This window comes from Triticum urartu, chromosome 3A, assembly GCF_056163025.1.
Source record: "Triticum urartu cultivar PI428250 chromosome 3A, HENAU_Tu73, whole genome shotgun sequence".
NCBI lineage: Eukaryota > Viridiplantae > Streptophyta > Magnoliopsida > Poales > Poaceae > Triticum > Triticum urartu.
Genome location: NC_141875.1, coordinates 618,835,146 through 618,907,234, shown reverse-complemented (window position 1 = coordinate 618,907,234; position 72,089 = coordinate 618,835,146). Strand labels below are relative to the sequence as shown.

The 72,089-nt window shown below is 43.3% G+C and overlaps 1 protein-coding gene across 1 annotated transcript; it reads right to left on the bottom strand.

Annotated features, from left to right (window-relative positions):
- Nucleotides 1-55,749: 55,749 nt before the first annotated feature.
- On the bottom strand, nucleotides 55,750-58,043 carry LOC125545476 (fructose-bisphosphate aldolase 1, cytoplasmic). The gene is made up of 2 exons (XM_048709424.2): nucleotides 57,905-58,043; nucleotides 55,750-57,078 (listed from the first exon to the last, which is right to left on the bottom strand). Exons 1-2 carry the CDS (start codon nucleotides 57,930-57,932, stop codon nucleotides 56,030-56,032), a joined length of 1,077 nt encoding a protein of 358 aa, XP_048565381.1. The 5' UTR covers nucleotides 57,933-58,043; the 3' UTR covers nucleotides 55,750-56,029.
- Between the last annotated feature and the right edge of the window lie 14,046 nt (nucleotides 58,044-72,089).

Below are 72,089 nucleotides of genomic sequence, written 5' to 3'. Positions count from 1 at the left end.
TGACTTTTAGTAATGAAATTAGTATTACAATGTTAACTTTGATGTTCATAATACTACTGATCTTACCCCAAAATTAGTATTATAGTACTAACTTATATGATTGCAGTACTCAGGCTTAGTGTATAAATTAATCGTATAGTACTAACCTTTATATTCGTACTACTGATTTTTTAAGTACTAAAATTATTATTACACTAATAACTTACATGGTCTGAATTTTTAATGCTAAAAATAGAACTACTGTACTAAATCAAAAGAATCATAGTACTGCCTTTTAGATTAGCTGTTGGGATCAAGATCTAAGGAGCAGAGGGGGTGAACAGTCCTTTGAAAAATAATGCAACTACCAATTTTAGGTTGAATTTTTTTAGCTTAAGGCAACATGGACTGGACAACCAGTAGCACTTACTACCGCCGTCCTGGTTTATTGGTCCCATTAGTACTTTGTGTCAAGTTTTGACCATGGATTTAATTATCAAAATGTTAATGCATGGCACAAAAACGAATATCATTGGAAACTACGTTCAAATATGAATCCAACAATATAATTTTTTATGACATGCATTAACATTCTTCAAGTTAAATTTATGGTCAAATTTAGGCACAAAATACAAAGTGGACCGATAAACCATGACAGAGATAGTAACAAGCAAGAAATCAAGAGTAATAAGGAGCGGAAAAGTAACAAACTTGCAAGTAAAAAGAGGTATAATTAAGAGAATGCAAACACTTGTGACATGAGAGTTTTTTTCGATGGTTTGAATAATTGACGATATCTTACGTCTACGTTGATGGATGCTTTGAACAAATTGGTTATAGACTGGAAGAATACCGGTTGCGATGCCCACCAAGCGGCTCACAAAGTAGAACCAACCTATTCCGTGGTGGCTTGTACTTATAAGCCTCACTAAGGGTAGATTTTGATAAAGTAGGCAATCTTTGGGCCCGTACTAACTCTTGCGTCCTTCACACGTACAACTTGATAGGATCACAAGTGAGTCCTGATCACCTAGGATGCACTCACCATCCAAGAATAATAGATAAAGTAGTGTCATTTGATAATAAATCCTTAAAAAAACTCCAAGAAAAGCTTCTCTCAAGAATACATGGTAACACTCACTCATAAGGATCCGGTTGTGGTGAAGGAGATGAACTTACGACGCGTTTGATTCGACATTTTTCCACTGCCTCCCGATTACACTACTTAGCGAAGAAGTTACCAGTGTTTGGTACGACTGGGCCGGTTTCGATCGTTGTGTAATCCGATACGCCGTTTCCTAAAGCCGAAAACAAGGTTTACCTTGTGGGAACCGAAAACGCCCGATCTCCTTTTCCGCTCGCCCCCGACCTCGCCTGTCGCCTCCAACAGGATTCTCTCCCTTCGACGGCTCCCTTCTCTGCTGCGAGCAGTGACCTTCCCTCCCCGCCATGAGCAGCGACGCCAGCCCAACTTCCCCCATCCCTACCACGAGCAGCAACGCCAGCCGGACCTCCTTCTTCTCGCGAGCAACAACTCTAGCCGAATCTCCCCCTTCTCCGTCGCTAGCAGCGGAGCTCTCCCCATCCCCGTCGCGAGCAGCCACGCTTGCCGTACTGCCCCCTTCTTCGTCGCAAGCAGGCATGCATGCCGGCCGGGCCTTTCCCTTCTCCTCACTTCTTCCTCACTTCTTTTCTAACGCTCTAGTTTGGGAAACCAACCCTTCGTCGAACCAAACACATCATGTAATCAGCCAATCACCAGCCTAATACATTGTATTCTTATTACATATCTGAAAACGATATTCTAATGAATGAGGTGATTTGAGATGGTTGCCAACAAAAAAGGGGTACGGTTTTAACTATCCTAAAACACCAAGCTCCCTTGAAAGGAATGGAGCGCCTATAGGGCGCAGCACGCGCTGCGAAGGAAGCGGGCGCGCACCCCTTGCTCCCCTTCTGGGTCGGCCCATGTGTGGCCGGGAGACCGCTTGTTTTTTTGCGGATGTTTCCTTTTTCTTATTTTTTCCAATAATTTCGGATAGCAAAAGGTCTAAATTTCAGGAAAGTTGCTAATTTTGAATAAAACAATCATGATTTAAAAAAAATCATGATTTCCAAAAAGATGCTCGGTAATTCAAAGATTGTTCATGAATTTGGCAAAAAATGTTCACAAATTTAAAACAATGTTCATGATTTCAAAAAAAATGTTCGTGAAATTGAAAAATGTTCACAAAATAAGTAAATCATGATTACAGAAAAATGCTCTAGAATTAAAAAAATGTTCACGAATTTGTAAAAAAAATGTTCACAAACTTAAAAAATGTTAATAATTTAAAAAATTCAAAAAAATGTTTGCTGATTCGAAAAATGTTCACGAATTTGGAAAACATGTTCATGATTCAAAAAAATGTTCACAGATTTGGAAAAATGTTCACGATTCAAAAAATGTTCGCTAATTCTAAAAATATTCACGAATTTAAAAAAAATGTTCATGATTTTGAAAAAGTAGTCTTTAATTTTAAAATGTTCATTATTTCAAAAAAATGTTCATGACTTAAGAGAATGTTCACAAATTTCTAAAAAAATATTGTTTATGATTTCAAAAAAAAATGTTCGTGAGTTTTAAAAAAATGTTCACAGTTTCAAAAAAAATATAAATGATTTATGAGTAACGATTTAGTAAAAATAAAACCATGATAGGTAGTGGGTCATCAAGCACATTTTCTAACCTAGACAAGTTGTCTGCAACGGGGTTCTCAGCTCCCTTTCTATCAATAATATGCAAATCAAATTCTTGTAGCAGGAGAACCCATCTAATAAGTCTAGGTTTAGCATCTTTCTTTTTCATAAGGTATTTAATAGCAGCATGATCCGTGTGAATAGTTACTTTAGAATCAACAATATATGGTCTAAACTTATCACAAGCAAATACAACTGCTAGGAATTCCTTTTCAGTAGTAGCATAATTTCTCTGAGCATTGTCTAGAGTTTTACTAGCATATTGAGTAACATTTAATTTCTAATCAACTCTTTGCCCTAGAATAGCACCTACAGCATAATCACTAGCATCACACATAATTTCAAAGGGTAAATTCCAATCAGGTGGCTGAACAATCGGTGCAGAGATCAATGCTTTCTTAAGTATTTCAAATGCTTCTACACAATCATCATCAAAGACAAATGGTATATCTTTTTGTAATAAATTAGTGAGAGACCGAGAAATTTTTGAGAAGTCCTTAATGAACCTCCTATAAAAACCGGCATGACCAAGGGAACTTCTTATACCTTTGATGTCCTTGGGACATGGCATCTTTTCAATAGCATCAACCTTGGCTTTATCAACTTCAATACCTCTTTCAGAAACTTTATGCCCCAAGACAATACCTTCATTAACCATGAAGTGGCACTTTTCCCAATTCAAGACAAGATTAATTTCTTCACATCTCTGCAAAACTCGATCAAGGTTGCTCAAGCAATCATCAAAAGAGGATCCATAGACGGAGAAATCATCCATGAAAACCTCACAAATCTTTTCACAAAAGTCAGAGAATATAGCCATCATGCATCTTTGGAAAGTAGCAGGTGCATTACATAAACCAAAAGGCATACGTCTATAAGCAAAAGTACCGAACGGGCAAGTAAAAGTGGTCTTAGATTGATCATCAGCTGACACAGGTATTTGAGAGAAACCAGAATAACCATCTAGAAAGAAAAAATGTGTATGTTTGGATAATATTTCTAGCATTTGATCAATAAAAGGTAAAGGGTAATGATCTTTTTAGTAGCCTTATTTAATTTGCGGAAATCAATTACCATCCTATATCCTGTAATAATTCTTTGCGGAATCAATTCATCTTTATCATTAGGAATGACAGTAATACCTCCCTTCTTAGGGACACAATGGACAGGACTTACCCACTGACTATCAGCAACGGGATAAATAATACCTGCCTCTAGAAGCTTTAGTATTTCCTTTCTTACCACTTCTTTCGTCTTAGGATTCAGCCGTCGTTGGTGATCACAAACTGGTTTGGCATCTTTCTCCAAATTTATTTTATGTTGACATAGAGTGGGACCAATGCCCTTAAGATCATCAAGAGTATATCCAATAGCAGCACGGTGCTTCCTCAGAGTTTTCAATAATCTCTCTTCTTCATGCTCTGAAAGGTTAGCACTAATAATAACAGGATATATCTTCTTTTCATCAAGATAAGCATATTTAAGAGTAGCAGGTAACGGTTTAAGCTCAAACACGGGATCACCCTTGGGTGGAGGAGGATCCCCTAGGATTTCAACAGGCAAATTGTGTTTCAGGATGGGTTCCTGTTTAAATAATACTTCATCTATTTCCCTTCTTTCATTCATAAACATATCATTTTCATGGTCTAGCAAATATTGTTCTAAAGGATCACTAGGAGGTACGGCAATAGAAGCAAGACCAATAATTTCATCTTTACTAGGCAATTCCTCTTCACGGTGTTTTCTACGAAATTTAGAGAAGTTGAACTCATGAGACATATCACCCAAACCAATAGTAACAACATCCTTTTCGCAGTCTATCTTAGCATTAACAGTGTTCAAGAAGGGTCTACCAAAAATTATGGGACAAAAGCTATCTTGTGGGGAGCCAAGAACAAGAAAATCAGCAGGATATTTAGTTTTCCCACACAAGACTTCAACATCTCTAACAATTCCCATTGGTGAAATAGTATCTCTATTGGCAAGTTTAATTGTGGCATCAATATCTTCTAACTTAGCAGGTGCAATGTCATGCATAATTTCTTTGTATAAGTCAAAAGGTATTGCACTAGCACTAGCATCCATATCACATAAGCCATGATAGCAATGTTCTCCTATTTTAACAGAAATAACAGGCATGCCTACCACATGTCTATGTTTATCGTTAGCACAAGGTTTGGCAATTCTAGCGGTTTCATTACAGAAATGAATAACATGCCCATCAATATTATCAGCCAAGAGATCTTTAACAATAACAATATTTGGTTCAACTTTAATTTGCTCAGGAGGTGTATAAGTTATAATATTGCTTTTATGAACCACAGTTGAAGCTTTAGCATGATCCTTTATCCTAACAAGGAAAGGTGGTTTCTCAACATAAGAAGTAGGAACAATAGGATCATTATAAGTGATAGTCTTTTCTTCAACTTTAATAGGTGCAGCTACTTTTACTTCTATGGGAGGATGATATTTAAACCACTTCTCCTTAGGGAGATCGATATGAGCAGCAAAAGATTCACAGAAAGAGGCTACTATCTCAGAGTCAAGTCCATATTTAGTGCTAAATTTACAAAAAACATCGGTATCCATAAAAGATTTAACACAATCATACTTAGGTGTCAAATCTGACTCCTTACCTTCGTCGAGGTCCCAATCTTCAGAGTTGCGTTTAATTCTTTCCAATAAATCCCATTTGAATTCAATAGTCTTCATCATAAAATAGCCAGCACAAGAAGTATCGAGCATGGTGCGATTGTTATTAGAAAGCCGAGCATAAAAATTTTGAATAACCATTTCTCTTGAGAGCTCATGATTGGGGCATGAATATAACATTGATTTAAGCCTCCCCCAAGCTTGAGTGATGCTTTCTCCTTCGCTAGGCCAGAAATTATATATATAATTGCGATCACGATGAACAAGATGCATAGGATAAAACTTCTGATGAAATTCCAATTTCAATCGTTTGTAGTTCCATGACCCCGTATCATCACATAGCCTATACCATGTCAATGCATCTCTCTTCAAAGATAAAGGGAAGACCTTCTTCTTAATAACATCTCCGGGCACACCTGCAAGCTTAAATAATCCACAAACTTCATCCACATATATTAGGTGCTCATCGGGATGCTTTGTTCCATCTCCTGCAAAAGGATTAGCTAGCAGTTTTTCTAACATACCCGAAGGAATTTCAAAGCAGACATTTTCATTTTCAGTAGGTTGAGGAGCAACTCTATGCTCTACTGGTCGAGGTGAAGACACCCCGAACAAGCCCCTCGGAGGATTGCTTTCCATAGTAACAAGTGACAGTAAATTTCAGCACACTATATAAATTTTTCCTTACTAAATTCCACCTACCAAAGGCGCTTCACTCCACGGCAACGGCACCAGAAAAGAGTCTTGATGACCCACAAGTATAGGGGATCTATCGTAGTCCTTTCGATAAGTAAGAGTGTCGAACCCAACGAGGAGAAGAAGGAAATGATAAGCAGTTTTCAGCAAGGTATTCTCTGCAAGCACTGACATTATAGGTAACAGATAGTTTTGTGATAAGATAATTGATAACGAGCAATAAGTAAAAAAAGTAAATAAAGTGTAGCAAGGTGGCCCAATCCTTTTTGTAGCAAAGGACAAGCCTGGACAAGCTCTTATATGATGTAAAGCGCTCCCGAGGACACATGGGAATATCGTCAAGCTAGTTTTCATCACGTTCATATGATTCGCGTTCGGTACTTTGATAATTTGGTATGTGGGTGGACCGGTGCTTGGGTGTTGTCCTTACTTGGACAAGCATCCCATTTATGATTAACCTCTATTGCAAGCATCTGCAACTACAACAAAAGTATTAAGGTAAACCTAACCATAGCATGAAACATGTGGATCCAAATCAGCCCCTTACGAAGCAACACATAAACTAGGGTTTAACCTTCTGTCACTCTAGCAACCCATCATCTACTTATTACTTCCCAATGCCTTCCTCTAGGCCCAAATAATGGTGAAGTGTCATGTAGTCGACGTTCACATAACACCACTAGAGGAGAGACAACATACATCTCATCAAAATATCGAACAAATACCAAATTCACATGACTACTAATAGCAAGACTTCTCCCATGTCCTCAGTAACAAACGTAACTACTCACAAAGCATATTCATGTTCATAATAAGAGGGGTATTAATATGCATAAAGGATCTGGACATATGATCTTCCACCAAATAAACCAACTAGCATCAACTACAAGGAGTAATCAACACTACTAGCAACCCACAGGTACCAATCCCGGACTTAGAGACAAGAATTGGATACAAGAGATGAACTAGGGTTTGAGAAGAGATGGTGCTAGTGAAGATGTTGATGGAGATTGACCCCCTCCCGATGAGAGGATCGTTGGTGATGACGATGGCGCTGATTTCCCCCTCCCGGAGGGAAGTTTCCCCAGCAAAACAGCTCTGCCAAAGCCCTAGATTGGTTCCGGCAAGGTTCCGCCTCGTGGCGGCGGAGTCTCATCCCGAAAGCTGGCTTATGATATTTTTCTCATCGAAAGTCTCCATATAGCAGAAGATGGGCATCGGAGGGCCACCAGGGGACCCACGAGGCAGGGGGCGCCCCCCACCCTCGTGGGCAGGGTGTGGCCCCCCTCCGGAACTTCTTGCGCTCAGTATTTTTTATATATTCTGAAAATGACTTCCGTGAAGTTTCAGGACTTTTGGAGCTGTGCAGAATAGTTCTCTAATATTTGCTCCTTTTCCAGCCCAGAATCCCAGCTGCCGGCATTGTCCCTCTTTATGTAAACCTTGTAAAATAAGAGAGAATAAGCATAAGTATTGTGACATAATGTGTAATAACAACCCATAATGCAATAAATATTGACATAAAAGCATGATGCAAAATGGACGTATCAAGGACGGCTTGACATCACTTAGCTTGAATCTCTTGAGTATGTCTTGAGTGTATTTGGCTTGGTTGATGAAGGTTCCTTCTCTTCTTTGTTTGAGTTCGAAGCCAAGGAAGAACTTCAACTCTCCCATCATGGACATCTTGAACTTGGCGGTCATGAGCGCGGCAAATTCCTCATTGAAAGCTTTATTAGGGGAACCAAAGATAATATCATCAATGTATAGTTGGCACACAAACAACTCCCCTTTGACCTTCTTAGTAAAAAGAGTGGGGTAGATTTTCCCAATTTCAAAACCACGATCTTGCAACAACTCGGTAAGGTGGTCATACCACGCACGTGGGACTTGCTTAAGGCCATAGAGTGCCTTATCGAGTTGATACCCATGATCGGGAAAGTAGGGATCCTCGAACCCGGGGGGTTGCTTGACATATACCAACTCATTAATAGGACCATTAATAAAAGCACTCTTCACATCCATTTGTTGTAACTTAAAGTTATGACGAGAAGCATATGCAATCAACATGCTAATGGATTCAAGGCGTGCAACGGGAGCAAAGATTTCACCGTAGTCGATACCCTCGACTTGGGAGTAGCCTTGTGCTACCAAACGAGCCTTGTTGCGAATGATAATCCCATGAGCATCTTGCTTGTTCTTGAATATCCACTTGGTTCCAATGACATTAGGGTTCCCCGTTGGCCTTGGCACCAATCTCCACACCTTGTTGTGCTCGAAGTTGTAGAGTTCTTCATGCATGGCATTGAGCCAATCCGGATCTTTGAGCGCCTCATAGACCTTTTGGGGTTCAACACAAGAGACAAACGTGTGATGTTCACAATAGTTTGCTAATTGTCTACGAGTGCTTACCCCCTTTCTTAAGCTTCCAAGCACATTTGTCATGAGATGGTCTTTGGTGGATAGCTTGGATGCGATCTTGGCGTCACGACACTCTAATTCCTCCTCTAGAGAGAGTTGAGGAGCGTTAACTTGATCATATTGAGCGTCGTCTTGAGCTTGTTCGCGATCTTGAGCTTGCTCTTGATCTTGAACATGCTCGGTGGTGAGAACTTGACCTTGGGCATCACTTGATGTTTCAACACCATCTTGAGATTGACCTTGCCCTTGATCTTGTTCTTGAGGTTGAGGGCCTTCACTTTGTTCTTCGGAAGTGTGTGGGCCTTGGGTTGGTGATGGCTCCACTTGAGTGGAGCATTGTCCTTCTCCTTCAGCCACAAGGGGTTCCTCAATGGGTAGGATAAAACCAACACCCATTTCTTCTTATGGCTTGAGGAGGAATTTCATCACCTACATCACAAGTGCCACTTCGCTCCACTTGGGAGCCGTTATTCTCATCAAACTCCACGTTACACGTCTCCTCAATAAGCCTCGTGGACTTATTGAGGACACGGTAAGCATGAGAGTTTGTAGCATAACCAACAAATATGCCCCCATAAGCTCTAGCCTCAAATTTAGACAAATGAACACCTTTCTTCAGAATGAAACACTTACACCCGAACACCCGGAAGTACTTGAGGTTGGGCTTGTTACCGGTGAGTATCTCATATGGAGTCTTGTTCAAGCCTTTGCGAAGATAGAGCCGATTTGATGCATGACGCGCGATGTTGATGGCTTCGTCCCAAAAGTTATATGGAGACTTGAACTCCGCCATCATGGTCCTTGCCGCATCCATCAATGTTCGGTTCTTCCTCTCTGCTACACCATTTTGTTGAGGGGTGTATGGTGCGGAATATTGATGCTTGATCCCCTCATCACTAAGAAACTCACCCAGGGTGTAGTTCTTGAACTCGGTACCGTTGTCACTTCTTATAGTCAAGATCTTTGCATTGTGTTGACGTTGGGCTTCATTTGCAAAGTCAATGACGGTTTGTTGGGTCTCGCTCTTCCTCTTGAAGAAATATACCCAAGTGTATCTTGAATAATTGTCCATAATCACCAAGCAATACTTTCTACCCCCAAGACTATCAAAGGATGGAGGCCCAAAGAGACCCATATGAAGGAGCTCCAAAGGCCTCTTCGAGTAGATGATAGTCGTGGGAGGGTGAGCCTTCTCATGTAGCTTTCCTTCAATGCAAGCACTGCCAGCACGATCTCTAGCAAAACTAACATTTGTTAGTACACGGACATGGTCCTCCTTGATAAGACTTTGGAAATATCTCATATTGACATGGGCTAGACGGCTGAAAGGACATGCGGTATCCCCATGTGTGGTTTTGGTAATTGATGACAATCACTATGGACTAATGGTTGCATTGAGTTATATTTGAAGTTTTTGTCCATAGGCTTTTCTTGGAGTACACTTGTTGGTTTCAAGGAGAGTTTGTGATGACCAAGGTGCTATTCAAGGAATTACCTAAAGATTAGTCTTGTAAGAGGTTGATCAAGAATAAGTAAAAGAGTGAATCAAGTTGATCAACACACAAAGCGTAGAAGATGTACCGAGAGGGATCAAGCGATCCCATGGTATGGTAAGCATTGTCAATTATGCTTTGTGTACTAACTCATGATCTTCGTGAGAGTTCTTTGAGGGGTTAGGTTGCGGTGTGCAAATTCAAGTGTAGCATCACGAAGAGATCAAATGCTTGAAGCTTGCCGTCCATTGTGGTGACAATGGACTTGTGAAGATGTGCGGAAGAGTGTCTCACCCATAGTGGAGTATGGGGGAGCAATCAACTAGTCTTCATCGAGCCAACGCAATCAAGAAAGGTGGTCCAACTTGAGGGAGTCAAGATCGTCATCATCTAGCTCAAGTGAACCATGTGCAAGGCAAAGGTTTTCCCTTGGTAGGTTTTCTATTTTACCGGTCTCATGATGGTAGTTGGGAGGCCGGGTTATAGGATTGATTGTCGTACTATCAAGGGGGGCTCTCGATGAGTAGCTTGATCTATCATTCATAGAGAGCTCAAACCATTGCATCCTTGCATCATCTTTCTTGGTTCTTGTTTGCTTCTCTTTGTGATTCTTAGAGCTTATGGTCATCTTGATGACAAGCTTGAGTTCATAGAAAACGGAGTTCGCATGCATCTTCTATGATGTTTTCGGTGTTGGAGGTTTTACCGGTCTTATCCGAGGAAGGGTTCTCACCATTTTTTTATGGTACTTTTCTCATTTGCTTCTTATTGATATTTCTATCAATATTGTGTTAGCCCATGTCGTTAGCTTTCCAACAAACTTGGTTTCGTTGAATTCGGAGTCCGTTTCCAGAAGTTGTGGTTGTTTTGGTAAAGGCTGCAGCGGTACTACCGCGGCTAGAGCGGATGTAAATTTTTACTACCGCTCCAGAGTGGTACTACCGCGGCTCCTGAGCGGTAGTAAAGCATCAAAGCTGTACTACCACGGCTCCTGACCGGTAGTACCGCTCCGGACCAAAATCTCGTGTTTTGCTCAGCGGAGGTAGGCCCGGAAGTATTTTTTTAGTACCGCTCGCAAGCAATAGTACCGCTACCATTTGCGGTAGTACCGCTATCCCTAGCGGTAGTACCGTGAGGTCAAGCGGTAGTACCATGAGGACGAGCGGTAGTACCACTCCGGTGGTTCTACAGGCCTTTTGCCTCCTCACTGTTGTTTTTCAAAGGGGTACTACCGCCCTAGCGGTAGTATCGCTCCTTGGAGCGGTAGTACCGCTCTGTGCGGGCTGTGAGCATAACGGTTGGATTTTTCCCCACCTATAAAAGGGAGTCTTCTTCCCCAATGAACCTTATCCTTTGAGCTAGTGTTCTTCCCCCATTGTTGATCTTCTTCGAGCTTGGTAACTCTCAATCCCTCCATGGATTCTTGCTAGTTTTTGAGGGAAAAGAGAGAGGAGATCTAGATCCACTTTTCCACCAATAACTTCCTCCTCTATGTGAGGGGAACCCCTTGGATCTAGATCTTGGAGTTCTTGGTGTTCTCCTTCTTGTTCTTCCTCTCATTTTCCTCCCTAGCATTAGTTGCTTCGGTAGGATTTGAGAGAGAAGGACTTGGGCACTCCGTGTGCCCTTACCATTGCATTTGGTGCATCGGTTTGAGTTCTCCACGTGATACGTGGAAGTTACAAGTTGAGAAGCTTATTACTCTTGGGTGCTTGGTGCCCTTGAGCTTGTTCCTCTTGGGTGCTTGGGCGCCCTAGACGGTTGGTGGTGTTCGGAGCTCAATCATTGTGGTGTAAAGCTCCGGGCAAGCGTCGGGGTCTCCAATTAGGTTGTGGAGATCGCCCCGAGCAATTTGACGGGTACTGGTGACCGCCCCCAAGGGTTGCCAAAGTGTACGGGTTCAGTGACCGCCCCCAAGGGTCGCCATTTGTACGGGTTTGGTGACCGCCCTCAAGGGTTCCTTAGTGGAATCACGGCATCTTGCATTGTGCGAGGGCGTGAGGAGATTACGGTGGCCCTAGTGGCTTCTTGGGGAGCATTGTGCCTCCACACCGCTCCAAACGGAGATTAGCATCTGCAAGGGTGTGAACTTCGGGATACATCATCGTCTCCGCGTGCCTTGGTTATCTCCTACCCGAGCCCTTTACTTATGCACTTTACTTTGTGATAGCTATATTGTTTCTTGTCATATATCTTGCTATCACCTAGTAGTTTATCTTGCTTAGCATAAGTTGTTGGTGCACATAGGTGAGCCTAGTTGTTGTAGGTTTTATGCTTGACAAATTAACCGCTAGGTTTATTCCGCATTTGTTCAAGCCTAAAACGTAATTATTTTAAAGTGCCTATTCACCCCCCCTCTAGGCGACATCCACGATCTTTCAATTGGTATCAGAGCCTCGTATCTCTTTATTAGGCTTTACCTCCTAAAGAGTAAAGATGTCGACTAGGGGATTAGGATTCTATGACACTCTTAGTTTCGATGGCACAAATTTTGATGTTTGGGTAATTCGCATGCTTAATCTCTTTAGGGTCATGGACCCAAATTTAGAGCGAATTGTAGATATGGTTTTTTCTCCTCCAAAGGATCCCCAGAGATTATCTTTAGAGGATGAGAAAAACTCTTATATCAATTCTCAAGCTTCTAATGTGCTTTTCGATGCTTTGAGCAATGTAGTTATATTTCAACTAATGTCGTTCCGGGATGCTCATGAGTTGTGGACAAAGCTTCAAGATAAATATGGCGTGTCCAAGTTTTGTGGGGATGATTGTTCTCCCTCCACATCCGGCCGTGTTGTGCTCTCAACTTCTTCTACTTCGCCTACATGTGGTTTTGCCACAAGGTAATGACATGGTGAGTAGTGGTGTACATTGCAATGATGATAGTGGGCTTATTGTTGATAATCCTTCATCACTTTCTCATTGCAATGCTTCATCTGTGGACTTTAGCACTCCGAGCACTCCAAATGTTTCACATGCTTGTGTTGATAGTCCGTGCATATCTTGTAGAAATTGCTTGACTAAATCTCATGATGATATGCTTGCTATATCTTGTTTCCATGATAAAAATGCGTGTACTTCCTCGAGTTGTTGTGCTAACAATGTAGAGGAAACCCAACCCTCCATGGAACAAGATGTGGTTTTAAATGGTGCTTCAAGGGATCCTACATCATCATCTATTGCGGTTTTCCTTGTGGCCAAGGCTTCTAAGGTATCTCCTACCTTGAACCCCAATATGTCTCTTGATGATGATGTTGATGCTAATAATGATGAGGATAACGATGAAGAGAATGATAATGTTGCCTCCTTAAAAATCAAGGGGGAAATGATTTTTAAAGCTCTTCATAAGAATAAAATTGCCCGTTCCAACTTCATGGCAATCATGTCTATTGCTATTGAGGGCAAGAAATATATTGATGAGTTGGAATCTCGTCTTGAGGAGCATGAGGTCACCATTGATAAAATGGAAGGTCATGAGCGTGATTACGCTAATGAGATTGCGGACCTCTCTCAAGCTCTTGAACTTGAACAAACCACCAAGGAATCTCTTGAGGAGACTTTTGCTCTAGAATTATCTAGAGTGAAGGAATCTCATGATAGAGCTCTTGAGGTGGCCAATGTTTTTGAAACTAAAAATGCTAAGCTTGAAGTTGCTCATGCTAGACTCCTTGAGGATTTTGAGCACCTCGAAAATGGCTCAAGGGTCATCAAGGGTGAGCTCATAAAACTCACCGAGTCTCATGATCAACTTGAAGCTTCTTATTTAAAAGGTCTTGCCAAGTTGTCCTCTCCTATTGTTGTTAATGATGATGCTTGTGCTACTAACTCTATTACTTGTGAAGCATCCATTTGGAAGGAGAACGTTGAGCTACGGGCTCAACTTGAATTGCTATCTAGCAACTATGGGAAATTGGAAGAAAGCCATGAAAAACTCTCAAGCTCTCATGATGATCTTCTAGTATCCCATAATGTGCTAAAGATAGCTCATGAGGCCATGATTGCTAAGATAACTCCTAGTGAGCCTCATGTGGATACTAGCACTACTTCTAGTCAAAATGCTATGTTGCCATGTGCTAGTCCTTGTAATTCATCTACTCACAATGCTGGTACATCTTGTGATGAATTGCTTTCCTTGCCTTGTTGCTCTAACGATGAAGCTTATACTTCCTCTAGTACTTGTGTTGAGACTAACCATGTATAGGAAATCAAAGAGCTCAAGGCCCAAATCACTTCTTTGAAGAAAGACTTGGAAAAGAGTCATGAAGGGAAATTCACACTCAACAATATCTTGAGTGTGCAAAACTCCCCCAATGACAAAGGTGGACTTGGATCCAACTCCAACAAGAAGAAAAAGTCCAAGGTGAACAAAAGGAAGGGCCAAGAACAAGTCAAGAATTCGGCCAAGATTGTTTGCTTCAAGTGCAAAGTAGAAGGGCATCATGTTAGATCTTGCCCATTGAAGAAGAAGCCCATTAGTGACAAGCAACAAGGGAAGCGGCCACAAGTTCACTTTCATTCTCAAACTCAAGTTGAAGAAAGGCCTCTTCCCAAGAAAACTCAAGCTAATGCTTCTCAAGTTGAGAAATCAAGTGAGAAGAAAGTAAAGAGTAGACGTTGCTACCTATGTCGTGAAAAAGGTCACGTCGCTTCTTCATGCACAAATGGTACCTTATCCAACCCTATTCTAATTGATGATATCTATTCTCTTGGGAAGCATAAGGTTGGCAATGTGTTTGCCAAATTTGTTGGTGCTCAAAGTGGTGTCAAGAAAAGAACCATTTGGGTAGCCAAGCCTATTGTGACTAACCTCTTAGGACCTAACTTGGTTGGGGACCAATTAGCTCATACTTGATCAATAGGTATTGTTGGAGGTCATTGGAGACTTGGCTACATTATGAAGAATTAAGGGGCCTTCATCATTCTTATTGTCTCAAGCCAAGTCATTCGGATTACCAAGTTTATATCTTATATCCAATGTTCCTCCTTGCGGTAACTCGTGCTTAAAGTGTTTACTTCGATAGTTACTTGCCCCTTTGCATGTTTTGGTTTTGTTCCTTGCATGTGTTTGTATATGTTGTGCTTCCAACTTGATTATCTTGAGCAATCAAGTATGTGTGTGTTGATTTGTACATCATGTACGTGTGTGTCATGCGTTGAGCCTTTTGCATCTTGTTTATTTCTTAGTTGGCTCTTGTGAGAGATTAATGGAATATACCATTATGGGGGAGTGATGTGCTTTGTGCACCTCACAATCCTATAAATGTGTGTACATGAGTAATACCATCTAGTATTGATATTTCAAGATTATCTAGTCGCTATGTGGTATGTCTTCTCATGAGAAATTCAAATTATCTCTTGATAGATCCTTTTATTTGCCTCTTGTTTATCCTTAATTGGTATCACATTATGGGGGAGTAATATGCTATGTGTATATTACTAGCCTAGAAAATGTGTATATTTGAGATATTGTCACCTGGAGTTGATATTGTAAATTATCTTGTTCCTAGGTGGCATGTTAGCTCTACAAGTTGCAATTTGCTTTTTGTTTGGTGTGAAGATGATGTCGGATATCCTTGCTGTCTACCACCGGGAATTATTTTCATTTACTTCTTGTATTTTGACAATTGGTACTCACTTTTGTGGTAGAATTTATTGATCATCTTTACATTGGCTTTTGCTTTTATTTGCCTTTTCTCTTGCCAAGGATTGTATCAACTCCCTTTGTCTTCCATACCACTTGTGGATCTTGTTTATTTCTTGATCTTGTTTAGTGTTTTCTAGATATAGTGAAAGTGGTGATTGCACCTTGTGTGTTTTGTATTCAAATGAAATTTCTCTCTAATGCACTAGTCTTGGGGGTGCTATCCTATTTTCTATAAAACACTCTTCTTGCGATCCTTATCAAGTGTGTGTTGGTGGAAGGCAAGCCGTTTTCATTTTGGTACTTTGTGCCATCATGAAACTTTGTAGAGAGCTTGATATGTTTGGAACCATCCTCTCTTTTGGGAGTTTGATATCGTTTATTTTGAGTGTGCCATTGGATATCTCATTCCTTGATGTATCTTTCAATTGATATCCTCCAAGTGATGATTTATTCATTTGGTATCTTTTCTTCACTTGGTATTTCTTTGTCATTTGGTATCGGTTCTTGAAAGTCTTGAGCATGCATATTAACTTTGTGTAGTATCTTTGGCATGCTTTCTTTCTTTGACCCAATATATAGGGGATACTCCACCAAGTCTCAAATTGGATGAGGTGTGCATGAAATTCATTTTCGTATCTATATGCACATTTTTGTGTGGAGTTTGTCCTATGTATTGTTGGTTCTCTAACTCTTTGGTCCCAATGAGTTTGGGTACCATTTTGTTTGTGTTGTTGTTCTAGGAACAATTGTAGATACATTGGATGCTCGGCTCACTCACAAGGAAGGTGTTGTCATCATGTGCTTATTGGAGTCGAGCTAGGATGATCAATGAACTATTATCTACCTTCAATTGGTATCTACTACATCCTTCCAATGTGAACTCGGTAACAAGTATCTTCATATTCTTCATGCACACATTTCTTGCATCAACCTTGTGTAGGTTGTATCATGGCATGTTATTCATTCATTCTTGTGATACTTGTTTCCTTTCTCAAAGCATCCCAACAATGATCTCTTGTTGCTAGTTGTGATGACTTTGTTGTTCGTGTGAGGACTTCATTTATATACAATAAGACCATATCTAGCCATGTGCTATGCTTCCAAGCAAATATCTTATTGGTATATGTATGACCTCCCTTTGGATATCTTGTTCCTCGTGTTGTAACTATTTTGGGTGTACATCCTTCTTTGTAGATATATATCATCATGATTTCGTCTACCTAGAACCTTATACACTTGAGAGAAGTTGCATATCTAGTTGATATCCTTTCTTTCACGTCCACCTTGTCTTTCTTATGTTATTTCTTTGGTGGCTCTGTGAAAGCTTTTGCCTCGACTGTGTGTCTTCTATCGTTGCATCTTGATGCACTCTTGTGTGGTGAAGATTATTTTCCTCATGCTTATCTTTACGAGGCTTTTGCCATCTTAATTGGTATCCCTCGTCTTGATGAGGCTTTCATCTTCTATCTTCACCACGGGTTGTCACAAGCATAGGTTCTTTATATGCTTATTAGTAAGCTTGTGAACCCATTTGCTAGTTGTGTGTGGGAATGACAGGCCTTGCACCGTGTGCCTCATTCTTTCAAGACTTTATTGATGCTTAATGCTCATCCGTACATTAGTCTTCTCAAGTGCATTGCCTTGACTCACACACATCATTTTGGTTGAGCCCATTCTTAAGTTGCCTCTTTTACTTGTTGCTCAACCGTGTGTTTGTTGCAAGTACTAGGCTTTGTTTTCTATATGCTCACTTGCACTTGTTGTAAGTTTCTATTGATTTTGGGGGAGCTATGATCCTATTTTGTGCACTTTGTATCCAAATACAAAAATTCTTGATGTGCACAAATCATGGGGAGCTTCTCTAGTTTCTTTAGAACAATACTCTGCTCATATCATAATATCTTTATTCATGTGGCACGTAGGATCATTGGTCTAGTTGGTTCAATTGATATCCGTTGATTACTTGCTTCAATTGGTATCCTCTGATTGCTTGTGTCTCTCTTTGTTTTGTCTTTGTGACATATCTTTCTGTTCCAATCTTTGGGCCTCAATATAGTTTGTCTTCCTCCAAGTATTGACAGTGGATATGTGTAGTGCATTCCACTCTCTTGTTGAGAAATACACAATTTATGGAGGAACACAATTTATTGGCCATCTAAGATTTTCTCCCATTTTGGCAATCGATGTCAATGGGGGAGATGTTTCAGAGAGTTTTGTGAGGAAGTTTTCAGAGTTTTGTTCTTGCTTCGGTTTTGTTCCTAAGCATTTGCATCTCATACTCATGCATTGCTTTGGTTTTGTTCATAAGCATCTGCATCTCATACTCATGCATCATTGGTTGTTGCATTGCATGGTGATGCATAATTCCTTTATAAACTCTCTTGAAAGTGATTGTCATCAATTACCAAAATGGGGAGATTGAAAGGACATGCGGTGTCCCCATGTGTGGTTTTGGTAATTGATGACAATCACTATGGACTAATGGTTGCATTGAGTTATATTTGAAGGTTTTGTCCATAGGCTTTCCTTGGAGTACACTTGTTGGTTTCAAGGAGAGTTTGTGATGACCAAGGTGCTATTCAAGGAATTACCTAAAGATTGGTCTTGTAAGAGGTTGATCAAGAATTAAGTAAAAGAGTGAATCAAGTTGATCAACACACAAAGCATAGAAGATGTACCGAGAGGGATCAAGCGATCCCATGGTATGGTAAGCATTGTCAATTACGCTTTGTGTACTAACTCATGATCTTCGTGAGAGTTCTTTGTGGGGTTAGGTTGCGGTGTGCAAATTCAAGTGAAGCATCACGAAGAGATCAAATGCTTGAAGCTTGCCATCCATTTTGGTGACAATGGACTTGTGAAGATGTGCGGAAGAGTGGCTCACCCATAGTGGAGTATGGGGGAGCAATCAACTAGTCTTCATCGAGCCAACGCAATCAAGAAAGGTGGTCCAACTTGAGGGAGTCAAGATCGTCATCATCTAGCTCAAGTGGACCATGTGCAAGGCAAAGGTTTGCCCTTGATAGGTTTTCTATTTTGTCGGTCTCATGATGGTAGTTGGGAGACAGGTTATAGGATCGATTGCCGTACTATCAAGGGGGGCTCTCGATGAGTAGCTTGATCGTATCATTCATAGAGAGCTCAAACCATTGCATCCTTGCATCATATTTCTTGGTTCTTGTTTGGTTATCTTTGTGAGTCTTAGAGCTTATGGTCATCTTGATGACAAGCTTGAGTTCATCGAAAATGGAGTTCGCATGCATCTTCTATGATGTTTTCGGTGTTGGAGGTTTTACCGATCTTATCCGAGGAAGGGTTCTCACCATTTTATTATGGTCCTTTTCTCATTTGCTACTTATTTATATTTCTATCAAGATTGTACTAGCCCATGTCGTTAGCTTTCCAACAAACTTGGTTTCGTTAAATTCGGAGTCCGTTTCCAGAAGTTGTGGTTGTTTTGGTAAAGGCTGCAGCGGTACTACCGCGGCTAGAGCGGATGTAAATTTTTACTACTGCTCCAGATCGATACTACCGTGGCTCCTGAGCGGTAGTACCTCTCTAGAGCTGTACTACTGCGGCTCCTGAGCGGTAGTACCACTCCGGAACAAAATCTCGTGTTTTGCTCAGCGGAGATAGGCACAGAAGTATTTTTTTAGTACCGCTCGCAAGCAGTAGTACCGCTATCCCTAGCGGTAGTACCGTGAGGTCGAGCGGTAGTATCGTGAGGACGAGCGGTAGTACCACTCCGGCGGTTTAAATGCCTTTTGCCTTCTCTGTTATTTTTCAAAGGGTAGCGGTAGTACCACTCCTTGGAGCGGTAGTACCGCTCTGTGCGGGCTGTGAGCATAACGGTTGGATTTTTCCCCACCTATAAAAGGGGGTCTTCTTCCCCAATGAACCTTTTCCTTTGAGCTAGTCTTCTTCCCCCATTGTTGACCTTCTTCGAGCTTGCTAACTCTCAATCCCTCCATGGATTCTTGCTAGTTTTTGAGGGAAAAGAGAGAGGAGATCTAGATCCACTTTTCCACCAATCACTTCCTCCTCTATGTGAGGGGAACCCCTTGGATCTAGATCTTGGAGTTATTGGTGTTCTCCTTCTTGTTCTTCCTCTCATTTTCCTCCCTAGCATTAGTTGCTTTGGTAGGATTTGAGAGAGAAGGACTTGGGCACTCCGTGTGCCCTTACCATTGCATTTGGTGCATTGGTTTGAGTTCTCCACGTGATACGTGGAAGTTACAAGTTGAGAAGTGATACGTCTCCGTCGTATCTACTTTTCCAAACACTTTTGCCCTTGTTTTCGACTCTAACTTGCATGATTTGAATGGAACTAACCCGGACTGACGCTGTTTTCAGCTGAATTGCCATGGTGTTATTTATGTGCAGAAACAGAAGTTCTTGGAATGACCTGAAACTTCACGGAACATCTTTTTGGAAATAATAAAAAATCCTTGCAAAAGATGAAGACCAGGGGGCCCACACCCTAGCCACGAGGGTGGGGGCGCGCCCCTACCTTGTGGGCCCCCTGGAGCTCCTCCGACCTCAACTCCAACTCTATATATTTGCTTTCGGGGAGAAAAAATAGAGGAGAAGGATTCATCGCGTTTTACGATACGGAGCCACCGCCAAGCCCTAAAACCTCTCGGGAGGGCTGATCTGGAGTCTGTTCGGGGCTCCAGAGAGGGGAATCCGTCGCCATCATCATCATCAACCTTCCTCCATCACCAATTTCATGATGCTCACCGCCGTGCGTGAGTAATTCCATCGTAGGCTTGCTGGACGGTGATGGGTTGGATGAGATTTATCATGTAATCAAGTTAGTTTTGTTAGGGTTTGATCCCTAGTATCCACTATGTTCTGAGATTGATGTTTCTATGACTTTGCTATGCTTAATGCTTGTCACTAGGGCCCGAGTGCCATGATTCCAGATCTGAACCTATTATATTTTCATCAATATATGAGAGTTCTTGATCCTATCTTGCAAGTCTGTAGTCACCTACTATGTGTTATGATCTGGCAACCCCGAAGTGACAATAATCGGGACCACTCCCGGTGATGACCGTAGTTTGAGGATTTCATGTATTCACTATGTGTTAATGCTTTGGTCCGGTACTCTATTAAAAGGAGGCCTTAATATCCCTTAGTTTCCGCTAGGACCCCGCTGCCACGGAAGGGTAGGACAAAATATGTCATCCAAGTTCTTTTCCATAAGCACGTATGACTATATTCGGAATACATGCCTACATTACATTGATTAATTGGAGCTAGTTCTGTGTCACCCTAGGTTATGACTGTTACATGATGAACCGTATCTGGCATAATTCTCTATCACCGATCCATTGCCTATGAGCTTTCCATATATTGTTCTTCGCTTATTTACTTTTCCGTTGCTATTGCTATCATCACTAAAAAATACCAAAAACATTACTTTTGTTATTATTACCTTTTGCTACCGTTACCACTACTATCATATTACTTTGCTACTAAATACTTTGCTGCAGATATTAAGTTTCCAGGTGTGGTTGAATTGATAACTCAGCTGCTAATACTTGAGAATATTCTTTGGCTCCCCTTGTGTCGAATCAATAAATTTGGGTTGAATACTCTACCCTCGAAAACTGTTGCGATCCCCTATACTTGTGGGTTATCAAGACTATTTTCTGGCGCCGTTGCCGGGGAGCATAGCTCTATTCTTTGAGTCACTTGGGATTTATATCTGCTTATCATTATGAAGAACTTGAGAGATCTAAAAACCAAGATTTATCCCTCAACTACGAGGGGAGGTAAGGAACTGCCATATAGCTCTGCACTTGATTCACCTTTTGTTTTGAGTAAGCTTGCGACACCTAAACCTGCTTCTGCTATTCATTCTGATATGTCGCATGTTATTGATGATGCCACTTCTGCTATGCATGATACTTATGATGAAACTACTTCTACGCTTGATACTACTATGCCACTTGGTGAATTTCTTGATGAACCACTTGCTAGGGTTAGAGAGAAATAAATTATTGAACCTGATAATATTGACAAAAGTGATGATGAAGACTCTCCCCCTAATAAATATGAATTGCCTGTTGTTCCTGAGGGTTATGTTCTGGATGAAGAATCTGCTAGAGCTATTTTAGCTTGCAATGATAGATATGATCTAAAGAGGTTATTAGCTAAATGGAAGCAGCAGTCCCTTAATGCTAGAATGAAACATGACCCTGCTTTTGCTACTTCACCTATCTGTGTTACTGATAAGGATTATGAATTCTCTGTTGATCCTGATATAATTACTTTGGTTGAATCTGATCCTTTTTATGGCTATGAATCTGAAACTGTTGTGGCACATCTTACTAAATTAAAGGATACAGCCACCCTATTCACTAATGATGAGAGAACTCGCTACTTTTATATCCTTAAAATATTTCTGTTCTCATTAAAGGGTGATGCTAAGATATGGTTTAATTCTCTTGATCCTGGTTGTGTGCGTAGTCCCCGAGATATGATTTATTACTTCTCGGCTAAATATTTCCATGCTCGTAAGAAACAAGCTGCTTTAAGGGATATATATAATTTTGTGCAAATTGAAGAAGAGAGTCTCCCACAAGCTTGGGGAGGCTTCTCCAATTACTTAATGCTTTGCCTGATCATCCTCTTAAGAAAAATGAAATACTTGATATCTTTTATAATGGACTAACCGATGCTTCCAGGGATTACCTGGATAGTTGTGCTGGTTCTGTTTTCAGGGAAAGAACACCAGATGAAGCTGAAATTCTATTAAATAATATGTTGACTAATGAAAATAATTGGACACTTCCTGAGCCTATTCCTAAACCAACTCCGAAGAAGAGAGGTGTTCTATTTCTCAGTCCTGAAGATATGCAAGAGGCAAAGAAATCCATGAAAGAAAAGGGTATTAAAGCTAAAGATGTTAAGAATTTACCTCCTATTGAAGAAATACATGGTCTTAATTTACCGCCTGTCGAAGAAATGCATAATTTTAACCCATCACCCATTGAAGAAACACATGGTCTTGATAACCCGGCACAGGTAGTAAAGGTAAATTCTCTCTATAGATATGATAAAGCTGAAATCCCATTTACTAAGTTTGCTAGCCCATGCTTAGATGAGTTTGATAAATTTATGGTTAAGCAAGAAGACTTCAATGCTTATTTTGGTAGAGAATTAAAACGCAGTGCTGGTATGCTTGAACACTTGGGTGATTATATGGCTAATGTCAAAGGTGAACTTAAACTTATTAGTAAACATGCTTCTATGGTTACCACTGAAGTAGAACAAGTACTTAAAGCTCAAAATGATTTGCTCAATGAACTGAATAGTAAGAATAATGGTTATGTTGTTAGAGTGGCTACTAGAACTGGTAGAATGACTCAGGAACCTTTGTATCCTGAAGGCCACCCTAAGAGAATTGAGCAAGATTCTTAGAGAAATAATATAGATGCACCTAGTCCTTCTAAAAGGAAGAAAAAGAGAAATGATAGGACTTTGCATGCTTCTAGTGAACCTATTATTAACACACCTGAGAATCCAAATGATATTTCTATTTCTGATGCTGAAACACAATTTGGTAATGAACCTGAAACTAGTGATAATGTTAATGATAATTTTCATGTTGATGCTCAACCTAGCAATGATAATGATAGAGAAATTAAACTTGATGTTGATCTTGATAACCCACAATCAAAGAATCAACATTATGATAAGAGAGACTTTGTTGCTAGGAAACACGGTAAAGAAAGAGAACCATGGGTTCAAAAACCCATGCCTTTTCCACCCAAACCATCCAAGAAAAAGGATGATGAGGATTTCGAGCACTTTGCTGAAATGATTAGACCTATCTATTTGCGTATGCGATTAACTGATATGCTCAAAATGAATCCTTATGCTAAGTATATGAAAGAAATTGTTACTAATAAAAGAAAGATACCGGAAGCTGAAATTTCCACCATGCTTGCTAATTATACTTTTAAGGGTGGAGTACCAAAGAAATTTGGAGATCCAGGAGTACCCACTATACCATGCTCCATTAAAAGAAACTATGTTAAAACTGCTTTATGTGATCTTGGAGCCGGTGTTAGTGTTATGCCTCTCTCTATTTATATCGTAGACTTGATTTGAATAAGTTGACACCTACTGAAATATCTTTGCAAATGGCTGATAAATCAACTGCTGTACCTGTCGGTATTTGTGAGGATGTGCCTGTTGTGGTTCCAAACGTTACTATTTTAACGGACTTTGTTATTCTTGATATTCCCAAGGACGATAGTATGTCTATTATTCTTGGAAGACCCTTTTTGAATACTGCAGGGGCTGTTGTTGATTGCAACAAAGGCAATGTCACTTTTCATGTTAATGGTAATGAGCATACGGTACACTTTCCGAGGAAACAACCTCAAGTCCACAGTATTAATTCTATTGGAAAAATTCCATCAATTATTTTTGGAGATTTTGAATTTCCTCTTCCTACGGTCAAGAAGAAATATGATATTCTTATTATTGGGGATGTGCATATCCCCGTTGAGGTAACCTAGTGTTATTCGAAGATTCTCCCGTTCCATGTTATTCGGAATGAGTTTGTTAACAAGACCTGATCAACCTTGTTAATGGATTCCTTTTGATGATCATGAGATGGATGAATTTAGAAAACACAACTCTCTGTACCCTCCTTTTACTTTCTGTTATTTATATTAAATAAAATAAAAATAGTATTTTCTGTATGTTATTTGATTTATCCGTGCAATATAAAAATACCCTGAAAATAAAAGTTCTCCAAATGCCCTGAAATTTAAATATGATTTTTTCTGAAATATTTGAGAATATTTGGCACTGAGAACACAGCACGGGGGGCATCCACCTGGCCACGAGGGTGGAGGGCGCGCCCTACCCCCTGCCTCGTGGGCCCATGGTGGCCCTCCTCCACTTATTCCTGCACCCACACACTCCTTCTTCCTCCCACAAACACGATTATCCAGTTCAAACCCGAGTTCTAGCTCATTTTGCTGCGATTTTCGATCTCCTTGCTCAAAGCACCTCTCACAAACCTGCTTGGGGGATTGTTCTTTGGTATGTGACTCCTCCATTGGTCCAATTAGTTTTTGTTCTAGTGCTTTATTCATTGCAAATTTGTGCTGCCTAGGTGACCCTGTTCTTGAGCTTGCATGTCAAATTTATGTGGTTCCAAGTAGTTTTGATGGATGATATAGGCTCAAGGCACTTGTAGGAGTAGTTGCTATCAATTTTGTTGAGTTTGGTTTACTTTTATTTTGAAGTTACTAAAAATTTCAGAATTTTTCAGAAAATAATGAAGAGATTTTTGAGGGGCTCATCGAGCCGAAGCTCGAAGGAAAAGCAAAATGAAAAAGGAGAGAGGCCCAAATATAATCTGCCTCGCACCGCGGAGGTTCGGCCGTGTGAATGGCCTTCCGATGATTTCTTAAGAGCAGCCGGGATTTATGATGATTTTTATGAATTGGCTGAGAATGCAGGCCTCACCGCCTTTCTCCACGACCAACGCGAATAGTATCTCTTACTCACCAATATCTTTGTGCAAAACTTTCATTTCCATGCTAGGAGCTCACCACCTACGGTGGAGTTTTATTTATATGATGAGCATAAGGAGATGTCACTTTATGATTTTTGTCGGGTTTGTTTGATCCCTTTCGAGGGCACAATAGAGGAACCACATTGCGGCAATGTGGATGGGTTTATTGATACCATCACTGTAGGGGAAACGAGGAAGGTTTCTGATGCACGAATCACTAGCATACATTTTCCTGTTTTACGCTACTTTGCAATATTTGCTAGTCGTTGCTTAATTGGTCGCGGAAACTATGGAAACCTTAGTGTTCCTAATATTATTATTTTGTTCCACGGTTTATTCTGTGATAACTCTGTTAGTATGGGCGGTATTATTGCTAAACGGTTAAGTCTGAACCGTACAAAGGGCCCCATCTTTGGAGGCAGCTATGCTTCATGCCTAGCTGCACATTTTAACATACCTATTAGGCATTATGAGAAGGAAGAAAAATTGATGCCTCCTGTTTATTTAGATTATAAGAGTATGGTGGCACACGATTTTATTGTTAAGAATAGGGAAGGGGAGCTTAAATACAAATTGTTCTTTGATAAACATCATCCTGAGACTATTACCCTGCCTGCTTCTTCCTTGTTTGATTTATTTGCAGGCAAGTACCTTGTTCCTTTAGAGGCTATTCACGCCTACCGGAACCCTACATCAGCCACAGAGCCAGAATCGGAACCACAAGTTGATCCTCCACGACAGTCTAATTACCAGTGGGATCCAGAGATGATTGCCAACCAGTTGCAATCGGAATCTTCTTCTTCACAGTACGACCCCAACTATTATTATGGATATCTGCCAAGCCAGCCGTGGCTGTAGACAACCTTAGGCCAAAAGCCTAAGCTTGGGGGAGTACGTACTTCTCACCGACATCATATTCATGTTCACACACTCATTGCTAGATGTCGGTGCTCATACTTTTTCATTGTATCATCCATGCTAGTTTATTTCCTTTTTATGCTGTCTTCTTGTGTGTTTAATAAACCTTAAGAAAAACAAAAAAAATATTAGTTGTAGCTTTTAGCTAGTTTTAATTTCCATGCTTGTAGTAGTAATTAAAAGGAAAACCCAAAAAATATTTCCTATTCTTCTTTTGCTTGTTGGGAGCTTTCCCGTGCAAATGGTCTATTTCTTTTCTTTTCTTTGGGGGTCGATAGGAGAAGACCATAATTAAATTGTTGAAGTGGCTCTTATATGCGTTATTGCTGATCTGACAAAAGAGCCCATATTGCCTTGTCTTCTCCTATTTATTGAATGCTTGCAAATTCCAGCTTAGTCCAATGCACGCGCACTATTATTATTATCCACATCATTCGGTCGTGCAAGTGAAAGGCAATTATGACGATATATGATGGACTGACTAAGATGAGAAAAGCCGGTATGAACTCGACCTCTCTTGTTTTTGTAAATATGATTAGTTCATCGTTCCTGATTCATCCTATTATGAATAAACATGTTTGCAATGACAACTAGAGATCATAGTTTCTTGTGCCATGCTTGATTAGCTAGGAGCTTATAATGGTTTCTTGTGCCAAGTCAAGTCACTTAAATCAACATAGCCTTCATGATATTTATGTTCATGGTGAATTATATCCTACTCATGCTTGCATCCGGTGTTGATTACTTTTAATGCATGTTCATGACTGTTGTTGCTCTCTAGCTGGCCGCTTCCCAGTCTTTTTCTAGCCTTCACATGTACTAAGCGGGAATACTGCTTGTGCATCCAATCCCATAAACCCCAAAGTTATTCCATATGAGTCCACCATACCTACCTATTTACGGTATCTACCTGCCGTTCCAAGTAAATTTGTATGTGCCAAACTCTAAACCTTCAAATAAATATCCTGTTTTGTATGCTCGAATAGCTCATGTATCAACTAGGGTTGTCTGTATCTTCCATGTTAGGCGGGTTATTCTCAAGAGGAGTGGACTCCGCTCCTCACTCACGAGAAAATGGCAGGTCACCGGGATGCCCAGTCCCATGATTTATGCAAATGAAATCAAAATAATTGCAAACAAAACTCCCCCTAGGACTCTTGTTAGTTGGAGGCACTCGTTGTTTCGAGTAAGCCATGGATTGATGCTTGTTGGTGGAGGGGGAGTATAAACTTTACCATTCTGTTTGGGAACCGCTTATAATGTGCATAGCATGGAAGATATCGCCATCTCTTGGTTGTTATGTTGACAATGAAAGTATACCGCTCAAAATATTATTCGCCTCTATTTCAAAACCGACCTATGGCACCTCTATAAATCCCTGCTTCCCTGTGCGAAGGGCCTATCTATTTACTTTTATGTTGAGTCATCATCCTCTTATTAAAAAGCACCAGTTGGAGAGCACCACTGTCATTTGCATTCATTACTGTTAGTTTACATTGAGTATGACTTGACTGGATCTCTTTTACCATGAATTACAATGTCTAGTCAGTCCTTGATCTTTAAAGGTGCTCTGCATTTATGTTTTGCGGTCTCAGAAAGGGCTAGCGAAATACCATATTGTTATATCATATTATGATGTTTTTGAGAAAGTGTTGTCATCCGAGATTTATTATTATTGCTCGCTAGTTGATTATGCCATTGATATGAGTAAACATGAGACCTAAGCGTTATTGTGAATATGGTTAGTTCATAATCTTTGCTGAAAACTTGAATGCTGGCTTTACATATTTACAACAATAAGAGAAAACAGAGTTTGTAAAAGTTTTTCTTTATCACTTTCAGTTTGTCAACTGAATTGCTTGAGGACAAGCAAAGGTTTATGCTTGGGGGAGTTGATACGTCTTCGTTGTATCTACTTTTCCAAACACTTTTGCCCTTGTTTTGGACTCTAACTTGCATGATTTGAATGGAACTAACCCGGACCGACGCTGTTTTCAGCAGAATTGCCATGGTATCATTTATGTGCAGAACCAAAAGTTCTCGGAATGACCTGAAACTTCACGGAACATCTTTTTTGAAATAATAAAAAATCCTTGCAAAAGATGAAGCCCAGGGGCCCACAGCCTAGCCGCGAGGGTGGGGGCGCGCCTGCCCCCCTGGGCGCGCCCCCTACCTCGTGGGCCCCTTGGAGCTCCTCCGACCTCAACTCCAACTCTGTATATTTGCTTTCGGGGAGAAAAGAAATAGAGGAGAAGGATTCATCACGTTTTACGATACAGAGGCACCGCCAAGCCCTAAAACCTCTCGGGAGGGCTGATCTGGAGTCCGTTCGGGGCTCCGGAGAGGGGAATCCGTCGCCATCGTCATTGATGTCTACTACACAACCTTCTTCTTGTAGACGTTGTTGGGCCTCCAAGTGCACAAATTTGTAGGACAGTAGCAAATTTCCCTCAAGTGGATGACCTAAGGTTTATCAATCCATGGGAGGCGTAGGATGAAGATGGTCTCTCTCAAGCAACCCTGCAACCAAATAACAAAGAGTCTCTTGTGTCCCCAACACACCCAATACAATGGTAAATTGTATAGGTGCACTAGTTCAGCGAAGAGATGGTGATACAAGTGGTATATGGATAGTAGATAAAGGTTTTTGTAATCTGAAAATATAAAAACAACAAGGTAACTAATGATAAAAGTGAGCGTAAACGGTATTGCAATGCGTTGAAACAAGGCCTAGGGTTCATACTTTCACTAGTGCAAGTCCTCTCAAAAATAATAACATAATTGGATCACATAACTATCCATCAACATGCAACAAAGAGTCACTCCAAAGTCACTAATAGTGGAGAACAAACGAAGAGATTATGGTTGTTGGGTAACGTAGCAGAAATTCAAAATTTTCCTACGTGTCACCAAGATCTATCTATGGAGAAACCAGCAACGAGGGGAAGGAGAGTGCATCTACATACCCTTGTAGATCGCTAAGCGGAAGCGTTCAAGAGAATGGGGTTGAAGGAGTCGTACTCGTCGTGATCCAAATCACCGGAGATCCTAGTGCCGAACGGACGGCACCTCCGCGTTCAACACACGTACAACCCGGTGACGTCTCCCATGCCTTGATCCAGCAAGGAGAGAGGGAGAGGTTGAGGAAGACTCCATCCAGCAGCAGCACAACGGCGTGGTGGTGGTGGAGGAGCATGGTACTCCAGCAGGGCTTCGCCAAGCATCGCAAGAGACGAGGAGGGAGAGGGGTAGGGCTTCGCCAAGAAGGAGAGGAACTCGTGTGTCTTGGGCAGCCCAAACCTCAAGTATATATAGGGGGGGAGGGGCTGCGCCCTCACCTAGGGTTCCCTCCCTAGGGGTGGAGGCAGCCCCCAGATCCCATCTGGGTGGCGGCCAGGTGGAGGGGAGAGGGAGGCGCACCAGGCATGGGCCCTAAGGCCCATCTGCCCTTAGGGTTTGCCCCCCTCCTCCCCTTAGGCGCCTTGGGCCCTTGTGGGGGGGTGCACCAGCCCACCTGGGGCTGGTCCCCTCCCACACTTGGACCATGCAGCCCTCCGGGGCTTGTGGCCCCACTTGGTGGACCCCCGGGACCCTCCCGGTGGTCTCGGTACGTTACCGATAAAACCCGAAACTTTTCCAGTGACCAAAACAGGACTTCCCATATATAAATCTTTACCTCCGGACCATTCCGGAACTCCTCGTGACATCCGGGATCTCATCCGGGACTCCGAACAACATTCGGTAACCACATACAAACTTCCTTTATAACCCTAGTGTCATCGAACCTTAAGTGTGTAGACCCTACGGGTTCGGGAACCATGCAGACATGACCGAGACGTTCTCCGGTCAATAACCAACAGCGGGATCTGGATACCCATGTTGGTTCCCACATGTTCAACGATGATCTCATCGGATGAACCACGATGTCGAGGATTCGATCAATCCCGTATACAATTCCCTTTGTATAGCGGTATTGTACTTGCCTGAGATTCGATCGTCGGTATCCCGATACCTTGTTCAATCTCGTTACCGGCAAGTCTCTTTACTCGTTACGTAACACATCATCCCATGATCAACTCCTTGGTCACATTGTGCACATTATGATGATGTCCTACCGAGTGGGCCCAGAGATACCTCTCCGTTTACACAGAGTGACAAATCCCAGTCTCGATTTGTGCCAACCCAACAGACACTTTCGAAGATACCTGTAGTGTACCTTTATAGCCAACCAGTTACGTTGTGACGTTTGGCACACCCAAAGTATTCCTACGGTATCCGGGAGTTGCACAATCTCATGGTCTAAGGAAATGATACTTGACATTTAGAAAAGCTTTAGCATACGAACTACACGATCTTTGTGTTAGGCTTAGGATTGGGTCTTGTCCATCACATCATTCTCCTAATGATGTGATCCCGTTATCAATGACATCCAATGTCCATGGTCAGGAAACTGCAACCATCTATTGATCAACGAGCTAGTCAACTAGAGGCTTACTAGGGACATGGTGTTGTCTATGTATCCACACATGTATCTGAGTTTCCTATCAATACAATTCTAGCATGGATAATAAATGATTATCATGAACAAGGAAATATAATAATAACCAATTTATTATTGCCTCTAGGGCATATTTCCAACAGTCTCCCACTTGCACTAGAGTCAATAATCTAGTTCACATCGATATGTGATTAACACTCAAGGTCACATCCCCATGTGACCAACACCCAAAGAGTTCTGGGTTTGATCATGTTATGCTTGTGAGAGAGGTTTCAGTCAACGGGTCTGCAACATTCAGATCCGTATGTACTTCGCAAATTTCTATGTCATCTTGTAGATGCAACTACTACGCTACATTTGGAGCCATTTCAAATAACTGTTCTACTTGGAGCTATTCCAAATGGTTGCTCCACTATACGTATCCGGTTTGCTACTCGAAGTCATTCGGATAGGTGTTAAAGCTTGCATCGATGTAACCCTTTACGCCGAACTCTTTATCACCTCCATAATTGAGAAACATGTCCTTATTACTCCAAGGATAATTTTGACCGCTATCTAGTGATCCACTCCTGGATCTCCTTTGTACCCTCTTGCCAGACATGTGGCAAGGCACACATCAGGAGCGGTACTCAGCACGGCATACCGTATAGAGCCTATGACAAAAGCATAGGGGACGACCTTCGTCCTTCCTCTTTCTTCTGCCGCGGTCGAGCTTTAAGTCTTAACTTCATACCTTACAACTCAGGAAAGAACTCCTTCTTTGACTGATCCATCTTAAACACCTTCAAGATCATGTCAAGGTATGTGCTCATTTGAAAGTACCATAAAGCAATTTGATCTATCCTTATAGATCTTGATGCTCAATGTTCAAGTAGCTTAATCCAGGCTTTCCATTGAAAAACACTTTCAAATAACCCTATATGCTTTCCAGAAATCCTACGTCATTTCTGATCAACAATATGTCAACAACATATATACATCAGAAATTCTATAGTGCTCCCACTCACTTCTTTGGAAATACAAGTTTCTCATAAACTTTGTATACACCCAAAATCTTTGATCATCTCATCAAAGCATACATTCCAACTCCGAGATGCTTACTCCAGTCCTTAGAAGGATTGCTGGAGCTTTGCATACTTATTAGCATCTTTCAGGATTGACAAAACCTTCCGGTTGTATCACATACAACCTTTCCTCAAGAAAATCGTCGACGAAACCAATGTTTGACATCCTATCTGCAAGATTTCATAAATAATGCTAATATAATTCCAACAGACTCTTAGCATCACTACGAGTGAGAAAGTCTCATCGTAGTCAACTCCTTGAACTTGTTAGAAAACATCTTAATGACAAGTCGAGCTTTCTTAATGGTGACATTTACCATCATTGTCCGTCTTCCTTTTAAAAATCCATCTGTACTCAACAGCCTTACGACCATCGAGCCGTTCTGCCAAAGTCTACACTTTGTTTTCATACATGGATCCTCTCTCAGATTTTATGGCCTCGAGCCATTTATCGGAATCCGGGCCCACCATCGCTTCTCCATAGCTCGTAGGTTCATTATTGTCTAGCAACATGACTTCCAAGACAGGATTACGTACCACTCTGAAGTAGTATGCATCCTTGTCATCCTACGAGGTTTGGGAGTGACTTGATCCGAAGTCTCATGATCAATATCATAAGCTTCCACTTCAATTGGTGTAGGTGCCACAGGAACAACTCTTTGTGCCCTGCTATACACTAGTTGAAGTGACGGTTCAATAACCTCAGCAAGTCTCCACCATCCTCCCACTCAATTCCTTCGAGAGAAACTTTTCCTCGAGAAAGGACCCGATTCTAGAAACAATCCCTTATTGCTTTCGGATCTAAGACAGGAGGTATACCCAACTGTTTTGGGTGTCCTATGAAGATGCATTTATCCGCTTTGGGTTCGAGCTTATCAGCCTGAAACTTTTTCACATAAGCGTCACAGCCCCAAACTTTTAAGAAATGACAGCTTAGGTTTGTCTAAACCATAGTTCATACGGTGCCATCTCATCGTAATTACGTGGTGCCCTATTTAAAGTGAATGTGGTTGTCTCTAATGCCTAACCCATAAACTATCGTGGTAATTCGATAAGAGACATCATGGTATGCATCATATCCAATAGGGTGCGGTTATGATGTTCGGACACACCATCACACTATGGTGTTCCAGGCTGTATTAGTTGTGAAACAATTTCCACAATATCTTAATTCTGTGCCAAACTCGTAAATCAGATATTCATCTCTATGATCATATCATAGATATTTTATCCTCTTGTCACGACGATCTTTCAACTTCACCTTGAAATTACTTGAACCTTTCAATAATTCAGACTCGTGATTCATCAAGTAAATATACTCAACATCTACTCAAATCATTTGTGAAGTAAGAACATAACGATATCCACTACACGCCTCAGCACTCATTGGACTGCACACATCAAAATGTATTACTTCCAACAAGTTGCTTTCTAGTTCCATTTTACTGAAAACGAGGCTTTCAGTCATCTTGCCCATGTGGTATGATTTGCATGTCTCAGGTGATTCAAAATCAAGTGAGTCCAAACGGTCCATTTGCATGGAGTTTCTTCATGCATATACACCAATAGACATGGTTCGCATGTCTCAAACTTTTCAAAACGAGTGAGCCCAAAGATCCATCAACATGGAGCTTCTTCATGCGTTTTATACCGATATGACTTACGTGGCAGTGCCACAAGTAGGTGGTACTATCATTACTATCTTATATCCTTTTGGCGTGAACATGTGTATCACTACGATCGAGATTCAATAAACCATTCATTTCAGGTGCAAGACCATTGAAAGCATTATTCAAATAAACAGAGTAACCATTATTCTCCTTGCATGAATAACCGTATTGTGACAGACATAATCCAATCATGTCTATGCTCAACGCAAGCACCAATCTCGATGGTAGAGGGAGCGTGCGATGCTTGATCACATCAAGCTTGGAAAAACTTCCAACACATATTGCCATCTCACCTTTAGCTAGTCTCCGTTTACTTCGTAGCCTTTTATTTCGAGTTTACTAACACTTAGCAACCGAACCGATATCTAATACCATGGTGCTACTAGGAGTACTAGTAAAGTACACATCAACACAATGTATATCCAATATACTTCTATCGACCTTGCCAGCCTTCTTATCTACCAAGTATCTAGGGTAATTCTGCTCCAGTGGCTGTTCCCCTTATTACAGAAGCACTTAGTCTCGGGTTTGGGTTCAACCTTGGGTTTCTTCACTAGAGCAGCAGCTGATTTGCCGTTTCATCAAGTATCCCTTCTTGCCCTTCTTGAAACTAGTGGTTTCACCAACCATCAACAATTGATGCTCCTTCTTGACTTCTACTTTCGTGGTGTCAAACATCGCGAATATCTCAAAGATCATCATATATGTCCCTGATATATCATAGTTCATCACGAAGCTCTAGCAGCTTGGTGGTAATGACTTCGGAGAAACATCACTATCTCATATGGAAGATCAACTCCCACTCGATTCAAATGATTGTTGTACTCAGACAATCTGAGCACAAGCTCAACAATTGAGCTTTTCTCCCTTAGTTTGCAGGCTAAGAAAATCGTCGGAGGTCTTATACCTCTTGACGTGGGCACGAGCCTGAAATCCCAATTTCAGCCCTCAAAACATCTCATATGTTTCGCGACGTTTCAAAACGTCTTCGGTGCCTCAACTCTAAACTGTTTAACTGAACTATCACGTAGTTATCAAAATGTGTATGTCAGATGTTCGCAACATCCACAGACGACGTTCGATGTTCAGCACACTGAGCGGTGCATTAAGGACATAAGCCTTCTATGAAGCAATGAGGACAATCCTCAGTTTACGGACCTAGTCCGCATAATTGCTACTATTCAACTAAATTTTCTCTAGGAACATATCTAAACAGTAGAACTAAAGTGCGAGCCACGACATAATTTGCGAAGACCTTTTGACTATGTTCAGGATAATTAAGTTCATCTTATGAACTCCCACTCAGATAGACATCCCTCTAGTCATCTAAGTGATTACATGATCCGAGTCAACTAGGCCGTGTCCGATCATCACGTGAGACGGACTAGTCATCATCGGTGAACATCTTCATGTTGATCGTATCTACCATACGACTCATGCTCGACCTTTCGGTCCTCCGTGTTCCGAGGCCATGTCTGTACATGCTAGGCTCGTCAAGTCAACCTAAGTGTTTCGCATGTGTCCTGAGGCCATGTCTGTACATGCTAGGCTCGTCAACACCCGTTGTATTCGAACGTTAGAATCTATCACACCCGATCATCACGTGGTGCTTCGAAACAACGAACCTTCGCAACGGTGCACAGTTAGGGGGAACACTTTCTTGAAATTTTAATGAGGGATCATCTTATTTACTACCATTGTTCTAAGCAAATAAGATGCAAAAACATGATAAACATCACATGCAATCAAATAGTGACATGATATGGCCAATATCATTTTGCTCCTCTTGATCTCCATCTTCGGGGCTCCATGATCATCGTTGTCACCGGCATGACACCATGATCTCCATCATCGTGTCTTCTTGAAGTTGTCTCGTCATCTATTAATTCTACTACTATGGCTAACGCTTTAGCAATAAAGTAAAGTAATTACATGACGTTTATGTTGACACGCAGGTCATAAATAAATAGAGACAACTCCTATGGCTCCTGCCGGTTGTCATACTCATCGACATGCAAGTCGTGATTCCTATTACAAGAACATGATCAATCTCATACATCACATATCATTCATCACATTCTTCTTGGCCATATCACATCACATAGCATACCCTGCAAAAACAAGTTAGACGTCCTCTAATTGTTGTTTGCATGTTTTACGTGGCTGCTATGGGTTTCTAGCAAGAACGTTTCTTACCTACGCAAAACCACAATGTGATATGCCAATTGCTATTTACCCTTCATAAGGACCCTTTTCATCGAATCCGTTCCGACTAAAGTGGGAGAGACTGGCACCCGCTAGCCACCTTATGCAACTAGTGCATGTCAGTCGGTGGAACCTATCTCACGTAAGAGTACGTGTAAGGTCGGTCCGGGGCGCTTCATCCCACAATACCACCGAATCAAGATTGGACTAGTAACGGTAAGCATATTGAACAAAATCAACGCCCACAACTACTTTGTGTTCTACTCGTGCATAGAAACTACGCATAGACCTAGCTCATGATGCCACTGTTGGGTAACGTAGCAGAAATTCAAAATTTTCCTACGTGTCACCAAGATCTATCTATGGAGAAACCAGCAACGAGGGGAAGGAGAGTGCATCTACATACCCTTGTAGATCGCTAAGCGGAAGCATTCAAGAGAACGGGGTTGAAAGAGTCATACTCGTCGTGATCCAAATCACCAGAGATCCTAGTGCCGAATGGACGGCACCTCCGCGTTCAACACACGTACAGCCCGGTGACGTCCCCCATGCCTTGATCCAGCAAGGAGAGAGGGAGAGGTTGAGGAAGACTCCATCCAGCAGCAGCACAACGGCGTGGTGGTGGAGGAGGAGCGTGGTACTCCAGCAGGGCTTCGCCAAGCATCGCAAGAGACGAGGAGGGAGAGGGGTAGGGCTGCGCCAAGAAGGAGAGGAACTCGTGTGTCTTGGGCAGCCCAAACCTCAAGTATATATAGGGGGGGAGGGGCTGCGCCCCCACCTAGGGTTCCCTCCCTATGGGTGGCGGCAGCCCCCAGATCCCATCTGGGTGGCGGCCAGGTGGAGGGGAGAGGGAGGCGCACCAGGCATGGGCCCTAAGGCCCATCTGCCCTTAGGGTTTGCCCCCGCCTCCTCCCCTTAGGCGCCTTGGGCCCTTGTGGGGGGGCGCACCAGTCCACCTGGGGCTGGTCCCCTCCCACACTTGGCCCATGCAGCCCTCCGGGGCTTGTGGCCCCACTTGGTGGACCCCCGGGACCCTCCCGGTGGTCCCGGTACGTTACCGATAAAACCCGAAACTTTTTCGGTGACCAAAACAGGACTTCCCATATATAAATCTTTACCTCCGGACCATTTCGGAACTCCTCGTGACGTCCGGGATCTCATCCGGGACTCCGAACAACATTCGGTAACCACATACAAACTTCCTTTATAACCCTAGCGTCATCGAACCTTAAGTGTGTAGACCCTACGGGTTCGGGAACCATGCAGACATGACCGAGACGTTCTCCGGTCAATAACCAACAGCGGGATCTGGATACCCATGTTGGTTCCCACATGTTCAATGATGATCTCATCGGATGAACCACGATGTCGAGGATTCGATCAATCCCGTATACAATTCCCTTTGTCTAGCGGTATTGTACTTGCCCGAGATTCGATCGTCGGTATCCCGATACCTTGTTCAATCTCGTTACCGGCAAGTCTCTTTACTCGTTCGGTAACACATCATCCCATGATCAACTCCTTGGTCACATTGTGCACATTATGATGATGTCCTACCGAGTGGGCCTAGAGATACCTCTCCGTTTACACGGAGTGACAAATCCCAGTCTCGATTCGTGCCAACCCAACAGACACTTTCGGAGATACCTATAGTGTACCTTTATAGCCACCCAGTTACGTTGTGACGTTTGGCACACCCAAAGTATTCCTACGGTATCCGGGAGTTGCACAATCCCATGGTCTAAGGAAATGATACTTGACATTTAGAAAAGCTTTAGCATACGAACTACACGATCTTTGTGCTAGGCTTAGGATTGGATCTTGTCCATCACATCATTCTCCTAATGATGTGATCCCGTTATCAACGACATCCAATGTCCATGGTCAGGAAACCGCAACCATCTATTGATCAACGACCTAGTCAACTAGAGGCTTACTAGGGACATGGTGTTGTCTATGTATCCACACATGTATCTGAGTTTCCTATCAATACAATTCTAGCATGGATAATAAACGATTATCATGAACAAGGAAATATAATAATAACCAATTTATTATTGCCTCTAGGGCATATTTCCAACAATGGTAGGGTACGAAACCACCTCAAAGTTATTCTTTCCAATCAATCTCCTATAAGTGTCACAAACAGCCCTAGAGTTCGTACTAGAATAACACCTTAAGACACAAATCAACCAAAACCCTAATGTCACCTAGATACTCCAATGTCACCTCAAGTATCCGTGGGTATGATTATACGATATGCATCACACAATCTCAGATTCATCTATTTAAGCAACACATAGGACCTCAAAGAGTGCCCCAAAGTTTCTACCAGAGAATCACGACGAAAACGTGTGCCAACCCCTATGCATAGGTTCATGGGCGGAACCCGCAAGTTGATCACCAAAACATACATCAAGTGAATCACGTGGTATCCCATTGTCACCACAGATACGCACGGCAAGACATACATCAAGTGTTCTCAAATCTTTAAAGACTCAATCCGATAAGATAACTTCAAAGGGGAAACTCAATCCATTACAAGAGAGTAGAGGGGGGAAGAAACATCATAGAATCCAAATATAATAGCAAAGCTCGCGATACATCAAGATCGTATCACCTCAAGAACACGAGACAGAGAGAGAGAGAGAGATCAAACACATAGCTACTGGTACATACCCTCAGCCCCGAGGGAGAACTACTCCCTCCTCGTCATGGAGAGCACCGGGATGATGAAGATGGCCACCGGAGAGGGATTGCCCCCTCCGGCAGGGTGCCGGAACGGGTCTAGATTGGTTTTCGGTGGCTACAGAGGCTTCTGGCGGCGGAACTCCCGATCTATTGTGCTCTCTGATCGTTTTAGGGTATATGGAGATATATATAGGCGGAAGAAGTACGTTAGGGGGGCCACGAGGGGCCCACGAGGGTAGAGGGCGCACCCAGGGGGTGGGCGCGCCCCCCTGCCTCGTGGCTTCCTCGTTGATCCCCTGACGTGCACTCCAAGTCTTCTTGGCTTCTTCTGATCCAAAAATAAGTTCAGTGAAGTTTCAGGTCAATTGGACTCTGTTTGATTTTCCTTTTATGTGATATTCTAAAACAAGGAAAAAAGAGAAACTGGCACTGGGCTCTGGGTTAATAGGTTAGTCCCAAAAATCATATAAAATAGCATATAAATGCATATAAAACATCCAAAGTTGATAATATAATAGCATGGAACAATCAAAAATTATAGATACGTTGGAGACATATCAGTCATCATCAACCTTCCTCCATCACCAATTTCATGATGCTCACCGCCGTGCGTGAGTAATTCCATCGTAGGCTTGCTGGACGGTGATGGGTTGGATGATATTTATCATGTAATCAAGTTAGTTTTCTTAGGGTTTGATCCTTAGTATCCAATATGTTTTGAGATTGATGTTGCTATGACTTTGCTATGCTTAATGCTTGTCACTAGGGCCCGAGTGCCATGATTTCAGATCTGAACCTATTATGTTTTCATCAATATATGAGAGTTCTTGATCCTATCTTGCAAGTCTATAGTCACCTACTATGTGTTATGATCCGGCAACCCCGAAGTGACAATAATCAGGACCACTCCCGATGATGACCGTAGTTTGAGGAGTTCATGTATTCACTATGTGTTAATGCTTTGGTCCGGTACTCTATTAAAAGGAGGCCTTAATATCCCTTAGTTTCCGCTAGGACCCCGCTGCCACGGGATGGTAGGACAAAAGATGTCATGCAAGTTCTTTTCCATAAGCACGTATGACTATATTCGGAATACATGCCTACATTACATTGATGAATTGGAGCTAGTTCTGTGTCACCCTAAGTTATGACTGTTACATGATGAACCGCATCCGACATAATTCTCTATCACCGATCCATTGCCTACGAGCTTTCCATATATTGTTCTTCGCTTATTTACTTTTCTGTTGCTATTGATATCATCACTACAAAATACCAAAAACATTACTTTTGTTATTATTACCTTTTGCTACCGTTACCACTACTATCATATTACTTTGCTACTATATACTTTGCTGCAGATATTAAGTTTCCAGGTGTGGTTGAATTGATAACTCAGCTGCTAATACTTGAGAATATTCTTTGGCTCCCCTTGTGTTGAATCAATAAATTTGGGTTGAATACTCTACCCTCGAAAACTATTGCGATCCCCTATACTTATGGATTATCAAGAAGCTTATTACTCTTGGGTGCTTGGTGCCCTTGAGCTTGTTCCTCTTGGGTGCTTGGGCGCCCTAGACGGTTGGTGGTGTTCGGAGCTCAATCATTGTCGTGTAAAGCTCCGGGCAAGCGTCGGGGTCTCCAATTAGGTTGTGGAGATCGCCCCGAGCAATTTGACGGGTACCGGTGACCGCCCCAAGGGTTGCCAAAGTGTACGGGTTTGGTGACCGCCCCCAAGGGCCGCCATTTGTACGGGTTCGGTGACCGCCCTCAAGGGTCCCTTAGTGGAATCACGGCATCTTGCATTGTGCGAGGGCGTGAGGATATTACGGTGGCCCTAGTGGCTTCTTGGGGAGCATTGTGCCTCCACACCGCTCCAAACGGAGATTAGCATCCGCAAGGGTGTGAACTTCGGGATACATCATCGTCTCCGCGTGCCTCGGTTATCTCTTACCCAAGCCCTTTACTTATGCACTTTACTTTGTGATAGCTATATTGTTTCTTGTCATATATCTTGCTATCACCTAGTAGTTTATCTTGCTTAGCATAAGTTGTTGGTGCACATAGGTGAGACTAGTTGTTGTAGGTTTTGTGCTTGACAAATTAACCGCTAGGTTTATTCCGCATTTGTTCAAGCCTAAACTGTAATTATTTTAAAGCGCCTATTCACCCCCCCTAGGCGACATCCACGATCTTTCAACGGCGATGCCAAAGCCATCCCACGTCAACTTTAGCCATTAGGCATGTCGCGGTCTTAGTGGGTCGCTTCGAAAAGTTAATCACATAGAGACCGTTCTCGACATGCCCAACAAAGGCTACTTTAAGAGTCTTGCTCCACAAGAGGGCCACGGTATCAATATCAAAGAAAGTGGCAAAGCCCATGAGTGCAAGTTGACGAACGGAAAGTAAACTGTATGCAAGGGACTCAACAAGCATGACCTTCTCGATCATGAGGTCATGAGAAATGACAACCTTGCCAAGCCCCAATACCTTGGAGGATGAGGCATCACCCCACTCGACATTGGTGGGAATAGATGGAATCTTGTGAACATCCACCACCAAGTCCTTGCTTCCGGTCATATGATTAGTGGCTCCACTATCGAGCAACCATGATCCCCCACCGGAAGCAAACACCTACAAGAGATCAATGCTTGGTTTTACGTACCCACTTAGTAATGGGTCCTTTGATGTTAGTAACGAGGGTCTTAGGAACCCAAATAGACCATTCAATGTACTCATAAGGAGAGCCAACAAATTTGGCATAAACATGTCCATCACTAGCACGACACAACACATAAGAAGGGTTAAAGTCGCCGGGGGAAGGGAAGTGTTGCCCTTCTTGGCATCACCACCCTTCCCAGTGTTCTTCTTCTTCTCCTTAGTATCATCCTCTCCCTCCTTCACAAATGTTTGCTTGAGAGGGGGAGGTCGTTTGGCCTTGTCATTCTTCTTCTTGTTCTTGGACTCGGGTGCGTACCCAATCCCTTCCTTGGCCAAAACTCTCTTTTGATTGCTCAAAAGGCCGTTGAGGTTTTTCTCGCCTTGTATGCAAGAAACAAGGCCTTTCTCAAGTCGCTCCTTCAACTTAGAATTCTCCTCAACAAGATGCACATGCTCACAACATGGGTTAGTAGCATTTGCATTATCAATTAACACCATATGAGGAAATGTGGCTTTCTCCTTGGTTAGCTTTACTTGAAGTTGATCATGAGACTCTTTGAGGCTAGCATGAGTACCCTTCAAGACCTTGTGAGCCTTGTCAAGTAGGTCAAACTCCTCTTTGAGTCTAGCAAGATCAACTCCAAGCTTGGCCTTCTCGGAGTTTAGCACACGAGAAACAACAATAGCATGATCAAGATCTTTCTTTAACTTAGCGTGATCATCGTTGTGTGACTCCTCAAGAGCCAAACGAAGGCCGCGCTCCTTCTCAAGAGCATTGGAAAGATCCGAAATATCATCGGCATAGTCACGACTATGCCCCTCCATCTTAGAGATGGTGTCTTCGTGAGCTTCGATCATGTCATTGGCTTCACCAAGTTGTTCCAAGAGAACAACGAAGTGCTTCTTGGATTTACCCTTGAGTTTGCCCATAAAGGACTCAAACTCATTCTCCTCCACATTAGGTCCATCATGTTCATCAATGCAATCTATCAAAGAAGGATTATTAATTATGGTAGTGTTGATGTTGGGGGTTACCTTGTTGGTGGCTTTAGCCATGAGGCACTTGGCGGTAATGCTCTCATTGGGTGAGTCGAAGAGAGACACTCGTGGAGTTGTCGCAATGGCAACGGAGGCCATGGCAACCAACTCATCTTCCTCCTCATCATCATCCTCATTGTACTCTTCTTGTACCACCAACGCTTTGGGAGGAGTCTTTTTGGTGAAGTTCCTCTTGTTTGGGAAAGACTTGGCTTTGTCCTTTCGGATGAGCTTGCCACCATTGTCTTTCCTCTTCTCATATGGGCACTCCGCAACAAAATGGCTCACATTGACACAATTATAGAAAGTCCTCACGCGTTGCTTGCCCTTCGTGCCACTTTATTTGTTCTTGTTGAAGTTGGGCCTTGAGTTTTTCTTGCTCCAAAATTGCCTTGAAGCAAGAGCCATGTGTTCATGATAGGCATACTTTGTATATTCGGGGTTGCTCTCCTCTTCTTCTTCTTCGTCCTCTTCTTCCACACTAACCTTGGCCTTTAATGCAAGGTTGGGCTTCTTTGCTCTTTGAGAACGTAGCACCGCATTGTCGGCGGTCTTGTCCAAGATTCTCATGGCCACAAACTCATCCAACACTTCACTTGAGGACAAAGTGTGGAAGTCCGGCCTTTGATGAATGACGGGGGACATGGCCTTGTGGTAAGGCATCATTGCCTTGAGGAATTTGCGCTTGATCCAATTGTCATCTGTGTCCTTGCTCCCATGATCTCGGAGTGAGACCGCGAGTTTGGTTACTCTCCGATAAAGCTCACGAGGTTCTTCATCTTCTTTCATTGCAAACTCATCAGCTTCATCTTGCACTACTTCATAGTAGGAGCGTTGAATGCTTGTGCTTCCCCGGTAGAGGGAGACAACACAAAGCCATGCATCTTTGGCCAAGGCGAAGGGCCGAAGATGAGGGAGTTCTTCGGGTGGAATTGCATCTTGGATGATGAAGAGAGCATTCTCATTGAATTGATTATCCGCGGCTTCTCTAGGGGTGAAGTTGCTTGGGTCATGCGGATAGAAACCTTCTTCAATGATTCTCCAAAGATTAGTATTCACATGATTTAAATGACGCTTAAAGCGATAAACCCAAGAATCAAAGTCCTCATTTTTCATAATCTTAGGGGGAGGACCGGCATGATTCAAATGAGTAGAGGGAATCGGTCCACCATAAACAAGTGGAGGTTCCACATGGGCAAAGATGCTGGTGCCATTCTTACCACTAGATGAAGGAGCTTTTTCACTAGTAGCATCCCCCTTGTCGGAGTTAGCATCCGTCACCTTGTTAGCGGGATCACCCACTTTCAATGGTGCGGTGGATAGTTTAAGCCCTTCAATGAATTTATTAAACATGCTTTAAACCTCGGTCGTCATGGAGGTTTTCAATGTTTCCAAGGCCACATTGAATTCCTCACGAGAGAGCGAGGTTCCCCCATCGCCCGTAGACGAGACTGGATTCGCACCGGAGTACTCCTCCACACCATCTACGACGTCAACCATACTCTTCAGACGACAAAGTCCTTAAAAAGAGACGAGGCTCTGATACCAATTTAAAGGATCGATAAAGTTGACTAGAGGGGGCGTGAATAGGCAACTAACAATTTTTAGCTTTTCTTTACCAAATTAAACTTTGCATCAAAGTAGGTTGTCTAGATGTGCAACTAGATGAGCAACCTATATGATGCAACAACAACAAGCACACAAGCAAGCAAGGGAAATAACAGAAATAAGCTTGCACAAGTAAAGGTACGAGATAACCAAGAGTGGAGCCGGTGAAGACGATGATGTGTTACCGAAGTTCCTTCCTTTTCAGGGGAAGTACGTCTCCGTTGGAGCGGTGTGGAGGCACAATGCTCCCCAAGAAGCCACTAGGGCCATCGTATTCTCCTCACCCCCTCACACAATGCGAGATGACTTGATTCCACTATTGGTGCCCTTGGAGGCGGCGACCAGACCTTTACAAACAAGGTTGGGGCAATCTCCACAACTTAATCGGAGGCTCCCAACAACACCATGAAGCTTCACCACAATGTAATATGGCTCCGTGGTGACCTTAACCATCTAGGGTGCTCAAACACCTAAGAGTAACAAGATCCGCTTGGGATTAGTGGGGGAATCAAATTTCTCTTGGTGGAAGTGTAGATCGGGGCCTTCTCAACCAATCCCGAGCAAATCAACAAGTTTGATTGGCTAGGGAGAGAGATCGGGCGAAAATGGAGCTTGGAGCAATAATGGAGCTTTGGGGGAAGAGGTAAGTCAACTTTGGAGAAGAAGACCCCCTTTTATAGAGGGGGGAACAATCCAACCGTTACCCCCCAAAACAGCCCCGCAGAGGGCTGTACTACCGCAGGGGGCAGCGGTACTACTGCTGGGACCTGCGGTACTACCGCTCCCCCTCACGGTACTGCCGTGCAGTCTGGGAGGGCTGGCGTATGAGCAGGAGTCAGACCTAGTGTGGTACTATCGCGGTGGTAGGGCGGCACTACCGCTCTCGAGAGGTACTACCGCTTCTACTGCCGCTGCTTAGTGCCGCACAATCCGACACGAGAGGCGACCCCCTCGAGTCGACGCGGTAGGAGCTCGGTACTACAGCGGTACTACGGCTGAGGACCCACAAGCGGTACTATCGCTGGGCACCGCGGTACTACCGCTGGGACCAAAACATACTCATAAAACAGGGAATGAAACCTCCATCGAAGCGGGAAGGCTCAGAGGGTGTGAAAAGGAAGTATATGTGTTGATTCCACCCTAGCCTTACCAAAGCGGACCCCCTCTTGATAGTACGGTGACTCCTACGAAACAAGTCCACCAAAACATAAACGAAAGAGCTACACCATCTTGATTAAAACTCCGAGGGGAAAGAATCGTCTCGTGCCAAAGGATGAATCTCTCAAATGCTCAAAGCACATGATTAGTCCGCAAAAGCATTGTCATCAATCACCGAAACACCTTAGGGATAAAATATGCCCTTACAAGAGAAATCATCCATGAAAACTTCACAAATCTTTTCACAAAAGTCATAGAATATAGCCATCATGCATCTTTGAAAAGTAGCAGGTGCATTACATAAACCAAAAGTCATATATCTATAAGCATAGGTACCGAAAGGGCAGGTAGAAGTAGTCTTTTCTTGAACATCAACTGACGCAGGTATTTGAGAGAAACCAGAGTAACCATCTAGAAAGCAAAAATGTGTATGTTTCGATAATCTTTCTAGCATTTGATCAATGAAAGGCAAAGGGTAATGATCTTTTTAGTAGCTTTATTTAATTTGCGTAAATCAATCACCATCCTATAACATGTAATAATTCTTTGCAGAATCAATTCATCTTTATCATTAGGAATGACAGTAATACCTCCCTTCTTAGGGACACAATGGACATGACTTACCCACTGACTATCAGCAACGGGATAAATTATACCTGCTTCAAGGAGCTTTAATATTTCCTTTCTTACCACTTCTTTCATCTTAGGATTTAGCCGTTGTTGGTGATCAATAACTGGTTTGGCGTCTTTCTCCAAATTTATTTTGTGTTGACATAGAGTGGGACTAATGCCCTTAAGATCATCAAGAGTATATCCAATAGCAGCATGGTGCTTCTTCAGAGTTTTCAATAATTTCTCTTCTTCATTCTCTGAAAGGTTAGCACTAATAATAACAGGATATATCTTCTTTTCATCAAGATAAGCATATTTAAGAGTATCAGGCAATGGTTTAAGCTCAAACACGGGATCACCCTTGGGTGGAGGAGAATCCCCTAGGATTTCGACGGGCAAGTTGTGTTTCAGAATAGGTCCCTGTTTAAATAATACTTCATCTATTTCCCTTCTTTCATTCATATATGTATAATTTTCATGGTCTAGCAAATATTGTTCTAAAGGATCACTAGGAGGCACGGCAATAGAAGCAAGACCAATAATTTCATCTTTACTAGGCAATTCCTCATCACGGGGTTGTCTACTAAATTTAGCAAAATTAAAATCATGAGACATATCACCCAAAACAATAGTAGCACCATCCTTTTCGCAGTCTATCCTAGCATTAACAGTGTTCAAGAAGGTCTACCAAATATAATGGGACAAAAGCTATCTTGTGGGGAACCAAGAACAAGAAAATCAGCAGGATATTTAACCTTCCCACACAAGACTTCAACATCTCTAACAATCCCAACCGGTGAAATAGTATCTCTATTGGCAAGTTTAATGGTAACATCGATATCTTCTATCTCGGCAGGTGCAATATCATGCATAATTTCTTCGTATAAGGAATGAGATATTGCACTTGCACTAGCACCCATATCACATAAGCCATGATAACAATGATCTCCTATTTTAACAGAAATAACAGGCATGCCTACAATAGGTCTATGTTTATTTTTAGCATCAGGTCTAGCAATTCTAGCAGCTTCATTGCAGAAGTAAATAACACGCCCATCAATATTATCGTCTAAGAGATCTTTAACCATAGCAATTCTAGGTTCAACTTTAACTTGCTCAGGGGGTTTGTGTGTCCTAATATTACTTTTGTTGACTACAGTTGAATCTTTAGCATGATCCTTTATTCTAACAGGAAAAGGTGGTTTCTCAATATAAGCAGTAGGAACAACAAGATCATTATAAGTGATAGTCTTTTCTTCAACTTTAATAGGTGCAACTACTTTTACTTCAGTGGGAGGATTATATTTAAACCATTTCTCCTTTTGGGAGATCAACATGAGTAGCAAAGGATTCATAGAAAGAAGCTACTATCTCAGAGTCAAGTCCATATTTAGTGCTAAATTCACGGAAAACATCGGTATCCATAAAAGATTTAACACAATCAAACTTAGGTATTATACCTGACTCCTTACCTTCGTCGAGGTCCCAATCTTCAGAGTTGCGTTTAATTCTTTCCAATAAATCCCATTTGAATTCAATAGTCTTCATCATAAAAGATCCAGTAAAATAAGTATCGAGCATGGAGCGATTATTGAGAGAAAGCCGAGCATAAATTTTTTGAATAATCATTTCTCTTGAGAGCTCATGATTGGGGCATGAATATAACATTGACTTAAGCCTCCCCCAAGCTTGAGCGATGCTTTCTCCTTCGCGAGGCCAAAAATTATATATATAATTACGTCATGATGAACAAGATGCATAGGATAAAACTTCTGATGAAATTCCAATTTCAATCGTTTGTAGTTCCATGATCCCATATCATCACATAGCCTATACCATGTCAATGCCTCTCCCTTCAAAGATAAAGGGAAGACCTTCTTCTTGATAACATCATCAGGCATACCTGCAAGCTTAAATAATCCACAAACTTCATCCACATAGATTAATTGTAAATCGGGATGCAATGTTCCATCTCCTGCAAAAGGATTAGCTAGCAGTTTCTCTATCATACCCGAAGAAATTTCAAAGTAAACATTTTCAGTAGGTTCAGTAGGTTGAGGAGCCAACTCTTTGCTCTACTGGTCGGGGTGAAGATACCCCGAACAAGCCCCTTAAAGGATTATGTTCCATAGTAACAAGTGACGGTACATTTCAGCAAACTATATACATTTTCCTTACCAAATTCCACCTACCAAAGGTGTTTCACTCCCCGGCAACGGCGCCAGAAAAGAGTCTTGATGACCCACAAGTGTAGGGGACCTATCATAGCCTTTTCGATAAGTAAGAGTGTCGAACCCAACGAGGAGCAGAAGGAAATGATAAGCAGTTTTCAGTAAGGTATTCTCTGCAAGCACTGAAATTATCGGTAACAGACAGTTTTGTGATAAGGTAATTTGTAACGAGTAACAAGTAATGCAAGTAAATAAGGTGCAGCAAGATGGCCCAATCCTTTTTGTAGCAAAGGAAAAGCCTGAACAAATTCTTATATAAAGGAAAGCGCTCCCGAGGACACATGGGAATTATCGTCAAGCTAGTTTTCATCACGTTCATATGATTCGCGTTCGGTACTTTGATAATTTGATATGTGGGTGGACCGGTGCTTGGGTACTGCCCTTACTTGGACAAGCATCCCACTTATGATTAACCCCTATTGCAAGCATCCGCAACTACAACAGAAGTATTAAGGTAAACCTAACCATAGCATGAAACATATGGATCCAAATCAGCCTCTTACGAAGCAACGCATAAACTACGGTTTAAGCTTCTGTCACTCTAGCAACCCATCATCTACTTATTACTTCCCAATGCCTCCCTCTAGGCCCAAACAATGGTGAAGTGTCATGTAGTCGACGTTCACATGACACCACTAGAGGGATGACAACATACATCTCATCAAAATATAGAACGAATACCAAATTATCATGACTACTAATAGCAAGACTTCTCCCATGTCCTCAGGAACAAACGTAACTACTCATAAAGCATATTCATGTTCATAATCAGAGGGGTATTAATATGCATAATGGATCTGAACATATGATCTTCCACCAAGTAAACCAACTAGCATCAACTACAAGGAGTAATCAACACTACTAGCAACCCACAGGTACCAATCTGAGGTTTGATACAAAGATTGGATACAAGAGATGAACTAGGGTTTGAGATGAGATGGTGTTGGTGAAGATGTTGATGGAGATTGACCCCCTTCCGATGAGAGGATCGTTGGTGATGACGATGGTGATGAATTCCCCTTCCCGGAGGGAAGTTTCCCCGGCAGAACAGCTCCGCCGGAGCCCTAGATTGATTCCGCCAAGATTCTGTCTCGTGGCGGCGGAGTTTCGTCCCGTGAGCTTGCTTATGATTTTTTTTCCTCGACGAAAGACTCCACATAGCCAAAGATGGGCATCAGAGGGCCACCGGGGGGCCCATGAGGTAGGGGCGCGCCCAGGGGGTAGGGCGCGCCCCCCACCCTCGTGGATGGTGGGTGGCCCCCCTCTGGTACTTTCTTTGCTCAGTATTTTTTTATATTTTGAAAATAACTCCTGTGGAGTTTCACGGCTTTTGAAGATGTGCAGAATAGGTCTCTAATATTTGCACATTTTTTAGCCCAGAATTCTAGCTGTCGGCATTCCCCCTCTTCATGTAAACCGTGTAAAATAAGAGAGAATAGGCATAAGTATTGTGACATAATGTGTAATAACATCCCATAATGCGATAATTATCGGTATAAAAACATGATGCAAAATGAACGTATCACCTGACGCCGCTGATTTCGATTACACCTCGTCGAGACTCTGAACAAATCGTCGCCAGCTTGCACGCATTACGCCCCGCTGCTTCCATCGATTTCTTTGACCGCCGCTTTCGTCCGCTGATACACGATCGTCTCCTACGACGAACTAAATCAGCGAATCAACTCGGCACAACGCAACAGCCAACATTGCTCATGATACCACTTATTAGAATAAATTCGAGACACTCCGTTGATCATCCAAGGACCAAGCAATCACACGAGGCACGACACCGAGATTTGTTAACGAGGTTCACCGATATGGTTACATCTCCGGGGCCTGACTATGGGCGCTCCTCCCTGTGATACCACTACAATACCGCACCCGGTCGCCCTGGACGTCGGCACATGCCGCCGGCTTCCCCTGCATTCCTGAGCTATTATGTTGGCATATGTTACATCGTGTGTCTACCCTCGATATATATAAGAGGCCTGGAATACAAGTGTCTTACTAGGACACGACTCCATATCTTGTAAACACAATACTACTCAGAGTCCAACTGTAACCTACTTGTACACAATATTCGACACAACTCTAACACTCCCTTTGAACTTTAATGACCGGTTTGGACTAGTTTTAGAAGCTTTCGTGCATTTTTCTCCTTTTATTTTCCTATCTGTATTTCTGTGTTGGTTTTCATTGGTTTTTCTTATGGGTTTTGTTTTCCTTCACCAGTTTCTTTGACTTTTCCTTTTTTTCCAACAGATGCCTACTTTTTAAATACACATTGTACATTTTTCATATACACTTGGAACATTTTTTCTATATGGTGAACAATTTATAAACACATGATGTACGTTTTTTTAAAATGTATGTGATGAAACACTTTTTGAAAACTTGTTATAACATATCCAAATACATGTTAAACTATTTTATTGGCATTATTTTGTTTTATAAAACTACGTGAACATTTTTTTACATTATATAAGCATTTCTTAAAAAATTAACAAACATATTTTTTGTAACCCATAAATCTTTTTCAATATTCTGAACATTGTTTATACTACGTGCACTATTTTTTACATTGTATTAAACATATTTGGTCATGAACATATTTTGTAAATGCATGAAATTTTTGTGAAATGCACATCCATTTTTTGAACATTTTGTTTTGAAATTTCACGTACATTTTCTTATATGATACAACACACTTTTTTTGAATTGTGTGAGAATTTATTTTGCTTGTATAAACATTTTTAAATGTCACAAAAACTTTCTAAAATGTGTGAATATTTTATAAATTTCAGAAAAAATGTTTTTGAATGCTATCAATTTTTTTTAGTAAAGTAAACTTATACTGCATTCCACGATTTCTCTAATGCGCAGTGAACATTTAAAAAATATATAATATTTTTTTCAGAAATGTAAATAAAACAAATAACACAAAAAGGAAAAAAGGAAATGTTTGAATCTTCTTTGACACTGGAATCCCAAATACAGTAGATGATTCCCAATTTTGTTCAGATACGGGTTTTTAGGCAAATTTTGTTCTGCTACGTGGCCGAGTACATAAAAATCCGACAGAATTAGCCATACCTCTAGTGAAGGCCCTTACGGGAGCTCCTATTTGGCGCTTCAGGCACCGGGGAGCTGCACTAGAGCCCACGCGCCCATGCAAGTGTGCCGGCCCATTTAGATTTCTCTTCTTTTTTTCTTCCCGGGTTTGCTCGATCGCATTTGGGGAAAAGAAAAAAAATGAAAGAATACACAAAAAACGAAAAAATCGTGAATCCAAAAATGCACAGATTTTGAAAAAAAAAATCATGACCTTGAAAAAGAGTTCATCCATTTAAAAAAAGTTCATCAAAGTTTAAAATAAGGACATCGAATTTGAAAAAAAGTTCATCGAACTAAAAAATTCATCAAATTTAAAGAACAAAAAGTCATCAACAGTTAAAAAAAATGAGAAAGTATATCAAACTAGAAAAAATTTAATTGAATTTTAAAAAAGTTCATCACATTTGAAAAAACTTCATCCAAATTGAAAAATAGTTCGTCTATTTTTTAAAAGGTTCATCATTTTTAGAAAAAAATTTCACAATTTTTATGTAAAACCGCACTTTTAAGGAAACAAGAAAAAAATGGAAAGAAAAAGGAAAAGAACAAACCGAACTTTCGAACGAAATAAAAGAAAATAACGAAGCAAGTTTGCAGAAGAGCATGATAAGCCCAGGTGGCTGCTGCGCTTAATTTGGACGGATGAGGTCACAAGTTCGATCCCATCGCAACACCTTTCTTTTCAAAAAGTTGACAGAGAAAAAGGAGAATGTGCCGGCCCAGAGGGGAGCAGTAGTGTGTGCTCGTTTACGTGTCGTGCTCCCTCGATTTTTGTTTTTAGTTGTGTTTTTTCGGGTTTTTCGAATTCTTGATTTTCCATCGGTCTTTCTTAGTTTTTGGACAAAAAAATTGGCTAGCTTTCGCACTGATTCGTCGGATTCGAGGTCCATACTTGATCCACCGTGACTTGTTTTCTGTCCAAGCTAGAGTTGACGCTGGTGCATGGAAAAGTATGGCATGCTTCTCCTCGGTATGATCTAACATCATGGGTGAGGAAGGAGCGGCGGGTCCTGATTCATCGAGTTCGACATGTTGACGAGGGGTCAAAACTTCAATTCGCCCCAACTGGCCGGTCGAGACGGAACAGGGTTGTTCTGGCGCAGAACGACGCCGATGTCAATCTGATCTTCGGCCGCAAATGCCATCGCACCATTGCGACTACTCAGAGGGACCTGCATGGGGCCACCAATGATGAATATGGTGCGCTCTCAGCCACCGCTACGTGTCGTGCTCTAGGTGCTCCCTCGGTTTTTGTTTTTAGTTGTGTTTTTTCGGGGTTTTTGAATTCTTGATTTTCCATCGGTCTTTCTTAGTTTTTGGACAAAAAAATTGGCTAGCTTTCGCACTGATTCGTCGGATTCGAGGTCCATGCTTGATCCACCGTGACTTGTTTTCCGCCCAAGCTAGAGTTGACGCTGGTGCTTGGAAAAGTATGGCATGCTTCTCCTCGGTATGATCTAACATCATGGGTGAGGAAGGAGCGGCGGGCCCTGATTCATCGAGTTCGACATGTTGACGAGGGGTCAAAACTTCAATTCGCCCCAACTGGCCGGTCGAGACGGAACAGGGGTGTTCTGGCGCAGAACGACGCCGATGTCAATCTGATCTTCGGCCGCAAATGCCATCACACCATTGCGACTACTCAGAGGGACCTGCATGGGGCCACCAATGATGAATATGGTGCGCTCTCAGCCACCGCTACGTGTCGTGCTCTAGGTGCTCCCTCGGTTTTTGTTTTTAGTTGTGTTTTTTCGGGTTTTTCGAATTCTTGATTTTCCATCGGTCTTTCTTAGTTTTTGGACAAAAAAATTGGCTAGCTTTCGCACTGATTCGTCGGATTCGAGGTCCATGCTTGATCCACCATGACTTGTTTTCCGCCCAAGCTAGAGTTGACGCTGGTGCTTGGAAAAGTATGGCATGCTTCTCCTCGGTATGATCTAACATCATGGGTGAGGAAGGAGCGGCGGGTCCTGATTCATCGAGTTCGACATGTTGACGAGGGGTCAAAACTTCAATTCGCCCCAACTGGCCGGTCGAGACGGAACAGGGGTGTTCTGGCGCAGAACGACGCCGATGTCAATCTGATCTTCGGCCGCAAATGCCATCGCACCATTGCGACTACTCAGAGGGACCTGCATGGGGCCACCAATGATGAATATGGTGCGCTCTCAGCCACCGCTACGTGTCGTGCTCTAGGTGCTCCCTCGGTTTTTCTTTTTAGTTGTGTTTTTTCGGGGTTTTCGAATTCTTGATTTTCCATCGGTCTTTCTTAGTTTTTGGACAAAAAAATTGGCTAGCTTTCGCACTGATTCGTCGGATTCGAGGTCCATGCTTGATCCACCGTGACTTGTTTTCCGCCCAAGCTAGAGTTGACGCTGGTGCTTGGAAAAGTATGGCATGCTTCTCCTCGGTATGATCTAACATCATGGGTGAGGAAGGAGCGGCGGGTCCTGATTCATCGAGTTCGACATGTTGACGAGGGGTCAAAACTTCAATTCGCCCCAACTGGCCGGTCGAGACGGAACAGGGGTGTTCTGGCGCAGAACGACGCCGATGTCAATCTGATCTTCGGCCGCAAATGCCATCGCACCATTGCGACTACTCAGAGGGACCTGCATGGGGCCACCAATGATGGATTCAAATCCAGCGGATCTCGTGTAGGGGGTCTCGAGCTAGTAGCCTTGGTATGATGGTAACAGGTGACATGAGGATTCATCCAGGTTCGAGCTCTCTCGAAGAGATAATACCCTACGTCATGCTTGATTGTATCGATTTTGAGGGAGTACAAGTTACACGTTGATCTATCTGCCACGAGATCACGTGCGAATGAGATTGTTCTATGCGGTTCCTCACCCCTCAGTTTATATAGTTACTGGGGATGGCTAAGGTTTACACACAGGTCAGTTACATCTAGGGGTAATAGTGACGAAGACGACCTCTAGTTCTCTTAGTATGCGCCAAGTCTTCAAAAGATACCATTTTGGTGATTCTAGGCCCGACGAATGTGGCCCACTGGTTGATCATTATTGGGGTCGTCGGCTTGTCCCATATGGTCGGGAGCAGAGGTGTCAAGCACCCCCTAGTCCAGGACACCATCAGGTGGCAGGTAAGGTGGTGTACGATGGGGCCGCAACGGCCGCCGCCGCTGCGGTGCAGCCACCAGGTTGGGGTTGAGAGGTGCTCATTTCAAAAACATTGTGTGCCCTAACTGCATCTAATAATTTGTGAGTGTGAAGTTCAGCTTTTTATGCCACTGTTGTTGTCTTTCAATGATAATATCTCAACCAGATAGGATGCAAAGGTGTGTATATTTATTAGCCTATTCATCCTTTTCTCCTATTTGTTCATGGCGTAAAGCATAGTCCTGTGATCTGAGGTCATACAATTACTCCCTCCGTCGTTGAGACACTTATTTTGGGACAGAGGGATTTTTTTTTTGTTCTATTGTTGTTTTTGTGCAAATCATCTATCTTGCTTATTGAGTATTATTTTTTTCTGGAAAGGTCATACCGGTTTCGATTTCTCTCCTGTGAAATTTTTTAGTTGGATCAAGATGGTTTTTGGAAGTGAAATGTTTTAGTTGGATCAAGATGGTTTTTGGAGGTAGGTTTATGTTCCCTTGTTGATGAAAAGGTACATGTATATACTCCCTCCGTCCCAAAATTCTTGTCTTAGATTTATCTAGATACGGATGTACCTAATACTAAAACATGACTTGATACATCCGTATTTAGACAAATCTAAGACAAGAATTTTGAGACGGAGGGAGTACTATATATTGTGGTGAGCTTACTGTTTTGTTTGGGGGTTGATTGGTTCACTCTTTTCCTTTCATGCATGTGATTCCTATGTTATAGGCTCGGGTGCTCTGTTTTTTGGATGATCAGATGAAGGGGTTTCCTCTCGTGGTGTTGTTCGGATAGAGAAATAGATCTTTGTTTGCATTAGGATTGGTGGTGTCCCTCCCAGTTCTATTATAAGTCATTGAGCAAGATGATTCAGAAGAATTTGTGCTATATATATATATATATATATATATATATATATATATATATATATATATATATATATATATATATATATATATGTAGACACAATCACACAATTTTCCACCGGGAACGGACATTTTCTTAATGAGATCACTGAGTTACCCCCTTATCATGTTTTGCGTTATGTACTGACAAAATATTCTTACATGGGGTCTGGTATCATCTGCTAGCCTTTAATTTAGTGTTATTGAACAACTTTCCATTAGTTTTCTAATTTGTCTTTGGTACAAAGCTGCAGGGTGATGGAATACACTGTCTTGTGCCAAGGGCTTACTTTCCAAATTTCAGCAGCTGGTGTCTGAAGGTCGCGTATGTTTCTTTCAGATTAGCCCCGCCAAAAGTCAGGTTCGGTTCATGTACCATAGATTCGAATTCCATTTACTTGATGGCACTGTCAAACCTATAGATCCTGTGCCTAGCTGTGTCGATACCGCCTTCAAAGATACCGCCTTCAAAAGTACAAAGTTGAGTCATTTATTTGGGACGGAGGGAGTACATGACATCAAAGGAAGGAAGTGGCGGTATTTTTGCCTTCATTATCAACGAGGTCAATGCTAGGAGAAGCTTTGTTTAGTAGCTGCATCGTAATCTTTGAAACTCGTGCATCAAATCATGAAGCCCACAATCTTCCAGATTCTCTTTCGCTCGAAATAAAGTTGCACGTAGTAAAAAAGAAATCGGCATCTAGTATCATCACAGCAATGAAACAAAGCAAGCAACAGCAATCAAAGCACCTCATCAGCGGGTGCCGGGGCTGCAAGGAGGAGAAACAAGAAGCTAGGTCCGGTGCAGGTGGTGGTAACAAGCTACTTGTAGTACTTTTCTTGTCAGGTTGAGAAGGAAACCTGAGGCACCAAAATTTCTGCTATTTTGGAAGGCAATGCTGTGGCCACTTTGTGACAAGACCACAGGGCCAAACAGATCATGGTGAGACATTTCCTAGTACATCTTCAGAAATCCCTAAAAAAACGCAGCACCATCTCGTTTAAAAAACTCAAACGCGTTTCATGAATGAAACTTATCGATAGCCATTTGACAGCTTAGAACAAAGCAAGAAAAGGTGACGGAACACATGTGTACTCGCATGAGGTTTGAACATTGTATGAGCAGGAAAATTACAGGACCATGGAACAAAAACCTGCTCCAATATACGATACGCAGCACCCGATTTCCAGGGTACTTCAACTCCAAAAAGAAACTACTACGGTATTATGAAAACACCAGTTCCATATTATTAAAAACGATGTTCGATATCCGAGGATATATCAGGACTCAGAAAACCAAACAATGATACTGGTAAGCGGGACGCCCAAACGGGCCACAGCTCCGAAGGCAGATAGATCAGTACTTGTAGTCCTTGACGTGGAGGCTCTCAGAGGCGCCCTCGCCGAGGGTGGCGTCGCCCTTGTAGGTGCCAAGGGTGGCCTCGGAGTTGGCCTTGCACCTCACCAGGAACGCCGTCCTGGCCTTCTCCTCGTTCTCCGTCTTGCCGGACCAGGCCTTGAGGGTGCTCTGCTGGAGGGCACGCCCGAAGGAGAAGGACAGGTTCCAGGGCTTCTTGGTCTGGAGCTTGTTCATGGCGTTCAGGTTCAGGGTCGCCTCCTCCTCACTCTGTCCACCGGAGAGGAAGACAATGGCGGGGACGGCAGCAGGGACGGTCCTCTGGAGGGTGCGGACGGTGTACTCAGCAATCACCTCAGGGGCCACCTTCTTGGCGTCGGATCCAGGGGTGACCATGTTGGGCTTCAGGAGGGTGCCCTCGAGGAGGACATGCTGGTCGTTGAGGGCCTTGTAGCAGGCAGCAAGGACGATCTCAGTCACGTAAGCACAGCGGTCAATGTCATGAGGTCCATCAACAAGGATCTCAGGCTCAACAATGGGCACCAGCCCATTCTCCTGGCAGATGATGGCATAGCGAGCCAGACCCTGAGCGTTCTGGTCGATGGAGAGCTGCGATGGCTCGGTGGCGCCGATCTTAAGGACTGCACGCCACTTGGCGAAGCGGGCACCAGCCTCATAGTACTTGGCGCAGCGCTTGCCAAGGTCATCAAAGCCCTGGGTGGTGGTCTCACCGTTGGTTCCAGCAAGCTCGATGGTACCCTTGTCCACCTTGATTCCGGGGAGGACATTGCCCGCCTTGAGGATGTCGACGAAGGGCTTGCCACCCTTGGTGCTCTGGTACAGGGTCTCCTCGAAGAGGATCACACCGCTGAGGTACTGGAGGGCACCAGGGGTGCAGAAGAGGAGCTCACGGAGGGCACGGCGGTTGTCCTCAACGTTCTCAACATTGATGCTGGCGAAGCGCTTGCCGATGGTGCCGGTGGACTCATCAGCAGCGAGGATACCCTTGCCAGGGGTGCCAATGTAGGCAGCGTTCTTGATGAGCTCATCTGCAAGATAAATCAACCAACAGTATTACAATCAATTGACATAACTGTACAGATATTACAAATTGTGATCAATTGCCATAACTGTACATATATTATAAATTGTGATCAAATCTACAGAACTGCAGGTTGAGTGCAACCACTCACAACGTTTGGCAAGCATAACAGCAAATGCAGATCAAATTTACTAACATAATTCTGACAAAAATTGCACGTGCACAACAGGAAGGTGGTAAACATAAGGGCAGGGGATACCAATAATTAAGATCACAGGAGAGAAAAACATACAACTCTATGTAAGCACGGCATGTTCCTTGGCAAAAGATGATCCTATGACATACACAGATCTAGATTCACAGATGCAATCTACAATAGCTAAAGACGAACCCAACAGAAACATGTGTAGATGCGTATACAAACTTAACCACAGAGTAAAAAAGGAAGGAACGCCAGTATCATCATTCGCACAAAATAATCACTAGCATGCACCTAGCAGCAGCAGCAACTTGCACAATTATCAGCATGCAACCCATCATCGGACGACGCAACCGATGACCCCCTAAGCACCCGATCCAACTGCCAGCGCCTATGAACGATCCGAAAAAACGACCAACCGCTAGAACCAAACGGACACAAACACGGCGCGCACGGATCTAACCCGCGTGTGCGGATCTAACAAACCATGGCATGGAATCGCGAGCATCGGCAGATCTAAATCATGCAGAACAGCAAAACGGTTAACAGATCTATCTACACACGAAGCAGGCAGGCATGTCGACAGAACGACGGGCGAGGGGGCCGGGAGGAGGGGGAAGAGGACGGATCATACCCTTGTACTTGCCGCAGTAGGCCGACATGGTCGATGCTCGGGGGAGATTCGAGGGCTGCGACGGGAGATTGGGGGTTGGCAGGCAGGGGAAGGAGGGAGGGAGTGAGGGAGGGAGGCGGCTTTGGTGGACGGGGATGATTAGAGGGTGGGGGTTATAAAGGGGCCGCGGCTTGGACGAGGGGAAAGAAAGGGAAGGGGGGATCCGATCTGGGTGCGCCTCCGTAGGAACGTTGGGCTGTCCTCTCGCACCGCCCCTGGTTTCCTCTGTTATTTTTATCCAGGCCCTCGGCGGTGGCTTTATTTGGGAGGTGCGCGTTTTCTGAAAATAGAGGGGAACGTGAATTTCTTTATTTAGATTAGAAAAAAATTGGAAGCTTAATTAGGACTGGCCTGTGCACCAGCTGGTAAAACCGTGAATATGTGCTGACATGATACTCCCTAATCGTTTACATAGTTTCTTTGATACATTTTGTGTTTAATATATACTCGTATGTGCATATAGTGTATGAACCAAAAAGATCTTTTCAAATAGAAAAGGTTTGAATCAAAAGTATTCCACATAAAAAATGTACTGGTGGGTGTAAACAAAATAGCCATGCGTCCATTGATTTGATATATCATATACTCGGCTGGTCATTTTGCTATGAATGGTTGACACACTTGTTTATGCATCTCGTATGCGAGCAATCATGGACAAAGTGGAGGTTTAGTTATGACTTGTTACCCTGCAAAAAAATGACTGTACTTTTTTATGACTTTCAGCTAACATTTTAACAAAATGATCTTTTTTTTACAATGGGAATTCTATCGGGTGCGTGCACGATCGTGATCATGCATGATGTCAGCACAATATTTACTGCATCACACATGTGAGCGTTGCGGTATATTTCGCCGTGTCGTACTTGATTTCTTTTTTTGAATTCACATTTTTTTTCACTTACGATGCTATGGACGTATGGTTTGTGTAAGTGTTACAGGGAAAAAGGGCCATTGTATATACGGAAGAAGGTGAGTCGTACGCTAATCAAATTAGGCATATGTCTACTACTATTAAAGCAAACCATGGCTTTACCTTTTTCAAGATGAGATGATTGGGGAACAATACGTGGGCCGATTCAAGAAAACAATACCAGTGCGTAGTGATTGTGCTTTGCGTATATGTACATGGACTCTCAACCGTTCAAATTTACTCTGGCCTACTCCATTAGGTAAAGCCCTGCAAAAAAAAATACTCCATTAGGTAAAGCACGTACCTCCGCAATTTAAACTTGCAACAACACGATGGATGCCTTTTTAAGTGCTATATATAAACAAGATCAAAACTCTTGAGCACGCAAAACCCAAAACTAAGCTCACAGTTTTGCTTGTTCGAAGGGTAAGCCTAGGTTGAAAGAAAGAAAAGAAAAATTAGGTTCCCACTCCTCGGAAACATATGGCGTATATTCTATATAAAAAAGATCCACATTGTACCATTTTCCATGTGCAAAAAAAAACAGCTCCGCATCAATTGATATAAACTCTTTTTTTTGTACAAACAAAAGAAATGTTGTCTTATGATGGTGTTATTATGGACTTATGGTTGGTGTTACAAATAGGGAAATTAGGCCATTGTACTTTAGGAAATATAAAGGGAACCATCTACTGATCAAACCAGGCATCTACTATTATTAGAGTCCAAAGTGGCCTTTTGTAACCAAGTAGCGTTTTCTTACCTTTTAAGATTTTGAGGACAAAAACATGGGGGCCGATTCAAAAAACACTAGTGGGCAGTGCCTGTCTTTGAGTATATGCACATGGGCTCTCAACCGTTCAACATTACTGTTGCTACTCCATCCATTAGGTAAAGCACATGCCCACGAACCAGCATGTGGTTGTATGGTTACCGGGACTGTGGTATTCTCAGTTCATTGGGGTTCAAATACTAGTGCTCGCATTTATTTATGGATTCATTTTAAGTTTTCCGACGTATCGTCTACGGTGACTTCGTAAATCTCAAAATGATATGTCGGCTCAGTCTTTTAAAGGTGCTCATAAGGGTAGAGTGTGTGTGCGTGCGTTCATAGAAATAGGTGTATGCACGTGTATATGAGCACTTGTACCTGTACTGATGTTAAAAAAAAGTAAAGCACATGCCCCACGCTTCGTTTTTGAAGCGCTGCTATAAACAACACCGCGCTAATAGTATTTGCTTGCTCGAAGGGTCAGGTTCTTCGGTTCCATGAAAGAAAGAGGGGGAGAAAAAAATAGGTCCCGCCCGCTCCTCGGAAACATCGGCGTGTATTTCTACTTTTCCCCGGGGGTGCGCACGCGAAAAGGGAAACCGCCCTTTCCGGGGCCTCGCCCGAACCCGACCGCGGCCGCCACCGGTCACGGGTTCCGCCTCGCCACCAACCCCACGCCCGTGCCCTGCCGTGCCGGCCCCACCCAAACGCGACGCGACGAGGCGCCCCAGCGCGCCTTGCCCTGTCATCTGTCAAACCAGCGAGGACCCCGCGGGGCCACCCGCTCGGCGGCCAGGCCATGCAGATGCAGCGGCGGCTTCGTCGCGTCGCGGACCGGCCCGCGCCGCGCGGCCAGGGCCGATGTGACTGACGGCGTCGGGAAATGGAAATGGAAAACCGTCGGACGCAAGCGGTTTCCGGAGGCCGGCGCCTAAACCTGGACGGCCTCTGCCAGTTTTCGCCGTCCCCGTTTTGGGCTTCGCCGCCGCTTATGGGTTCGGGTCCGTGCGCTTTCGCACGCGTCCTTTTCCGGCTCCTGCCTCCCCTCCCACCGCTTGGTGCGTAGTAGTACGGACGTGCGGTCGCCCACGGTTCCCTCCGCTCCGTCCAACAACGGGCGTCCGGCAGATAGCTTTTCTTCCATTCCACCTCCAATCACCGCATTCATGTGCCCGTCCATTGCTTTTTCGATGCCGCATTGGACCGGCAAAGGCGACACGGGGTGAGGTGCTCCGCGCGCGGACATGAGAGTACGTTCACGGACGTGTCCGCAGACAGTGTCGGTGGGCCCTTCGTATGTGCTGCCGCACATTCACACGTCTCAAATGCGGAGTCTAAAATCCACGCAATCCATTCGGTTAATTCAACAGTTTGAAACAAAGCAAAGCAAATCATAGTTTAACAATCCTGACATGTCAAAATGAAACCATTGTCCAAGCGTGCTGATGCCTCGCTTGCTGGCCGGATCACTCGTCGAACGTCATCCATGCCGCATGCTCCAAGGCCATGCTTGCGTCCTGCTCCGCCTGCATCTTGGCCGCCTGCTCCGCTGCTGCCGCAGCCATCCTCGCTGCTCCCTACGCTCGTTCATCTCCTTCTTCCCTGCAAGCCACTTATTTGCATACTCTGTTGGGGAACATAGAAATAATTCAAAAAATTTCTACGTGTCACCAAGATCAATCTAGAAGATGCTAGCAACGAGAGAGAGGGAGTGCATCTTCATATCCTTGAAGATCACTAAGCGGAAGCGTTACAAGAACGCGGTTGGTAGAGTCGTACACACAGCGATTCAGATCGCGGTCGATTCCGATCTAAGCGCCGAACAACGGTGCCTCTGCATTCAACACACGTACAGCCTGGGAACGTCTCCTCCTTCTTGATCCAGCAAGGGAAGAGGAGAAGTTGAGGGAGAACTCCGACAGCACGACGGCGTGGTGGTGATGGAGCTCGTGGTTCTCCGGCAGGGCTTCGCCATGCGCTACGGAGGAGGAGGTGTAGGAGAAGGGAGAGGGGCTGTGCCAGGGGAAGGGTGCGGCTGCCCTCTCTCCCCCTCACTATATATAGGGGGGAAGGGGGTGGAGGAGGCGCCCTAGGGTTCCCTAGGGGAGGGGCGGCGGCCACAGGGGAAACCCTAGATGGGTTTGGGCGCCCCCACCCCTAGGAAACTTGTCCCCCAAGCCGGGAGGGGTGGCTGCCCTAGGGGAGGCGCCCCCACCTCGCCAAGTTATGTTAGATGGGGTGGGAGGGGCGCTCAGCCCCTTAGTGGGCTGATGTGCCCCCTCCCCTTGGCCCATAAGGCCCCCCAACGCTTGCCGGGGCCTCCGAAACCCCTTTCGGACACGCTGGTCGTCACCCGGTACCCCCGGAACAATTTCGGACTCCAATACCCTTCGTCCAATATATCGATCTTCACCTCCGGAAATCCTCATCACATCCGGGAATTCATCCAGGACTCCGAACAATCTTCGGTAACCACATACTATTTCCCATAACAACTCTAGCGTCACCGAATCTTAAGTGTGTAGACCCTACGGGTTCGGGAACCATGCAAACATGACCGAGACATCTCTCCGGCCAATAACCAATAGCGGGATCTGGATACCCATATTGCCTCCCACATGTTCCATGGTGATCTCATCGGATGAACCACGATGTCGTATACAATTCCCTTTGTCTATGTGTATGTTACTTGCCCGAGATTCGATCGTCGGTATCCCCATACCTCGTTCAATCTCGTTACCGGCAAGTCTCTTTACTCGTTCTGTAACGCATGATCCCGTGACCAACTCCTTAGTCACATTGAGCTCATTATGATGATGCATTACCGAGTGGGCCCAGAGATACCTCTCTGTCATATGGGGTGACAAATCCCAGTCTCGATCCGTGCCAACCCAACATACACTTTCGAAGATACTTGTAATGCACCTTTATAGCCACCCAGTTACGTTGTGACGTTTGGTACACCCAAAGCATTCCTACGGTATCCGGGAGTTGCACAATCTCATGGTCTAAGGAAATGATACTTGACATTAGAAAAGCTTTAGCAAACGAACTCCACGATCTTGTGCTACGCTTAAGATTGGGTCTTGTCCATCACATCATTCTCCTAATGATATGGTCCCGTTATCAATGACATCCAATGTCCATGGTCAGGAAACCATAACCATCTATTGATCATCGAGCTAGTCAACTAGAGGCTTACTAGGGACATGTTGTGGTCTATGTATTCACACATGTATTACGGTTTCCGGTTAATACAATTATAGCATGAACAATAGACAATTATCATGAACAAGGAAACATAATAATGACCATTTTATTATTGCCTCTAGGGCATATTTCCAACAGTCTCCCACTTGCACTAGAGTCAATAATCTAGTTCACATTGCCGTGTGATTAACACTCAATGAGTTCTAGGGTTTGATCATGTTATGCTTACGAGAGAGGTTTTAGTCAACGGGTCTGCAACATTCAGATCCGTGTGTTCTTCGCAAATCTCGATTTCATATTGTAGATGTTGCTACTATGCTCCACTTGGAGCTATTCCAAATGGTTGCTCCACTATACGTATCCGGTTTGCTACTCAAAGTCATCCGGATAGGTGTTAAAGCTTGCATCGACGTAACCCTTTACACCGAACTCTTTATCACCTCCATAATCGAGAAACATTTCCTTATTCCTAAGGACAATTTTGACCGTTGTCCAATGATCCACTCCTGGATCACTCTTGTACCCCCTTGCCAGACACGTGGCAAGGCACATCACGGTATACACCATGGCATATCGTATAGAGCCTATGGCTAAGGCATAGGGGACGACTTTCGTCCTTTCTCTTTCTTCTGCCGTGGTTGAGCTTCAAGTCTTAACTTCACACCTCACAACTCAGGCAAGAACTCCTTCTTTGACTGATCCATCTTGAACTCCTTCAAGATCATGTCAAGGTATGTGCTCTGTGAAAGTCTTATCAGGCATCTTGATCTATCTCTATAGATCTTGATACCCAACATGTAAGCAGTTTTTCACAGGTCTTCCTTTGAAAAACTCCATTCAAACAACCCTTTATGCTTTCTAGAAATTCTACATCATTTTCGATCAACAATATGTCATCCATATATACCTATTAGAAATGTTGTAGTGCTCCCACTCACTTTCTTCCAAATACAAGTTTCTTGCAAACTTTGTATAAACCCAAATGCTTTGATCGCCTCATCAAAGCGTATGTTACAACTCCGAGATGCTTGCTCCAGTCCATAGAAGGATCGCTGGAGTTTGCATACCTTTTAACATCCTTAGGATTGACAAAAACATTTTGGTTGTATCGCATACAACCTTTCCTCACGGAAACCGGTAAGGAAACTTTGTTTTGACATCCATCTGCCTGATTTCGTAAATGAAATATAGCAACTGCTAACATAGTTCTAACAGACTTTAGCATCGCTATGATTAAGAGAGTCTCATCATAGTCAACTCCTTGAATTTGTCGGAAACTTCTTTGAGACAAGTCGAGCTTCACAAATGGTGACATTACCACCAGCGTCTGTCTTCTTCTTAAAGATCCATTTATTCTCAATGGCATGCCGTTCATCGGGCAAGTCCACCAAAGCCCATACTTTGTTCTCATACATGGATCCTATCTCGGATTTCATGGCTTCTAGCCATTTGTTGGAATCCGGGCCCACCATCGCTTCTCCATAGCTCATAGGTTCATCATTGTCCAACAACATTACCTTTAAGACAGGGTTACCACTCAGAAGTTGTATACACCCTTGTCGACCTATGAGGTTTGATAGTAACTTGATCTGAAGCTTCATGATCATCATCATTAGCTTTCTCTTCAACTGACGTAGTTGCCACAGAAACATATTTATGTGTTGCGCTACTCTCTGGTTGAAGTGAAGGTTCAACAACCTCATCAAGTTCTATCTTCCTCCCACTCAATTCTTCCGAGAGAAACTCTTTCTCGAGAAAGGACATGTTCTTAGCGACAAACACTTTGCCCTCAGATCTGAGATAGAAGGTATACCCAATCGTCTTGTTTGGGTATTCTATGAAGATACAATTTTCCTCTTTGGGTTCGAGCTTTTCTGACTGAAGCCTATCGACATAAGCATCGTAGCCCCAAACCTTAAGAAACAACAACTTTGGTTTCTTGCCAAACCATAGTTCATACGGTGTCGTCTCCACGGACTTAGATGGTGCCCTATTTAAAGTGAATTTAATTGTCTTTAATGCATAACCCCCCAAAATACCGGTAGATCCGTAAGAGACATCATACACCATATCTAATAAGGTTCGATTATGACGTTCGGACACACCATCATGCTATGGTGTTCCAGGCGGCGTCAACTGTGAAACGATTCCACCTTGTCTTTAGTGATTGCCAAACTCATACCTCAGATACTTTCCCTTTGATCAGATCGAAGGAACTTGATCTTCTTGTTACGATGATTCTCAACTTCACTCTGAAATTGCTTGAACTTTTCAAACATTTCATACTTATGCTTCATTAAGTAAATATACCCATACCTATTCAATTCACCAATGAAGGTGAGAAAATAACGATATCCACCACGCGCGTCAACACTCATCGGACCACACACATCAGCATGTATGATTTCCAACAAGTCACTTGCTTGTTCCATTGTTCCAAAGAACGGGGTTTCAGTCATCTTGCCAAAGAGGCATGGTTCGCATGTGTCAAGTGATTCAAAATCAAGTGACTTCAAAAGTCCATTAGCATGGAGGTTCTTTCATGCGCTTTACACCAATATGACCTAAGCGGCAGTGCCACATGAAAGTGGTACTATCATTATCAACTCTACATCCTTTGGAGTCAATGTTATGAACATGTGTATAACTACGACCGGGATTCAATAAACCACTCACATTGGGTGCATGACCATAGAAGGTATTATTCATGTAAACAGAATAACCATTATTCTCTGACTTAAATGAATAACCGTATTGCAATAAACATGATCTAATCATGTTCATGCTCAACGTAGACACCAATGCAAACAACATTTATCTAGGTTCAACACTAATCCCGAAGGTAGAGGGAGCGTGCAATGGTGATCACATCAACCTTGGAAACACTTCCAACACACATCGTCACCTCGCCCTTAGCTAGTCTCCGTTAATTCCGTAGCTTTTGTTTCGAGTTACCAATATTAGCAACTGAACCGGTATCTAATACCCAGGTGCTACTAGGAGTACTAGTAAGGTACACATCAATAACACACATATATCAAATATACTTTTGTTGAAGTTGACAGCCTTCTTATCTACCAAGTATTTGAGGCAGTTCCACTACCAATGATTGTTCCCCTAATTGAAGCACTTTGTCTCGGGTTTGGGTTCTTGGGTTTCTTCACTGGAGCGGCAACTAGCTTGCCATTCAAGAAGTTTCCCTTCTTTCCCTTGCCCTTCTTTGAAACCAGTGCTCTTGTTAACCACCAACACTTGATGCTCCTTCTTGATTTCTACCTTTACGGCCTTAAGCACGACGAACAGCTCCGGGATTATCTTCCCTTGCATGTTATAGTTCATCACGAAACTCTGGTAGCTTGGTGATAGCGTCTGGAGAACTTTTGTCAATCACTCTCTTATCTGGAAGATTAACTCCCACTTGATTCAAGTGATTGAAGTACCCAGACATTCTGAGCACATGCTCACTGGCTGAGTTATTCTCCTCCATCTTGTAGGCAAAGGTCTTGTTAGAGGTCTCAACCTCTCAACACGGGCATGAGCCTGAAATACCAATTTCAGCTCTTCGAACATCTCATATGTTCTATGGCGTTCAAAACGCTTTTGGAGCCCCGACTCTAAGCCGTAAAGCATGGCGCACTAAACTATCAAGTAGTCATCAGAACGTGTCTACTAGATGTTCACAACATCCACAGACGACGCCAGAGGGGTTGGCACACCGAGCGGTGCATCAAGGACAGAAGCCTTATGTGTAGCAGTGAGGACAATCCTCAGACTACGGCCCTAGTCCGCACAATTGCTTACAATATCTTTCAACTTAGTCTTTCTCTAGGAACGTATTAAAACAAAGAGCTAGAGCGCGAACTCTTAATCCACAACATAATTTGCAAATACAATTTAGACTATGTTCATGATAATTAAGTTCATCTAATCAAATTATTCAATGAACTCCCACTCAGATAGACATCCCTCTAGTCATCTGAGTGATACATGATCCGAATCGACTAGGCCGTGTCCGATCATCACGTGAGACGGACTAGTCATCAACAGTGAACATCTCCATGTTGATTATATCTACTATACGACTCATGTTCGACCTTTCGGTCTCTTGTGTTCCGAGGCCATGTCTGTACATGCTAGGCTCGTCAAGTCAACCTAAGTGTTTTGCATGTGTAAATCTGGCTTACACCCATTGTATTCGAACGTTAGGATCTATCACACCCGATCATCACGTAGTGCTTCGAAACAACGAGCCTTCGCAACAGTGCACAGTTAGGGGGGACACTTTCTTGAAATTTTAGCAAGGGATCATCTTATTTATGCTACCGTTGTTCTAAGCAAATAAGATGTAAACATGACAAACATCACATGAAAATCATAAAGTGACATGATATGGCCTATATCATCTTGCGCCTTTGATCTCCATCTTCGAGGCGCGGCATGAACAACATCGTCACCGGCATGACACCATGATCTCCATCATCATGATCTCCATCATCGTGCCTTCATGAAGTTGCCTCGCCAACTATTACTTCTACTACTATGGCTAACGGTTAGCAATAAAGTACAGTAATTACATGGCATTTTCATTGACAAGTCATAAATAAATTAAGACAACTCCTATGGCTCCTGCCGGTTGTCATACTCATCCACATGCAAGTCGTGATTCCTATTACAAGAACATGATCTCATACATCACATATATATAATTCATCACATCCTTTTGGCCATATCACATGACATAGCATACCCTGCAAAAATAAGTTAGACGTCCTCTAATTGTTGTTGCATGTTTTACGTGGATGCGATGGGTTTCTAGCAAGAACATTTCTTACCTACGCAAAAGCCACAATGGTGATATGCCAATTGCTATTTACCCTTCATAAGGACCCTCTTTATCGAATCCAATCCGACTAAAGTGGGAGAGACAGACACCCGCTAGCCACCTTATGCATCAAGTGCATGTCAGTCAGTGGAACCAGTCTCACATAAGAGTACGTGTAAGGTCGGTCTGGGCCGCTTCATCCCACAATGCCGCCGAATCAAGATAAGACTAGTAACGGTAAGCAAATTGAACAAATCATCGCCCACAACTACTTTGTGTTCTATTCGTGCATAGAATCTACGCATAAACCTAGCTCATGATGCCACTGTTGGGGAACGTAGCAATAATTCAAAATTTTCCTACGTGTCACCAAGATCAATCTAGGAGATGCTAGCAACGAGAGAGAGGGAGTGCATCTTCATACCCTTGAAGATCACTAAGCGGAAGCGTTACAAGAACGCGGTTGGTGGAGTCGTACACGCAGCGATTTAGATCACGGTCGATTCCGATCTAAGCGCCGAACAACGGCGCCTCCACATTCAACACACGTACAGCCCGAGAACGTCTCCTCCTTCTTGATCCAGCAAGGGGAGAGGAGAAGTTGAGGGAGAACTCCGACAGCACGACGACGTGGTGGTGATGGAGCTCGTGGTTCTCCGGCAGGGCTTCGCCATGCGCTACGGAGGAGGAGGAGGAGGAGGAGGAGGAGAAGGGCGAGGGGCTGCGCCAGGGGAAGGGTGCGGCTGCCCTCTCTCTCCCTCACTATATATAGGGGGAGGGGTGGAGGAGGCGCCCTAGGGTTCCCTAGGGGAGGGGCGGCGGCCACAGGGGAAACCCTAGATGGGTTTGGGCGCCCCCACCCCTAGGAAACTTGCCCCCCAAGCCGGGAGGGGTGGCTGCCCTAGGGGAGGCGCCCCCACCTCTCCAAGTTACGTGAGATGGGGTGGGAGGGGCGCTCAGCCCCTTAATGGGCTGATGTGCCCCCTCCCCTTGGCCCATAAGGCCCCCCAACGCTTGTTGGGGCCTCCAAAACCCGGTACCCCCGGAACAATTCCGGGCTCCAATACCCTCTATATCGATCTTCACCTCCGGACCATTCCGGAACTCCTCATCACGTCCGGGAATTCATCCGGGACTCCAAACAACCTTTGGTAACCACATACTATTTCCCATAACAACTCTAGCGTCACCAAACCTTAAGTGTGTAGACCTTACGGGTTCGGGAACCATGCAAACATGACCGAGACATCTCTCCGGCCAATAACCAATAGCGGGATCTGGATACCCATATTGCCTCCCACATGTTCCATGGTGATCTCATCGGATGAACCACGATGTCGGGGATTCAATCAATCCCGTATACAATTCCCTTTGTCTATGGGTATGTTACTTGCCCGAGATTCGATCGTCGGTATCCCCATACCTCGTTCAATCTCGTTACCGGCTAGTCTCTTTACTCGTTCTGTAACGCATGATCCCGTGACCAACTCCTTAGTCACATTGAGCTCATTATGATGATTCATTATTGAGTGGGCCCAGAGATACCTCTCCGTCATACGGGGTGACAAATCCCAGTCTCGGTTCGTGCCAACCCAACATACACTTTCGGAGATACCTGTAATGCACCTTTATAGCCACCCAGTTACGTTGTGACGTTTGGTACACCCAAAGCATTCCTACGGTATCCGGGAGTTGCACAATCTCATGGTCTAAGGAAATGATACTTGACATTAGAAAAGCTTTAGCAAATGAACTCCACGATCTTGTGCTACGCTTAAGATTGGGTCTTGTCCATCACATCATTCTCCTAATGATATGGTCCCGTTATCAATGACACCCAATGTCCATGGTCAGGAAACCATAACCATCTATTGATCATCGAGCTAGTCAACTAGAGGCTTACTAGGGACATGTTGTGGTCTATGTATTCACACATGTATTACAGTTTTCGGTTAATACAATTATAGCATGAACAATAGACAATTATCATGAACAAGGAAACATAATAATGACCATTTTATTATTGCCTCTAGGGCATATTTCCAACATACTCATCCAAGAGGGTTTTGTCCCCCAACATGATCTCCACACCCTTCACATCCCGTGCGAATTGCAACCTCTTCTTCTCAAGCTCAATCTCTTCAAATATCTTGGCCTTCTTGATCTCCCATTTGATCGTCGCCTCTTACTTCTCCGGCTCGATCTTCTCCCACTCAATTTTCAGCTTCTTCTCCATCCTCTTCCGGTCTCAATCCATCCTCTCCTTTTTTGCATCCAACATGAGCTTGTACCTCTCCTCTTTTTTGTTCTCCCTCTCCGAAAAAATGCACGTCCATATTTTTGTAATTTCGACGTCACGGAAGGCCCTTGCCTTCCCCCACCTATTCCCCATGACTTGTCGGTTATCCTTTGGCACGGTGTCTCTTCCATTCTAGACGACAATAACTTCATCTTCATTGTCCAACCCAATTAATTGGTGGGAGTTTGAGCCATCATTCATCTTCTTGCCGACGTTGAGATCGGTCACAAGTTGTGTCCACTTTAACTTGTCATTCAATATGATCCAACAATGGCTAAAATCAAATGTCCTTTTTTCGTTTCGTGATACAAAGTGGCTGCCATCACCGTCTATCAAACAACATTTGTATGAGCACGGGAATGCAAAACAACCAAGCATACGAAAATGATGACAAGATGAAGTAGCTTACGTGTGTTGCCACTCCCATCCCACTTTGAGGGCGGCCGGTCACTTGTGAGTACTACCCAACGTACTTATTTACTTCCCCTTGAATGATCCCCCGTCGATGTTGGAGAGATGCCACATTGCGGTTGGTGACGATACGTGTTGGGAAACGTAGTAATTTCAAAAAAAAAATCCTACGCACACGCAAGATCATGGTGATGCATAGCAACGAGAGGGAATAGTGTTGTCCACGTACCCTCATAGACCGAAAGCGGAAGCGTTAGCACAACGCAGTTGATGTAGTCGTACGTCTTCACGATCCGACCGATCAAGTACCAAACGTACGACACCTCCGAGTTCAGCACACGTTCAGCCCGATGACGTCCCTCGAACTCCGATCCAGCCGAGTGTTGAGGGAGAGTTTCGTCAGCACGACGGCGTGGTGACGATGATGATGTTCTGCCGATGCAGGGCTTCGCCTAAGCACCGCTACAGTATTATCGAGGTGGACTATGGTGGAGGGGGGCACCGCACACGGCTAAAAGATCAAACGATCAATTGTTGTGCCTCTAGGGTGCCCCCTTGCCCCCGTATATAAAGTAGCAAGGGGGGAGGTGCGGCCGGCCTAGAGGGGGCGCGCCAGGAGGAGTCCTACTCCTACCGGGAGTAGGACTCCCTCCCTTTTCCTTGTTGGACTAGGAGAGGAGGGGGAAAGAGGAGGGAGAGATGAAGGAAAGGGGGGGGCGCCGCCCCCCTCTCCTTGTCCTATTCGGACTAGGGGGGAGGGGCGCGCGGCCCTGCCCTGGCCGCCTCTCCTCTTCTCCACAAGGCTCACTATGGCCCATTAAGCTCCCGGGGGGTTCCGGTAACCTCCCAGTACTCCGGTAAAATCCCGATTTCACCCGAAACACTTTCAATATCCAAACATAGTCTTCCAATATATCAATCTCCATGTCTCGACCATTTCTAGACTCCTCGTCATGTCCTGATCACATCTGGGACTCCGAACAACCTTCGGTACATCAAAACATATAAACTCATAATATAACTGTCATCGAAACGTTAAGCGTGCGGACCCTACGGGTTCGAGAACTATGTCGACATGACCGAGACACGTCTTCGGTCAATAACCATTAGCGGAACCTGGATGCTCATATTGGCTCCCACATATTCTACGAAGATCTTTATCGGTCAGACCGCATAACAACATACGTTGTTCCCTTTGTCATCGGTATGTTACTTGCCCGAGATTCGATCGTCGGTATCTCAATACCTAGTTCAATCTCGTTACCGGCAAGTCTCTTTACTCGTTCCGTAATACATCATCCCGCAACTAACTCATTAGTTGCAATGCTTGCAAGGCTTAAGTGATGTGCATTACCGAGAGGGCCCAGAGATACCTCTCTGACAATCGGAGTGACAAATCCTAATCTCGAAATACGCCAACCCAACAAGTACCTTCGGAGACACCTGTAGAGCACCTTTATAATCACCCAGTTACGTTGTGATGTTTGGTAGCACACAAAGTGTTCCTTGATACGTCTCCAACGTATCTATAATTTTTGATTGCTCCATGCTATATTATCTACCGTTTTGGACTATATTGGGCTTTATTTTCCACTTTTATATTATTTTTGGGACTAACCTATTAACCGGAGGCCCAGCCCAGAATTGCTATTTTTTGCCTATTTCAGTGTTTCGGATAAACGGAATATCAAACAGAGTCCAAACGGAATAAAATCTTCGGAA

Coding starts and splice junctions, on each gene's coding strand:
- LOC125545476 (XM_048709424.2), bottom strand. CDS start 57,932: ATGTCGGCCTACTGCGGCAAGTACAAGG. Junction 57,079..57,904: donor CTACTGCGGCAAGTACAAGG/GTATGATCCGTC, acceptor TTTATCTTGCAG/ATGAGCTCATCAAGAACGCT.